Source organism: Rhododendron vialii, chromosome 10a, assembly GCF_030253575.1.
Source record: "Rhododendron vialii isolate Sample 1 chromosome 10a, ASM3025357v1".
Taxonomy (NCBI): Eukaryota; Viridiplantae; Streptophyta; class Magnoliopsida; order Ericales; family Ericaceae; genus Rhododendron; species Rhododendron vialii.
The window spans coordinates 37,924,805-37,996,893 of record NC_080566.1 but is presented as its reverse complement, the minus strand read 5'-3'; the positions used below and the strand labels follow the sequence as shown (position 1 = coordinate 37,996,893).

The 72,089-nt window shown below is 38.7% G+C and overlaps 2 protein-coding genes and 3 pseudogenes across 2 annotated transcripts; 1 reads left to right on the top strand and 4 right to left on the bottom strand.

The window, feature by feature from the left end:
* Positions 1-25,834: 25,834 nt before the first annotated feature.
* LOC131302510 (uncharacterized) lies at positions 25,835-26,935 on the bottom strand. The gene has a single exon (XM_058329180.1). The coding sequence runs from the start codon at positions 26,859-26,861 to the stop codon at positions 25,950-25,952; it is 912 nt and encodes a 303-aa protein (XP_058185163.1). The 5' UTR covers positions 26,862-26,935; the 3' UTR covers positions 25,835-25,949.
* A 4,342-nt stretch (positions 26,936-31,277) lies between these two features.
* On the bottom strand, positions 31,278-40,377 carry LOC131302508 (heat shock cognate 70 kDa protein 2-like; annotated as a pseudogene).
* A 217-nt stretch (positions 40,378-40,594) lies between these two features.
* Positions 40,595-44,349, top strand: LOC131303210 (uncharacterized; annotated as a pseudogene).
* A 706-nt stretch (positions 44,350-45,055) lies between these two features.
* Positions 45,056-61,633, bottom strand: LOC131302509 (heat shock cognate 70 kDa protein 2-like). The gene is made up of 4 exons (XM_058329179.1): positions 61,535-61,633; positions 59,730-60,018; positions 57,621-58,940; positions 45,056-45,610 (listed from the first exon to the last, which is right to left on the bottom strand). The coding sequence occupies exons 2-4, from the start codon at positions 59,941-59,943 to the stop codon at positions 45,261-45,263; spliced, it is 1,884 nt and encodes a 627-aa protein (XP_058185162.1). The 5' UTR covers positions 59,944-60,018; positions 61,535-61,633; the 3' UTR covers positions 45,056-45,260.
* An 8,157-nt stretch (positions 61,634-69,790) lies between these two features.
* LOC131303209 (uncharacterized) overlaps positions 69,791-72,089 on the bottom strand; it is a 14,615-nt pseudogene continuing 12,316 nt past the window's right edge.

Below are 72,089 nucleotides of genomic sequence, written 5' to 3'. Positions count from 1 at the left end.
AAAAATACGATTTGTTCCGGTAAAATACGTGTATATTTCTCATTTTAAATTGGATTAAGACCCATTATATATCAATAAATAGTGTTTTTAAAGTACTAAGAGATGGTGTAATCCAACCATAAAATTATTTGCGTTTCATTCATGAAAACAGTGTAGAAACATGACAACTACAAAAATCGTCGAAACCACCAAGGCTAAAACATGGTCCATTTGGCAATCAAATTCCTAATTCTAAGGTATTTCTTCTTTGCATAAGTATTTCATAGTTTTCATAGAGTATGCACAATCCATCAAGGCTTAGGAAAAACTGTTTCATCAACGACGTTCGCCCAAAGAAGAGATTAAATATTTTCAAATTCAAATTTGGGTGTCCAAAACTATCAACACAACAAAAATTGAGAATATTTCCAAACGAGAACTCCGAAAAGGTTTGATAGTATCCTCGATATTTTAATCTACTGCCACCATATTACAACTACGGACTTAATGCTGCCAAAACGGATTTCCTAACATTCTCGATTCCGGAAAATACTCTTAATCCAAATACATTGGTAAAGCCTCAAAATTTTTAGATTGCGAAGCATTCTCAATGTATTAGTGGATAGAGGAGATTATGTTTCCGAAGTGATGTCGGTAGATTTTACTATTGCGATCATTTTAAACTATTTTGTGTGTTTGGTTGTGGTGAAAATCCTGTCCAAACCTGATGTGTAGATTTTCCATGAGCCATGAAATTTTCCCATATCAGCTGTGCTACGGAGTCATGACAAAAGTCTGAGCAGAGACGTGTCCTGGAATGCCAGAATACTACCGAAACCGATTTTGGAAATATTTTTTTTGATCGGCAAAAAAAAATTTTATTAATCCGCGCAAGATTATAAAGATTAAAATGACAAGGGCGCGAGTGGAAAGATTTCGGAAATACCACCAGAACGGTTTTGGAAACCAAGCCGAATGAGACTCTGTTTTGTTTTCAACTTGCTTCAGTGCTCCAATATATGCATGCACTTGGAAATTTCATCCCTCAGCCATCTTCCTCAACGGAATTTAAGCGCGCTGAAGTAGCCTTGAACGCACGACTGTGGACCTTGCTTGTAAAGCCGATTGAAGGAATATTGCAGTCTCTGTCACAATCAATAATCTCTCCTTTGCGGGGTGCTAACTCTGTTTCGAAAGGTGATAGACTTGATCTAGTGGTTTTTTTCCCATTACACGTACAATTGTGATGGTGAAGAAGTGCAATATCCCAATGTTCAACTTGGGCTTAACTGCTAAGTATTTTTGGCTATGTTGTTAAAGACTTGCAGAAGATTATTGGGAAAGCAAATGGCGGGTCGTTAAAAGATCGAAGAGCATAATTTGTGGCTAGCAAGTGAATGAGCTCATCGACGAAACTGCACAATTTTGCAGGCTGAAGTGGACAAAGTTAAATCCTTTCTGCTCCTACGGTTCTACGTTCGAAATTCAATATAGTAACCACTTCCTTATCTTGTTTAACTCTTCTTCAATTAAAAGAGAAGTTGAGGTTAGCCCGGAGGGCAAACTAATTGATGTATCAAAGAGCATCATGATACGTGTCGAAACACACACATTTGGTGTCGATTTCTCTTTTTTTTGTGATGCATTAATTCGTTTCCATGATTGTACGTTGTTAAAATCGATTGAACAGAGTTTAACATTAAGAAGTCTCGAGGAATTGCGAACATGAAGTGCCAAGGACCTCTGCTGCGCCCGGGGCGCAAATTAAATGCGCCTCAATCAAGGGGAAAAAACCTGGTCGCGTCCGGGCGCATGCGAGTTGCGCCTGAGGCGCATTGGCGCGTCATATTACAATTCCAATATGAGATGTAAAGTTCTTTGATATATTTAGAGATCAGTCATGACATTAAGGAGAGTGACTCAGAATTGGATCAAACATTTATAAAAGCAATCTAATTCACCCAATTAAAAGCCCTCATTCAAGCAAACAGCCAATGACTCTGATGTCCTATACACCATTTCAACATCATTTATAACATCACTGTTCCTTTTTTCTATTTTATAACATCACTGTTCCTTTTTTCTATTAGTGGATGTCTGACATGCACCTCAACTAATTCCAAGATGATCCTAAAGTTCACAACCGGGCAAATGGGTAAAACCACGGAAAATTTTATGAGCTTCTCTTATTAAGCATAACAGAAGAGTGATGTCGCTTACTTCTTATTTTACTATATATAACGTCGTCGAATTAGACCGTACCTTATTTCCAACTTGCTTCAATGCTCTAACAGACTTGGCAAACTTCATTCAATGCCTTCTTTTTGACTGAAATGTTATCGTTAAGGTAGGCTCGAACACTCGATTTGGGACCTTTCATTCGTATGGAGGATTGAAGGAGTATCACATCCTCCCTCATCAGTAATATCTCGTTCGCTAATACTTCATCCGTCTAAAAACGTGATAGACTAGTCTAGTGTTTTTCTACCATTTTTCATGAATTTTGATCGTCAAGAAGTGTAATATCCAGATGTTTGCTCCATATTAATCGGTTCAAAGTTTCCATGATTGTACATAATTTGTGAAAGCCGATTGCTTGAAGTTTAACATTACATATTTAGGAAGCTTAGAAGTCTCAAGGAATGGCGAAAAAGAAGTCCCAAATGATGAGAACGCACAAGAAGAATGATTTAGGTAGAGTTTAACAAAGTGCACCCGGGGCGCAGCGTATATGCGCCTGAGGCGCAGCACTTCAAGAGAGAAAACATGTATGCGCCTGGGCCGCAACTTAAATGCGCCTGAGGCGCATGTGATGCAGTAAATAGTTTTAATTCTTTTTCTCTGGGATTGCAATCGAAAAGTGTGAGAGGCCACATATAAAGGAGACAGATCGTGCCTAGAATACATCAAAGACGATCCGTGCAAATCAAAACTGACAGACTCCCTCAAAAGTTTCTTCCACCTGTACTCCATGTCGGTGTTCATGGACAAGGGCTTGTTGGGTAATCGGAGAGTGGATGAGTTCTTCAACACAATGGTAGAACTCCGCGAGCCCTACCAACCAAGTTCTGACAGTCTCTCCAATCGTTGGAAATGCGCACGAAACTAATGAACTTTGCCGTGGATTCTTAATATTGGTGATGCTTTAATTTTATTGTGTTTCGGAAGTCCATTTTTTTTCTTCTTGTTTCTCAGTGTGCACGGGTTGCATCCCCTTGACGTTAGTTTTGACAAGTCGATTCTCTCGGTAGACAAATATGTTCGTACAAAAACCTCTATGCTAGTACTTATATACGTACACACACTAGGGGTACACCCACTTGTACATACTCTTGTAGATCACATCAGAACATTATCAAGCTGCCACAATCTGAATCGATTAATTAGTGCACCCTCTAGGAAACATAAATCCATGTACTTTGCAGTGTTCAAAAAATTGGAAGTAATCCGCAATTAATCTATGGCGGGGGCCTAAACGACTAGATCCGACTAATTCCTATGCGTAGATTAAACACCGATTACTAATTGCTATGCGCCGATTACTAGGCCTCGAAGCTCAAAGGTGGCTGACAGCCCGATTAGTGCCTAGCGACTTTTAGAACATTGGTATTTTGTATGAGAAGGGTTGTGCTTAATCAAGTATCTTTGCTTTGGTATACCAAGCTTTGCACTATAAAGAGCGGAAAAAAAGAGTTTTGTTTCTCAGAATGTGGATTGATGGGAATTTCTGTTTTCCTTTTGCGTCGAGGATCAAAATCAAACACTCATACACGAATTGAGAGGAACTTAACTATTATTGGATCATACGCAATAACATTACCGATAAACTCTCCAGAGAGCGCCCCTCTGAGCCCGACGTACTCCCTTTGATTTTTGATTTCTTAATGAAGTGTGGAGAGCCCTTTGAACCATGTGGACACTCTTACAGAATGAACAGGTACCCTGGAACTAGCGATGTGTGCATCGAATGGAACTTAGTATGTGTAAATTGACACCAAAACGTACTTTAGCCTTTATCGCTCCGATGATCTTAGAATCGGTTTCAACCATGCAACTTTTCATAAATAAAACTTCATTAGTTTAATTATTTGTTTCCATCATCTTTTAATGCAGTGAAAACCTTATTTATCATTATATGATTTGTCTTGATCCGATTTAAAATGAGAGCGATACGAGCATTTTAGTGAAATAATTTTTTTTTTCAAACAATTGAGGTTAAAATGGTAATGTATTTTGATGTACAAAATAATTTTCATCATAACCAATTCGATAGGAAAGTAAATTGGACAAGTTTTCTAACGGTTCAAACCACCTATAAATTGTAGTTTGGGAGTGTATGTGGCAAGTTTGCAAAGTTGTACTTGTTGTGCAGTGTTCAAGATGCGCCCGGGGCGCAATAAAATGTGCTTGAGGCGCGTTAATGTTGCAAAACAAGTCAAACTTTGTGGACTTGCCCTGGACACTTCCAAACTCCAATTTGCGCGTGGTTTGAACCGTTTGAAAACTTGTCCAATTTTCTATCTAGCCGAAGTGGTTTGGATAAAAAATAATAATATGTACATCAAAGGAAGTGATTATTTTACCCTCAATTGTCCAAAATAAGATTCATTCCGATAAAACGCGTGTATGTTTCTCATTTTAACTTGGATCAAGACCCATTATATATCAATAAATTGTGTTTTTAAAGTACTAAAAGATGGCGGAATCCAGCCATAAAATATTTGAGTTTCGTTCATGAAAACTGTGTAGAGACAAGACAACTACAAAAACTGGTTGAAGCTACTAAGGCGTTCTGCATTTCATTTGGTAATCAAATTCCCAATTATAATGTATTTCTTTAATTGCATAAGTGTTTCACAGTGTTCATGGAGTAACCACACTTCATCAAAGCTTAGGAAAATCTGTTTCATCATCGACATTTGCCCAAACCGGGGCTTAAATATTATCAAATTCAAATTTGGGTGTCTAAAATTATCAACACAACAAAAATTGAGAATATTTCCAAACGAGAACACTAAAAAGGATTGACAGTATTCTCTATATTTTAACCTACTGCCACCACATTACAACTACGATCTTTAGTGCCACCACAACGGATTTCCTAACATTCTCGATTCAGGAAAATGCTTTTAATCCAAATACATTGGTAAAGCCTAAAAGTTTTTAGATTGCGAAATATTCTCAATGCATTAGTTGATAGAGGAGATTATGTTTCCGAAGTGATGTCGCTATATTTTACTATTGCAATCATTTTAAATTATTTTGTGTGTTTGGTTGTGGTGAAAATCGTGTCCAAACCTGATGTGTAGATTTTCCATGAGCCATGAAATTTTCCCATATCAGCAGTACTACGAAGTCATGACAAAAATCTGAGCAGAGACGTGTCTTGGAATGCCAGAATACCACCAAAAATAATTTCGGAAATTTTTTTTTTATCGGCAAAAGAAAATTTTATTAATCTCCCCAAGATTACAAAAATTAAAATGATAATGCCAATTGAAAAGATTTCGGAAATGCCACTAGAACGGTTTTGGAAACCAAGAAAAATTTAGAGCTCCAGTCCTCACCAAAGGGCTAGCCAAGGAAAACATTGGAGCTCCAAAACAGAACCGATGATGCGGCTTAATTATCTTAGCACTACATCTAACATAGTTGAATGAGACTCTGTTTTGTTTTCATCCCTCAGCCGTCTTCTTCCACGAAATTGAAGCGCGCTAAAATAGCCTTGAACGCACGATTGTGGACCTTCCTTGTAAGGCTGATTGAAGGAATATTGCATTCTCTGTCACAATCAATAATGTCTCCTTTGCGTGGTGCTAACTCTTTTTCAAAAGGTGATAGACTCGATCTATTGGTTTTTTTCACATTACACATACGATTGTGATGGCGAAGAAGTGCAATATCCCAATGTTCAACTTGGGCTTAACTACTAAGTATTTTTGGCTATGTTCTTAAAGACTTGCAGAAGATTATTGGGAAAGCAAATGGCGGGTCGTTAAAAGATCAAAGAGCATAATTTGTGGCTAGCAAGTGAATGAGCTCATCGACGAAATTGCACTATTTTGCAAGCTGAAGTGGACAAATTTAAATCCTTTCTGCTCCAACGGTTCTAGTTCGAAATTCACAATAGTAACCACTTCCTTATATTGTTTAACTCGTCTTCAATTAGAAGAGAAGTTGAGGTTAGCCTGGAGGACAAGCCAATTGATGGACCAAAGCGCATCACGATACGAGTCTAAATGCACGCATTTGACTGTCCAACATGCATTTGTTATGTCGATTTCTCTCTTTTTTTGGTGATGTATTAAGTTGTTTCTATGATTCTACATTGGCAAAACCGATTATACAAAATTTGACATTAAGAAGTCTTGAGGAATTGCGAACCTGAAGTGCCAATGAACACAATGCGCCAGCTAGAAGAAAGACCTCTGTTGCGCCTGCGGCACAAATTAAATGCGCCTCAACCATGGGTAAAAAACCTGGTCTCGCCCGGGTGCACGTGACATGCACCTGAGGTGCATTCGCGCATCATATTACAATTCCTACACAAGATGTGAATTTTTTTGATATAATTAGCTATCAGTCATGACATTAAGGAGAGTGACTCAGAATTGGATCAAACATTTATAAAAGCAATCTAATTCAACCATTTAAAAGCCCTCGTTCAAGCAAACAACCACCGACTCTCATGTCCTATGCACCATTTCAACATCAATTGTAACATCATTGTTCCTTTTTTCTATAACTGGATGCCGGAGCGAGTTTGCATGCAACTCGACTAATTCTGGAACCCTGAAATTAACGACCAGGCAAATGATTAAAATAACGGAAAATTTTACGAGCTTCTCTTATTAAGCATAACAGAAGAGTAATGTCGCTTACTTCTCATGGTACTATGTCTAACGTAGTTGAATTAGACCGTACCTTGTTTCCAACTTGCTTCAAGGCTCTAATGGACTTGGAAAATTTCATTCAATGCCTTCTTTTTGACCGAAATGTTATCGTTAAGGTAGGTTCGAACACTCGATTTTGGACCTTTCGTTCGTATGGACGATTAAAGGAATATCACATTCTCCCTCATCATCGGTAATATCGCGTTCGCTAATACTTCATCCATCTAAAAATGTGATAGACTCGTCTAGTGTTTTTCTACCATTTCTCAAAAACTTTGATTGTCAAGAAGTGTAATTTCCCGACGTTTAATTTGCTCCATATATTGATGGGTTCAAAGTTACCATGATTGTAGGTGGTCAAAGCCGATTGCGCAAAGTTTTAACATTATTTCGGAAGCTTAGAAGTCTCAAGGAATGGCGAACAAGAAGTCCCAAACGACGAGAACACACAATAAGAATGATTTGGGTAAAATTTAACAAAGTGCGCCTGGGGCGCAGTACATCAAGACAGAAAGCCTGTATGCGCCTGGGCCGCAACTTAAATGTGCTTGAGGCGCATGCAATGTAGCAAATAGTTATAATTCCTTTTCTTTGGGATTGCAATCGAAAAGTGTGAGAGGCCATATATAAAGAAGACGGACCATGCCTAGAACACATCAAAGACGATCCGTGCGAATCAAAAATAGGCTACGTAATTTTTTGATTCCATCAATTGGTCATGTTTCTTCACCTCTTCCTCAACCTGATCATAGAGTCCATACACTGTGCACTTATGTTTAAATCTTACTCACTTTGTGAGTGTGTGTCCCATGGCACCCTAGCTAGTTAGTACCGTGAATTTGCACGAATCAATTAACCCGATGGACCCCTTAAGAGCTTCTTCCACTAGTACTCCATTTCGATGTTGAACGAGGGCTTTTTGGGTACATAATTGGAGAGCGAATGATTTCTTCGACACAATTGTACAACTCCACATGCCCTTCCAACCCAGTTCTGATAGTCTCTCTGTAGTGGCTCCGAAACTGGGGCTCGGACAGCCGACCGAGCTATGTTGCACTGAGCGAGCATGAGGATACCCGTCCGCTATGCGGTATGAGAATCTGGGGGATCGCAGCACCACCCTCCGAATGTTGCTCGGTAAGGGGGTCCGGTCAGGTCTCTATCACACTGTTAGGGCATAGAGTATGCCTGACCCCGACTCCCCAAGGCCGCCTGAAGGAATACGGTTATGCCAGGAGGGCCCCAAACGGTTACGCCAGGAGAATAATCATTGGGGTTTGACCTGGACATGTGCACCGTAACCGCCTTATCCCATTCGTCACATATGACGTCATCCGAGGCAGTTACCCGAGTGTACCCTCCACGCGCTAGCATAGAGGCCAAGCAAAGCAAGGTCTATAAATACAAAGGGACTCTAACCTAGATAGGTATGCCATTCTACCCTAACCTTAGACTATACATTTCTCCCTATATCTAACTTGATCGTCAGAGGATCACTGAGCTTCCACAGGCCGATTGACTTATTAGAGGTCAGACGGCGGGAGTGCTGAGCGGCGGAAGAAGGAGCAGGAACCAACCCATGGTCAAGATCCTGATAATTCGAACCCCTACAATTGGTGACTCTGCTAGAGACCTAGCCGCCTTCTCAACTTCCCATTTCTCCTTTTTCCCAAGCTTCGTTCAAAATTCCTGAACCAAAATGGTGGAAGTTGAAGATCCACATCCCAGCAATACGACCCTCGGACTCGGCCCCCTTGGAGACCTTCACCTGCGCTCTGGCGGAGCCAACGTCCTAGGCAAAAACCACATGTCCATCGGCGTCGGAGCCAGCACCTCGACGCCAGACGCTAGGACTACCTCCGAACTCCATACCTACATCCATCACCTAGAGCGGAAGATCGACGACCTCACGATGGTCGTGGAGTGGGACAGGCAGGTTAGGGACGAGCTGGCAGAGATCAAGCACCTCTTCCAGATCTCCCCATCACTCTCCACCGGAAGCCATGAAGGGCAAAGGAGCCAGCGTAGCCCTCCTCGCAGCCGTGGAGGGGCCCCCCGGGAGGAGCACCGACCCCGGCCCTCAGCAAAGGATCGCCTCGAACCACCGGAGGAGGTAGGTCGCACTGAAAAGGGTGCATGGCATAGGGAGCGATCCTGTTCCCCTAACCCCAACCCCAAAGAGCATCTTGGGAAGCGATCCGCCTTCGAGCGACTCGGAGCTAGAAGCGTCTCCGCTTCCTCCGCCCATTCTGTCAGAAACGACAAGGGGCACATCGAGCCTACCCCTAGTTTCACGAAAATTGTGAGGGAGGATAACGGCCTCTTGGAAATCCAAACCATGAGGTACCGCGAACGCCTAAAAAATGGACGCAAAAAAAGCTCGATCATTAAGCACCCCAAAAATGGTCATGACGGAAGCCTAGCCACCGAGTGCCTCGAGCACCACCCTCGAGATTGCTACAGAAAGGACCGACACAAACTCTCGCCCCAGAAGTCGGGGAGCGCTCTGCCAAAAAGAAAAAATTGCAAAAGATTGGACCATCTCATCCCAAAGAGGCGTTACGCAACTGAGCAACCAGACAGTCCCGACCGTTCGATGCGACCTCATCATGACACCAGGCTCGAGAGACTCACAACCTCTCCATTTACATGGGAGATCAATTTGGTCACCTCGATCCCCAAAAGGATCCACCCAACCCAAGTTTGCCAAGTACAATGGCAAGACCGAGGCATACACATCTAGTAAAGTACAAGCATATTATGTCTTTGTTCCTCCAAAATGAGCCCTCGAACGATGCTTTTCTGTGCAAAGTCTTTTCTGCTGTGCCCGGGGCACAAATTAAATGCGCATTGGTGCATCATATTACTATTCCTATACGAGATGTGAATTTTTTTTTATATATACTTAGAGATCAGTCATGACATTAAGTAGAGTGACTCCGAATTGGATCAAACATTTATAAAAGCAATCTAATTCAACCATTTAAAAGCCCTCGTTCAAGCAAACAGCCAGTGACTCTGATGTCCTATGGACCATTTCAACATCTATTATAACATTATTGTTCCTTTTTTCTATAACTGGATGCCCGAGCGAGTTTGTGCGCAACTCGACTAATTCTGGGAACCTGAAGTTAACAACTGGGCAAATGATTAAAACCATGGAAAATTTTACAAGCTTCTCTTATTAAGCATAACAGAAGAGTATGTTGCTTACTTCTCATTGTACTATATCTAATGTAGTTGAATTAGACCGTTCCTTGTGTCCAACTTGCTTCAATGCTCTAGCGGAATTTGAAAACTTCATTCAATGCCTTCTTTTTGACCGAAATGTTATTGTTAAGGTAGATTCAAACACTCGATTTTGGACCTTTCGTTCGTATGGACGATTGAAGGAATATCACATTCTCCCTCATCATCGGTAATATCACGTTCACTAATACTTCATCCGTCTAAAAATGTGATAGACTCGTCTAGTGTTTTTCTATATTTCTCATGAACTACAATTTAATTTGATACTACTTTGTTTAGTATCCATTCATGAGCAATATTGAGCATCCGTTGTCCTAATCTCGTACTATATAGTATATTGACTTTTTCTAAGGGTAGAAAAAAAAAATAGTATTGACTTTTTCTAAGGTACAAAAAAAATTGCATTGCTCTAGATATTCCGAGTCACAGTCATTGATGCATATGCATAACAATGATTATGAAATAACACCATGGGATTGCTTTGATGGTTAAGATCCGAGACTTTAGAGATTTGTTCTCTCCTAAGCCTTAGGTTCAAAATTTCTCAACTACTATTAACCCTTTGTGCCAGTTCACATGCATAACAATGACTATGGAATAACCCAAGGGATTGCTTTGGTAGTCAAGGCTTGAGACTTAAGGGTTTGTTCCTTCTTAAGGTTCAGGTTCGAAACCTTTCAGGTACTATCAACCCTTTGTGCTAGTCTATATAGAGTAAGATGGCCCGGACACATAGTTATAAAAAACAATCATTAGGCATATTTATGCATATGACAATACTTCGAAATATAATATAGGTGTCAACTAATGAACCCTTCAATTATATATGGTAATTGAAAGCTAGTAAACCCACACCAATTCTACCCTGTTGACAGATGGCACACAAGCCACAACTTACTCGATCTTCTAGTTCTACCGAATCTTACTCGATCTTTTGGCCAAGTATGAAGTCAGGGGTGTTTCCATTATCGAAAAACACAAAAAAAATTTAAAAAATTTACAGAAATAGATTTTAGCACTCCAAAAATTGATGGAGATGGTTCAAAATGACGTCGTTTTTTTGTATAAACACAGCTTAGTTTTGGAGCCTCTCCATTAATTTTTGGAGTGCCAAAATCACAATCCAAAACTTAACGCATTTTACCATATTGTTTTCACTAATAAAAAAGTTTTAGTATTTTACGATCTCGTTTCCACTAACAAAAAAATTATCAATAAAAACTTTTTTTGCTATATTAACTTCACTCACAAACTTATCAACAACTTATTTACTACCGGAAACAATTTAAGATTTCTCAACAACTTATTTACTGCCGGAAACACCTAATAAGTTCTCAACCACAAATAAATAAATAAATAACATTTTCAAGAATGTAGCTTAATCATTTTGAGCATAACGTTGTTCGGCATCCGGAATTCAAACAATTGGAAAGTATTTCTGGACTATGTCAATGGTTGATTAAAAGTAGAACGTCAGTAACCTGCTACTTACTCTTCATAGTTCGGCCCCCGTTTACGAAATTCTAATTTTGTCCCTGAAGTCGGGGGTGTCGAATCTGAATAGGATTACCCAAAATAACGAGGAGAGATGAGAGAACGTAAAGACTTTTTTAAAACAATGTGGGTTGGCAAAAAATCATGTCCGTAGACTTCGTGTCTATTGATTCAAAATTGACAGTCAAAAGCTTTTAGATAGTAAAAGATATGCTCTCTAATAAAAATGTCTTTTCATTTAAAACTAGAAGTCACACATTTTATATAAAAATCATGTCTCTCTAATAAAATATATCTTTTAATTTTAATATTGTCCGTGTACTTCGTGTCACATATAGTATACCAAATGTACAAACAATAATTCTAACACCACACCTATTTACACACTCACACTCACAACAAGGACGGCGCCCACACACACTGAGTGTGTAGTGTATGCGGGCTCCACCCTTGTTGTGAGCGTGGGTATGTGAATGGGTGTGTAAATGAGTGTGGTGGTAGAAGTACTCATGTACAAATGATTGGAGCCCTTCAATTTATTTCAAACATACTTTTAAGAGTCTTTTTTAAAAAATCAGCTCATTTGGATAGCGTTAAGTGCTTGATCGATATAATTTGTACCTAGATTTGTAGAGACGAAAATCGAATGAATAGATGAAATACTTACGGATAACTAAATGAGCTAATTTTTTTTAGCTTGCAGGGACCCTTAAAATAATGTTTTAAATGGCTCTAAATCATGGCTCCGTTCAGTTGCCAGGAATGTTGTACAGGAAAGTTATTCTCAGGAAAAGTCAAGTAAAGTGAAGTAAAAGAAAAAGAAAATTATTTTCCTGTGAGTGTTCATTTGACAAAAGAATTTTGTAAGAATAATTAAGGTTTAGTTGTTCATTTGTCAGGAAAAAGAAACTTTCGGGAAAATTTTGTGAGTGTTCACTCATTTTCCTTTTCCTGCGATGCAAAATCCTGTGTTTTTTGCAGGATCACTTTTGCAGGAAAGTAATTCCTGCAAGAAAACTTAAAAACATGTTTCCTACTACTTTCCTGCCAACTGAACACTACAAAAATCATGGAAAAGTTGATTTTCCCATCCTTTCCTGTACTTTCCTGGCAACTGAACGGAGCCTAGTGTGTTACCCAAAATAAGTACCACACAATCTCGTATAGATTTGGTGTACCCATAGTAGGTAGGATACATGCACGTTAGAAAGATAAAGAATTGTTCGTGTTTACAACACAATGATTTTTTCTATCTGCGCCAAAAGTCAATATTGTTAGAATAATTAAATTAACACATTAAAAAAAGACTTGAACTCTGATCTTATTTCTCCTAGCTAGCACTAATTGCACTCCTGAAAAGTCGCTGGGCCAAAGGCCTCTCGGCGTTGCAACACAATGGTTGGTGATAATTTGTAGAGAAATCTCCCAAGTGTTAAAGTAATGTTGCTTTGAGAGCAATATCTTTGAGGTTATATAAATTTGAGAGTTAAGTTCGTAAATCAATCAATTTTTAAACACAACATTTTTCTCCTAATTCCACAGTACTTTATTACCTTGAGTACCCTCTTTATTGATATAAAATAGGTATGGACCCGATTTAAAATGAGGAAGATGCGATGATTTTCCAAATTTGATTTCTTTTTAGACCCGTTAAGGGTAAAATCATCATGTCCTTCAATGCACAAATAATTTTGGATGCAAATCACTTGGGTTATAAAGTAGGCTTAACAAGATTTCTAACGGTTCAAACCACGCGCAAATTGGAATTCAAGAGTATTCGTGGCAAACATGCAATGTTTGATTTTTGAAGTTTTCATGCACCCAAGCGCAATTTCTTGCGCCCCGGGAGCATTTCAGTGCGCCCCGGGTGCATCCTTAAAATTTCACCATATGCCAATCTTTGTGGGATTGCCCCGGTCACTCTCGAATTCTGATTTGCGCGTGATTTGAACTGTTTAAAAGCTTGTTGAATCTAATTTATAACCCAGGTGTTTTTGTATCAAATCCTAATCGTACATCAAATATGTGACTATTTTACCCTTAGTAGGTCAAAACTATAAATCATTTTTGTAAAACACTCTCATCTTGCTAATTTTAAATCAGATCAATATCTATTATATATTGTTAAAAAGGGTTTTCAAGTAGTAAAATATGGTGGAATCAAACTACACAAATAATTTAATTTCATTTATGAAATGTGAGTAGAAAGTCATCCACTACAAAGATCATCGGAGCACTACCAGCCTTCCACTACCACCTACACATGCACCAACACTATAACACCACCCCTGAGGCACCATCACTTCACCACGTAGACCACTATCACTTAAGCACCCTCAACCACGCTTCCACTCGACCACCACCATTGTGACCAGACTTCAACCCCAGAAGCACCGCCATAATTTAACCAATACCTCCAATTCAACACCACGACTACCACACCTCCACATGCACTTTCACCACGACTACTCCACCTCCACCTCCACCACTGCCATTATTTTACAGCGTACATATCTAGCACTCCTCCTTCCCACCGCCAATATTGTCGCCATCAACACAATCACTATTACTTCACCACCATTACCAACATTTTTTTACAACCACTACCTATGCAACAAGAAATTGAGAATATTTCCATACGAGATTATCCAAAAAGATTGAGAATATTCTTGATGTTTCATTCTACCGCCACCACGAATCCTTGCATGTCCCAAGCCTTCTGATGGCATCCTGCAGAAATAGAAGAGTATAAATTAACTAGTAGCCGAGCAAAAAAAAAAGAAAAGAAAGAGAATAAACAATTAGCATACGGATCCATACAAGCTTATCAGGAATATGTAAACGAGGAACAAGACGGACAAAAGTGTTAGCCATTAGGTACTGAATCTCTTGGCCTGTGAGGAAATGGTTCAATTTGATATCTATTTGCCAGCCTTTGATGATCAGATGGGTGGAAGCTAGGGAATGCCTAATCAGTGTTGTTATGGCAGGATGATTGGCATGATTTGGGACCTTAATTAGTATTATAAGTTTCGAAGCAGGGTTGTATTCAATATGGGTAGATCTTTGTCTGCTAAAATTTCCTCTAAAATCCATGGTGATTCTCAATTAGACGTGGCCTAGGCCTAAGGGTGATATATTATTAACCTCATCTCTGTTAATCCAATCGGATTGCACGTCCTATGATACTACATGTCTTTTCATTATTAGTTTCGTCAAACAAACGGTCCTAAGAAAATAACACGGGGAACTGAAAACAAGGTTGCAGCAGATTAATCTCGGAGTAAATTACGCTGAACATGTTGTGTGAGTCAATTGCAATTTTTGATGAGTTTTATGCTTATTTTGATCCCATTTAAAATAAGAGTGATGCGATGATTTTCTCAAAATGAATTATTTTTGACCTGTTAAGGGCAAATTGTCATGTCTTTTAATAGATAAATAATTTTGGATTCAAACCACTTGAGTTATAAAGTATACACAACAAGCTTTTCAACGGATTAAACCACACGTTCATCGGAGTTCCGGAGTGTTCCTGGTAAGCCCGCAAAGTTTGACTTGTTGTGTAGTTCGATTGCGCCTGAGGAGCAATCTTATGCGCCCCGGGCGCAGCTCAATGCTCCTCGATCGGGCGCATCTTTGTCATCATCTTTGACATTTCACCGCAAACTAAACTTTGCGAGCTTGCTCCGGTCACTTCTGAACTCCAATTTGTATGTGGTTTGAACAGTTAAAAAGGTTGTTGAATGAATTTTATAACCAAAGTTTGTTTGGATTGAACATTATTTTTACATAAAAGATTATGCCATTTTCCCCTCACTGGGTAAAAAATAAATAAATAAATAAATAAATAAATAATTCGGTAAGATGCTAACATATCTTGTTCATTTTAAATTTGATCAAGGTTTATTATATGTTGTCAAAAAGGTTTTTCCATATACTACAAGATGATGAAATTTAACCATACAAATAATAAAACTTCAGTTACAAAAAATGGGTAGAGAACCGTTGTCAACCACAAAGATCTTCGGAGCACTACCCCCTTCCAACACCAATATTACTACCACCGTAAAACAACCATTACTTCACCCGTAGACATCTTTCGCTTACCCACAACTACCACCATATTTCAACTTTATCACCACGGTAGAGATTTGATTACAAATTGAAACTTATAATGAGTAAAAGGGTGAGAAAATGTACTTTAGCATTAAAGGTTCTGACGATCTTTGAATTGGTTTGGTTTTAATCAACTTTTTCAATTATTTATTTATTTATTTTACGGTTTGACTCCACAATATTTTGTTTTGTTTAATACCCTCTTTATTTTGATTCAATTTAAAATGAGAGTTTTTGCTTTGAAATGAGAGTGATGCGATGATTTTCCCAAGTTTCGACCAATTAATGGCAAATTTGTAATGTCTTTAACTGATAAATAAATTTGGATTTAAACCACTTGAGTTATAAAGTATACTCAACAAGATTTTCAACGGTTCAAACTATGCACAAATCGAAGTTCGGGAGCGTTCGTGGAAAGCCCGCGAAATTAGAATGCGACTTAGGCGCAATGCCATGCGCCCCGGGCGCAGCGCAATGCTCCTGACTTGTTGTGTACGAAGTTCGAATGCGCTTTAGGCGCAATGCCATGCGCCCCGGGCTCAGATCAATGCTCCTCAGGCGCATATTTGAAATTCCACCACCAATCAAATTTTGCGAGCTTGCTCCGATCACTGCCAAACTCCAATTTGTTAGTGGATTGAACTGTTAAAAATCATGTAGAATGTATTTTATAACCTAAGATGTATAAATTGAAAATTATTTTTACATGAAATAATATGCCACTTTTACCCTCAGTGGGTAAAAAAAAAATTATTTCTCTAAGATGCTAACATCTCACTCCTTTTAAATTGGATCAAGGTATACTATATGTTTTCAAAAAGGTTTTTCCTAGTAGTACAAGATGATGGAATCTAACTATACAAACAATATAATTTCACTTATGAAAAATGGGTAGAGGACCGTCGTCAACTACAAAGATCTTCGGAGCACTACCACCATTCCACCACCAAACACTATCACCGTAACACCTCCCCTTCACCATCATTACTTCACCCCATAGACATCTTTCGCTTACCCACAACTATTAGTTTTTGTGGTTCCGACGATCTTTGAATTGGTTTGGTTTCAATCAACTTTTCAAAACTAAATTATATTTATTTTACAGTTTGACTCCACAACATTTTGTTACGTTTAATCACTACAAGAAAAATTACATTGGGTGACGAATGAAAATCGTCACAAATTGCTTGTTTTTCGTCAAAAAAAATTTGTCGACTAAAGGTTGTCGAGGATTCCTACCTGGTGACGAAATCTATTTTTCGTCACCTATAGTGTCTTTTGATGACAAAATACTTCGTCATCAAAAAGTGAATAATTGGTGACGAAATTTTTTTCCTCGCTTATTGTGCTTTTTGATGACGAAATTTTTTGTCATAAATTATTCCTTTTGGCGACGAAAAAATTCGTCACTGATGAGTCTCATCGGTGACGAAAATTTTCGTTGCAAAAGACGTTTTCATATGGGAAAAAAATCCTTCTTTCTTGCTCCTACTAGGTTTCGAACCCGAGTCTTTTGAGTTTTTCGCGCAAGCTCTAACCAACTGCACCACACACACTTTTCAGTAAATATTTGAAATATCTAATATATAACATATATGTTTAACATTAAAATATATTTTGAATGCAATTTTGAACCTTTAAACATTAAAATTAGTAATTTTGATAAACATGAAAGTTGTAGACAATTGAGTTATTGTTCAAACACAATTTGAATTATCTCAATCGGAGTTTTTAGTAAAGAGTTATGTCCGAAATACATTTAGTGACAAAGCGCAATTCACAAATTTCATCACGAAAGGTACCCATTTGATGACGAAATATATTTTTCGTCCCTGAAAGCGTTAAAATGGTGACGAAATTATTTTTCGTCACCAAAGTTAAGCATTTGGTGACGAAAAAAATATTTCGTTACTAAATTTGTCTCATTTAGCGACGAAATATATTTTTTGTCACCAAATGATTATCTTTGGCGACAAAAAATAATTTCGTCACCTTTTTTAAGCTTTTGGTGACGAAAAATGTATTTCGTCGCCAAATGGGTACTTTTGGTGACGAAAATATTTTTTTCGTCGCTAAACAGGTATAATTGGTGACAAAATTATTTCGTCACGGAAGATGTCAAAACGGTGACGAATTTATTTTTTCGTCGCCAAATATACTCATTTAGTGACAAAATTAAATTTCGTCGCTACTTTTTCGTCACTAATTTTGATTTTTCTTGTAGTGAATACACTCTTTAATTTGATTCAATTTAAAATGAGAGTTTTTTATTTAAAATGAGAGTGATGCGATGATTTTCCAAATTTTCGACCTGTTAAAGGCAAATTTGTCATGTCTTTTAACTGATAAATAAATTTGGATTTAAACCACTTGAGTTATAATGTATACTCAACAAGCTTTTAAACGGTTCGATCAAATCACGCACAAATCGAAGTTCGGAAATATTCGTGGCAAACCCTCCAAATTTGACTTGTTGTGTAGTTCGAATGCGCCTTAGGCGCAATGCCTTGCGCTCCGTGCGAAGATCAATACTCCTCAGGCACATCTTTGAAATTCTACCACAAATCAAATTTTGCGAGCTTGCTCCGATTGATCACTCCCGAACCCCAATTTGCTTGTGGATTGAACTGTTAAAAAGCATGTTGAATGTATATAACCTAAGTTTTGTGGATTGAAAATTATTTTTACATGAAATAATATGCCACTTTTACCCTCAGTGGGTAAAAAAAAAATTATTGCGCTAAGATGCTAACATCTCGCTCCTTTTAAATTGGATCCAGGTCTATTATTTGTTTTCGAAAAGGTTTTCCTAGTAGTACGAGATGATGGAATCTAACTGTACGAACAATATAGTTTCACTTATGAAAAATGGGTAAAGAGCCGTCGTCAACTACAAAGATCTTCGGAGCACTACCACCCTTCAACCACCAAACACTACCACCATAACACCTCCCCTCCACCACCATTACTTCACCCCATAGACATGTTTCGCTTACCCACAACTACCACCATATTTCAACTTTGCCACCACCGTAGGGATTTGAGTACATAATGAAATTTAAATGAGTAAAAGGGCGCGAAAATATATTTTAGCCTTAGTGGTTCTGACGATCTTTGAATTGGTTTGGTTTCAATAAACTTTTCAAAATTAAATTTTATTTATTTTATGGTTTGACTCCACAACATTTTGTTATGTTTAATACCCTCTTTAATTTGATTCAATTTAAAATGAGAGTGATGCAATGATTTCCCAAATTTTCGACCTGTTAAAAGCAAATTTGTCATGTCTTTTAACTGATAAATAAATTTGGATTTAAACCACTTGAGTTATAATGTATACTCAACAAGCTTTTAATCGGTTCAAACGACGCACAAATCGAAGTTGGGGAATGTTCGTTGCAAACCCTCGAAATTTGGCTTGTTGAGTTGTTGTGTAGTTCGAATGCGCCTTAGACGCAATGCCAAGCGCCCCAGGCGTAGATCTATACTCCTCAAGCGCATCTTTTAAATTCCACCACAAATCAAATTTTGTGACCTTGCTCCGATCACTCCTGAACTCCAATTTGTTTGTGGATTGAACTGTTAAAAAGCATGTTGAATGTATTTTATAACCTAAGTTGTTTGAATTGAAAATTATTTTTACATGAAATAATAAGCCACTTTTACCCTCAGTGGGTAAAAAAAATTTATTTTGCTAAGATACTTACATCTCGCTCCTTTTAAATTTGGATCCAGGTCTATTATATGTTGGAAAAACAACTCTCATGTGGGCTTGATTTTGAAAATTGACTTCGAAAGAGCCTATGATTGTGTCAATTGGGGATTTGTGCTAGACTTGATGGCAAAAATGGGCTTTGGGGAGAAATGGACTGATTGGATCAAGGAGTGTTTGTCTTCGGTGTCTATGTCAGTGCTAATAAATGGGTCCACATCAAAGAAATTTCAAACTCAGAAGGGGTTGAGACAAGGTGACCCTTTATCCCCTTTTCTTTTCAATGTAGTGGTTGAAGGGCTCAACATCTTGCTCGAGAGAGCGAAGGAACAGAACATCATCATGGGAGCAAGAATTGGGCCGAATGGAGCAAATGGGATTGTGGTGTCACACCTTCAATTCGCAGATGATACAATTATTTTCTGCAACAATGACAAGGAAGAGTTGGCTAACATCAAAAGAATTCTTCGCTGTTTCCAACTTATGTCGGGCGTGAAGATAAATTTTTCTAGAAGCTTTTTGTGTGGGGTTAAAATTAGCCATCAGGTTGTAACATCCTTGGCTCGGGTTTTGGGATGTAAAGTCGACCACCTGCCAATCAAATACTTGGGCCTACCACTGGGAGCCAATCCGACTAGAATTAAATCATGGGAACCAGTGATCGAAAGAATAGAGAAAAGGCTTAGTATATGGCGTACGAGATTCAATACTTCAGGGGGTAGGCTCACCCTAATGAACTCCTCTCTTAGCAGTCTACCTGTCTATTTCCTGTCTCTATTTAAAATGCCGGTATCAATTGCCAAGAGGATAGCAAAGATTCAGAGACTTTAGGGTGATTCAATGGACAAGAAAAAGCTTTACTTGGTTAAATGGGATGTGATTACTAAAAAGAAAGTGTATGGAGGGTTAGGGGTAAAAAATTTGTCGATCCAAAACCTTGCTCTTCTAGCTAAGTGGTGGTGGAGATTCTATAAGGACCGTGACTCGTTATCGGTGAAGGTAATCAAAAGCAAGTACAATCTGGAGCAAGGTTGGTGGCTACCCCGACTACCGTCTTCTGGTAAAGTTTCAGTTTTGTGGAGAGATATATGTTCGATCGGAGAAACCTCCTCTTGTATTGGTTCCATTATTCAAGAGGGTTTTATATTGGTGGTTCAATCTGGTCAAGAGATTTCTTTCTGGAATCAAGTTTGGCTGGGGGACACAACTCTTAAAGAGGAGTTTCCATGCCTATACTTAATATCTACTCAAAAAAAAAATGGTGATCAGTGACGTCAAGGATGCAAGAGGTGATGGTGGCCGGATGGAATATACTCTTTCAGAGAAGGCTTCGGGATTGGGAAGTACTGCAATTTGATGAATTACTCCTGAGATTACAATCGGTAATTTTGGACCAATCCAAACGGGATGTGTTAAGGTGGAGATGGTCTTCAGATAACGGTTTTTCAATGAGATCAGTCTATAACAAATGGGAGGAATTGGGATCCACGAACAATAAAGAGATGGGATCGATCTGGAAAGGTATTAGCCGTTCAAAGGTGGAAATTTTTTTGTGGATGGCTCTCCAAGACAGAGTGGCGTCGAGAACGGTATTGCTCCATAGAAACTTGATCTCCGAGGGCCAATCGGTGCTGTGTCCTCGTTGTTCATTGCACGAAGAATCGCCTGAGCATCTTTTCTTACTTTGCCAATTTTCTTGGAAAGTCTAGTCCCTAATTTTGGACTGGTGGCATATCTCTTGGGTGTGCCCTGCCTCCCTTTTGGATCTGTTCAACTGGTGGCTTGGTATGGGTTTCAAAAATCTGGAGAAATATCTATGGGAAACAACCTTCCATGCCACTGTTTGGTCTTTATGGTTGGTAAGGAACGACCTTGTTTTCAACAATGTTTCAGGGCGCGTGGAGGGTCTTGGGGAGTTAATTAAAACCAAAGTAGCAATGTGGGTTAAAGTGAAGTTGGATATGAAGGTGTACTCGGTCGAGGATTTTAAGGGTTATCTTGATGGTGTGAGAAAGGTAAAAGTGTAATGTTTTGTTTAGGTGTCGTGCGGTCCAATTTTCCGTTGGACTCTGTTTTTTTCATGTCTCCTGTGCTCATAAGCGTCTGTGCTTAACGAGCTTGCCTCTCGATGTACCCATTTCGAGATAATAAATTTTTCGTTTTGCCGAGCAAAAAAAAAAAAGGTCTATTGTATGTTTTCGAAAAGGTTTTTCCTAGTACTAAAAGATGATGGAATCTAATTATACAAACAATATAATTTCACTTATGAAAAATGGGTAGAGAGCCGTCGTCAACTACGTAGATCTTCGGAGCACTACCACCCTTCCACCACCAAACACTACCAATGTAACACCTCCCCTCCACCAGCATTACTTCACCCCATAGACATCTTTCACTTACCCACAACTACCACCATATTTCAACTTTATCACCACCGTAGGGATTTGAGTACATAATGAAATTTAAATGAGTAAAAGGGCGCAAAAATATATTTTAGCCTAAGTGGTTCCGATGATCTTTGAATTGGTTTGGTTTCAATCAACTTTTCAAAATGAAATTTTATTTATTTTACGGTTTGACTCCACAACATTTTGTTACGTTTAATACCCTTTTTAATTTGATTCAATTTTAAATGAGAGTGATGCGATGATTTCCCAAAATTTTGACCTGTTCAAGGAAAATTTGTCATGTCTTTTAACTGATAAATAAATTTGGATCTAAACCACTTGAGTTATAGAGTATACTCAACAAACTTTTAAACGGTTCAATCCACGCACAAATTGAAGTTCGGGAATGTTTGTGGCAAACCCTCGAAATTTGACTTGTTGTGTAGTTCGAATGCGCCTTAGGCGCAATGCCATGCTCCCCGGGCGCAGATCAATGTTCTTGACTTTTTGTGTACAAAGTTCGAATGCGCCTTAGGCGCAATGTCATGCGCCCCGGGCGCAGCTCAATGCTCCTTAGGCAAGATTTTCAACGTTTCAAACCACGTACAAATCGAAGTTCGGGAGTGTTTGTGGCAAGCCTGCGAAATTTGACTTGTTGTGTAGTTCGAATGCACCTTAGGCTCAATGTCATGTGCCCCGGCCACAGCTCAATGCTCCTCAGGCGCATCTTTGAAATTCCACCAATAATCAAACTTTGCGAGCTTGCTCCGATCTCTCCCCGAACTCCATTTTGTTTGTGGATTGAACCGTTAAAAAGCTTGTTGAATGTATTTTATAACCTAAGTATTTTGGATTGAAAATTATTTTTACATGAAATAATATGCCACTTTTACCCTCAGAGGGTAAAAAAAAAAATTTATTTCGCTAAGATGCTTACATCTCGCTCCTTTTAAATTGGATGAAGGTCTATTATATGTTTTCAAAAAGGTTTTTCCTAGTAGTACAAGATGATGGAATCTAACTATACAAACAATAAAATTTCACTTGTGAAAAATGGGTAGAGAGTCGCCGTCAACTACAAAGATCTTCGGAGCACAATGCTCCTCGGGCACATCTTAACCAAACTTTGCGAGCTTGCTCCGCTTACTCTTGAACTCCAATTTTTTGTGTGAACTTGCTACTCGCATTAGGGATCCATAGAAGCTTATCAGGAATATGTCTACGAGGAAGAAGATGTACAAAAGTGTTTGCCATTATATTTTGGGTTACTGAATCCCTTGGCCTGTGAGGAAATGGTTCAATTTGATATCTATTTGCCAGCCTTTGATGATCAGATGGGTGGTAGCTAGGGAATGCCTAATCAGTGTTGTTATGGCAGGATGATTGGCATGATTTGGAACCTTAGTATTATAAATTTCGAAGCAGGGTTGTATTCAATATGGGTAGATCTTTGTCTGCTAAAGTTTCCTCTAAAATTCATGGTGATTCTTAATTGGATGTGGCCTGGGCCTAAGGGTGATATATTATAAACTTCATCTCGATCTGTTAATCCAATCGGATTGGACGTCCTATGATACTACATGTCTTTTCATTATTAGTTTCGTCAAACAGACGGTCCTAAGAAAATATCCAATTTTATCCTCAGTACGTGGGTCAAAAAAAATATTTTGTAAGATGCGCGCCAACATCTTGCTCGCTCATTTTAAACTGGATCAAGGTCTATTTTATGCTGTCAAAAAGGTTTTTCCAAGTACTACAAGATGATGGACTCTAAGTATACAAATAATAAAATTTCACTAATGAAAAGTGGATAGAGAACTGTCATTGACTAAAAAAATCTTCGGAGCACTACCATATATCCTTTCACCACCAACGCTACCACCGTAATACCTCAACTCCACCACCATTACTTCACCCCGTAGACATCTTTCCTTTGCCCCACAACTAGCACCATATTTCAACTTTATCACCGACGTACGTAGGGATTTAAGTAAATAATGAAACATACAATGAGTAAAAGGGCACGAAAATGTATTTTAGTCTTAGTGGTTTCGAAGATCTTTGAATTGGTTTGGTTTCAATCAACTTTTCAAAACGAAATTTTATTTATTTTATGGATTGACTCCACAACATTTTGTTACGTTTAATACCCTCTTTATTTTTATCCGATTTAAAATTAGAGTGATGCGATGATTTTCCCAAAATGATTTGTTTTTCGACTTGTTAAGGGCAAAAATGTCATGTTTTTTAATTGATAAATAATTTATTCAAACCACTTGAGTTATAAACTAGACTCAACAAGTTTTTCAATGGTTCAAACCACGTGCAAATCGAAGTTCACGAGTGTTCTTTGTAAGCTTGTGAAGTTTGAGTACTTGTTGTGTAGTTCGAATGCGCCTCAGGCGCAATGTTATGCGCCCCGGGCGCATCTTAACCAAATATTGCGAGCTTGCTTTGATTACTCTCAAACTCCAATTTTGTGTAACTAGTAGCATTAATTAGGGATCCATACAAGCTTATGAGGAATATGTCTACGAGGACGAAGATGGACAAAGGTGTTGGCCATTATATTTTGGGTTACTGATCGAATCCCTTGGCTTGTGAGGAAATGGTTCAATTTGAGATCTATTTTCCAGCCTTAGATGACAGATGGGTGGTAGGGCATAGCCAATCTTTGTTGTTAGGCTTGATGATTGGCATGATTTGGGACCTTAATAATATAAGTTTCGAAGCAGGGTTGGACTCAATATAGGGTAGCTAGATCTTAATTTGTCGCTAAAGTTTCCTCTAAAATCCATGGTGATTCTTGGACATGGCCAAGGCTAAGGGTGAAATATTATTTTTATTTTTTGATCGGCAAAAAAGATTTCATTAATCTTTGAGAAGGGATACAAAGATTAAACGGATGTCAGGCACACGGGCAAAAAGCCACGCGAGAACCAAACCAAGAAGGATGGTAGGAAACCAACCAAGACACCATGACCAAAGCGAAATCCTTACACCCGCTAAAAGACCCCACAAAATAACACCCAAACAAACTAAAACCAAAAGGAAACCTGTGGTGGGCATGGTTCGGCAAAGCGACCCGGGCGATGGCCGCGTCACGCTGATGACTAGTCATACTCGTGGACTTAAGGGTTGGACGGACCAGCGGTGCACAGTGTTCAATATGCCTCTGTCGGACCTGTCTTGTTGGGCTGAGTTCGTTCACCAGTGGAGGAACCATGAAATTGGGTACGGGTTAGTCAATTATGTCTTTCTGTTCGGCGGCATCCTGCCGGACCAATTGGTAACTCTACTGAGCCACCCCTGCTCCCTGACTTGGAGAGGAAGTTAGGTAGAATCGGGTTGAAGTGACAAATGGCATGACACTGTTTCCCCTATTGAATGAGCGGAGCTAAATCAGGCCTTAGATCGCGGACCTGATTTAGTGGATTAAGTGGGTACCAATGACCGAGCGCATGGTGTATATGTGTGGGTTGGGCTCCAAGTTACCTCTGCCTATTAAAGGAGTATTCCACCATCAGAATAAGGTAATTGAATTCTGACTCTCTCTCTGAAACCCTAGATATGGCCTAAAAAGCTTCTCTTCCCTCCTTCTAACTTGACCGTTGGAGTGCCAACCCCGGACCCCCCATGACCGGGTTTGGGCACTAACGCATGTGCTAAGTGTGCAGGTCTCAACCACGCTCAAGATGTGAATCTAGCCATCATTCAAGAGGGTTCTACCAAAGAAGACACAGCACCACAAAACCAAAAATGCCAAGAGAAACCAACCAAAAGCACCGCCAAACCCTAGAATTAAAATTCCAGAGAAAGGGAGGCTCCTTCCTCGAGCTCATCATCTTCCTCCAGATCGTCAAGAGCATTGATCTTTTCTGCTAATGTGGCCTCCTCCATTTTGACATATTTCTTCAAGTTAAAGTTCCTCCCTCTCTAAATTTAACGCCCAAAGTTTAACCAGGATTGACATTTGTTATTCAATTAGAGAGAGAGAGAGAGAGAGTTTCACAATTTGTATGTTCTTTTTCTCATATACACCTATACAATGGATTCATGTACAAGGCTGTTGAACTCAGAGTTCAAATCCATAACTCTAAACAAGTCCTACAAGGTTCATAGGGAGACTATGTTTAGAAGAGACGCTCTTGCTTTAATCAATCCCTTAAACAAGCACTCCAAACCATTCTCGATAGACTCAATTCTGGCCTCCAATTCCTGAAGCCCATTTTGTGCCATTTTCATATTTTCACCCACTTGATCACTTGAACCCCCACTTTGCCATATGTTGCTCAATGCAACATCCACGCTTTGCAACTCATTCCCATTCCCCTTCTGTTCTTCACACGCCACTCTGCCTTTGTCCAACAATTTGGACCAACTCTTGGACTTGGGCTTCGAAATCCGCGGGGAAAAGAACAATAGGAGGGAATTATAAATGGACACGCTGATCGAACTAACTTCTTTTAGAACTCTAATCCCCGCGGTCACATGGTGATCATCTTCAAGCTGTTGATCCAACAGCGGCAGCGATGAGATTTTGTTGTCAATTTGCTTCACATCTTTTATCAACTTCTTCGCGCCCTTGTTCATTTCCTTCCTAAAGGAAAAGTATTTTGCGGTACAGACTTGAATCCTTGAATCCCCCTTCTTTCTCCTGATAGCAAATTCGAGATCTATAACACGCTCTTTTATCTGCGATGTGAAATCCCTTGCAGTGCTACAAACGTCGAGAAGCCTGACCGATGCGTCCAAGGACTCATCGATCCATCTCTCATGCTGGTCGAGAGAAAGGGCTTTCTGGGTGAATGGCAACTTGAGAGCCTCGTCCAGGCATTTGTTCACTTCATTCAGGCCTAATAGCCGACTGCAGATTTTCTCTGCATTCGTCGTTGTTGATGATGCCTCTGATATCTTGAGCTTGTTTAGCTCCTCTTCGATTCTAAGCGTTGTTGGGTGCGATCGACTGGGCAAACTAATCGATCGGATTTCATAACGACTACTCCTTGGTTTGGAAAAACTAGCCATGGTTTGGGAGTATTTTCTTTCACTTGTGTAGTTATAGAAAGCTCAAAACTTAGGATGGTGAAAAGAAGGTCCTATGGTTTTGCTATTTATACTAATTGAAGAGGGGATAAGGTTGAACCACATAGTCTTCATAATATTGAAGGTGGGCCCTTTTATGTCAACAATGATCGAATAATTAGGACTGTGAGAGTTGCAAAATTCTAGAATGCATCCAGCTTTTTTTTAATCGATAGGAGAGATTATTACATTATGTATAAAGTACAAAGTATAAATCACGGGACACTACATTAATTGTGTAAAAGTCTTCGAGATAACCAAGTCCGACAACTGAACCAACAAGATAAATAAATCCATCAAAGAGATCACAATCACTATAACCCCAGTTCAATTACAAACTCCATTAAGGAGGTAAATAACCCCAACAAATACAAAGAAAAGAAAACCCACACATAAATAGGAAGACTTAAACTCCTGACCTCCTAGTGACATGTAAAAGTTTTGCCAACTAAGCTAGTCCCAGTTAGTTGAACGTATATAACTTGGCCTAGTGATAAAAATACAAAACTTAGGAATTTGCTTCATTCTAAAGTTTTACGTTCGAAATCTTACGGGTGCTATCAATTTCTTTGGACAAGTCCATACAAAACTTTGCTCTACCATTAATTGGGACCCCCATAAAAGGACGGTGGTATATGTCCTCTCGGAATAATCGAGGTGCACATAACCTGATTCAGACACCTAAAGTATAAAAATAATAATATGTCAGGTGGGCCCTTTTAAGTCAACAATGATGTAATAGTTTTTAGGTACCTATTCTTTTAGTATCCATTCATGTGCAATGGGTAGTGAGTTGTGCAAATAAATATGCACGGCCACCTCCCTTTAGCGGTGTTGCCACCCCCACGTTGCGCCATTACTGCCACATTATCCAATGTTTGGTACTATAAACTTGATACATATACGTGGCATGTTATATATGGTTGTTCCATTCGTTCGATAATGTATGATACAAGCAGTGGCTGAGTTAGGATTTGAACTTGGAAATGCCGTAAAAAATACCCTCTTTGTCCCCAATTGCCTACCCCACTACAACAAAAGACACCAATGGTGACACCCTTTGACACCTTTTGGTGACAAAAAATTGGTGTTGACATGGAATATATTTAACGGTGACAAATAATTTTACTGCTTGTCACCGAAAACCTTTGGTACTCGAAATTGGCCCCCACGAAAAGTTGTCCAATTTTCGATTCAAAAAATGAAGTTCTTACAAGCATTATTCAAGTTTCTTCACACCAAATTAAAATACTTTAAAAGCTCTTTAATATGGCGCAAAGAAGTTTATAAAATGATGCGCAGAAGTATTTTATTTTTTAATTTCAAAATTACACGTTTTTTTTTAAGGGTTGTTAAACTGAGAGCCTTAAAAAACCAATATAGTACCACATTGTCCAATGTTTGGTACTCGAAATTCGAAGTGCATATTAATGCCTACATATACGTGGCATGATATAGTTGTTCCATTTGTTAGGCATCAATTATATCAACCAACAGATACTGTATGATACAAGTAAAGATACTGGGAGACAGTGAGATCCAAGTTCTAAAGAAGTCAAAACTTGAGTTGGAGAATGGTGTGTGGCATAGCAAGATTAGGACTAAAGAAGAGTTACGAATATCTTATCTGTCACGAATCATAGTGAAGGGTTATATGACTTTATTCGCATCTTCGGGGACCCGGGGACCTTGCAGTACTTGACCCTTTAGAACAGGAGTGCATTACATGGTTCTCGGACTTCCATGTTCGATTGGAGGATAAAGAAGATCAGTAAGATTAAGGGACTGAGAGAACCTAGGAGCCCACATATATATAACACCTTTCGTCATAGTCTCATTACTCTCATATTATATATATATATATATATATATATATATATATGAGTAGAGTTTTTGACCATTGGATGAGGGGGCGTCCAATGGTCAAAAACTCTACTCATTCCTTTCCTTATCTTAGTATCCTATTCTTACCAAACATAATATACCTAATCCCAAGGTACTCATAATATCGTCTATTATCACGTGGACTGCACACATACCTCAATCTGCATTTTTTATCCCATTTTTTCTATCTTTTCTACGATTAATCCGACAATCAAGCATGTCCTATTGTATATGTACTCCCATTGGAGTACTAGAAGTGATGTGATTACTAATAGCATGTCCCCATAGTATTATGTTGTACTTTGTGGGATTATGTATTCAATGCATGTTTAATTAGAATTATAAATTTGTTGACCAAATACCATATGTATAAGTCCTTCGATACATAATTTAATTCGACGCTCTTATTGATCCGGTCAGACAGATGCGCCAATGCAATAAAATCTATGGAAGAATAGCTGCTTGTCTACATTTCCTCTTCCCTTTTGCCTCCCCTCCATTGCGGCATTACTGCCACATTAACTTGTGTGTGTGCTGATATAATATAGAGCCTTTCAAGGTGGTCTCTTTTGGATAAACCTCAAGTCATCAATAACAAAAACAAAACCACATTATGTATGTGTGGAAGGAATATGTCTGTGTGAAAGGAATATACTGGATCATAGTCCATGCTGCATAAACAAAAGGGAAATTTATAGTTTAATCTTTTGAACCGCGAATCTCTTTTTTCTGATCGGCGAGAAATTTATAGTTTATAGTGTTAAGTTACTAATTATTTCAAAAGTTCAAAGTGTCCGGAAATGGATCCAATAATGTATATCAAGTTGTTCAAACATTTTCCCTTATGTGCAATCTTGTCTTGCATGCGTGTGTAGATGTAAATATTAATATACGTAGATAGAGCAGAAAAAAAAAATACGACCGGGAGAATAGAGGAAAAGGAAATGACCGGGAAAAGCACATTTCATACAGGGAATTGTAAAATCCAAACCTCTCCCAACCTGAGTTCTCATACTGTGTTAAGTTATGAAGTATCCCGAACTTATGTTTAAGAAGCATCATGCTGTCTGCGCGTCTCTGCTCTATTCACCAATACATATTCTGATTTGGATACTGAGTTATTAAGTAGTTTCTGGCTGAATCTTTTGAGGCTAACTATCATTTTGCTGCTCAAGAGAAATTTGTTTCAGTATGCAGAATGTTGGGCAATTCTGTTTTCCTCCAACTTGTCCAAAACTCCTATGCAGATTTCCATGGAAAATCGTTCCTTAAGGTCCTTCCACATTGCTTGGGCTGATTCGGAGTAAATGACGCTTGCAGCTAGATCCTTAGAGAGGCTGTTGAATAGCCAAGAAGTAACCATGTTATTACAACGAATCCACTAGTTGAAAAGTGGATCTGTCATGGCTGGTTTGAGAATGGATCCGTCGATGAGACCCACCTTATTTTTGGCACTTAATGCCATGACTATAGCACGACTCCATGTGGTATAGTTGTCGCCTGTCAGTGGTTGGGATACCAACATGACCCCAGGTTGATCAGAAGGATGGAGATACAAAGGATGAGAGGGGCTCTCATACTCTTTGGGAACCGGAGGACGAGAGCCGGTGACTAGAGTTGTATCTCCCATCTTAATGCTATCGGAATGAAAAGAAACCTATCAGAATGGACAGCTTTTGATTTGAGCAGAAAATGGTCTGCAGGAGCGTTATTGCTCTGATACCATGACAAATATTGAATTGGTTTTGAATATCATCAGTTATGTATTGCCTTCACTGACTTATATACACAATAGTACATCAAGATCTCCTTCAATCAAGGAAGTTACAATCAAATCTCCTAATCCTAGAATACAGTCAAAGTTACAATCAAATCTCCTAATTATAGGATACAATCAAGGAGAGATATGCAAGATTTATAGAGAGATATATGGTTCTTATTATTTTTGGTCCCCAAAGTATTAGCGAGCTGCCAATTTCGTCATCAATGTGCACATTTAACCAACAGAAATGATATAGGTACCGACGGTCGGGGAGGAATTTCGTACCGACCGGCCATGCCAGGCCCTCTCCGGCCACCGGACGGCCGATCCGAGCCGTCCAAAAATTCTATACAAAAAAATCGAAGGGCCCTACTTGGGAATCAACGGCATCCGAGATATGTAGGGTGCTTGATCCGAGCACCCTTTTTTCGTCTATATATGTATATACGTGTATATACACAAAAAAATGGTGCTCGGATCAAGCACCCTACACACCTCGGATGCCGTTGATTTCCGCATAGGGCCCTTCGGTTTTTTTTTATTATAATTTTTGGACGGCTCGGATCGGCTGTCCGGTGGCCGGAGACTGCCCGGCGCGGCCGGTCAATACAAAATCCCTCCCGGCCGGTCGGTACTTATAGCACAACTCTTTAACCAATTTGGTCCCCAACGTTTAAAATGTGTGTCTAAATGATCCCTAACCCTAACGTTGTTTAGTTCAGCTCCTCGAACCTGGCCCGAGTAATAGTCGCGCAATAGTCAATCCCCTCGTATAACGCATCGATCTTGATCGTAGTTTCAGTTGTCGACGAAAGATTCCTCTCAGCTCTTTCACAACTAGTCCTCAACCTTCTTAAAGTTCTTGGGTTTCCACTTTGTTTACCAATTTTTCCCTCGATCGAAATCGACGGAGATTTCGGGAAACAAAGCCAACAACAAAAATAAAGGCGAATGCGGCTTGTCTCCACAAACGGATTTGAGGTTCCTTGCCGTATTTCAGGACTTCACCGGAAAAGAAATGGCGAATGAATCAAATGCTATTTTTTGGTGGTGATGAATTGACTCGTAAAAGAAGACCGTCACCCGCCAATCTTCAAGAACGGAATCGACCCATCGATTGGGCGGAGTGGATTGATGGTTTAGTGAAGTGGGGTGGAGCGGAAGAAAAATAACAAATGGACTTTGTTATTTTTCCAACGTAGATTTACAATCAAAAAGGACGGATCCCCATTGAAAGTAAGGGAGTTAATTTAATCCTACTCCTAGGAAGACAAAAATAAGAACAAAGTGAAGACTTTGATTTGTTTGAAGGAGTTTACAATGAAGCCAAAAGAGGCTATTTATAGAAAATACAATGTGTAGGAAATAACTTCCTAACTTCTCACTACTCTTCATCATCTTCCAAGTGTCCAAATAACTTCCCACAAACTCCAAAGTGTGTAGGAGCATGCCACTTGTCCAAATAACTTCTCTTCAACTTCAAAGTGTGTAGGACGATGACAAGTGTCCTGCACTTTATTAAAATGCAAACAAATAAAACTAGTTATATTATTAATACGAAATAATAAAATAGGAAGCATTCCCATAAACGCCACCTTTCGGTCGATCGACAGGCGGTGAAATATGGTACAAACAATGCCCCCCTTATTCATTTGGGTGAAGTGCTAACGTAACCCAAGTGAATAATTCAACTAATTTTAAATCACCCCTATATCGATATCGACGGGTAATTACTCTTTACGGTGTAAACATTTGCCCCCCAACTCTCGAAGCGTTTTTAGATAAATGTTACACCAATGCTTTTACTTTTTGGCTGAACAAAGCCTTCAAGGCTGAATTCTGCCGTCGAAAACCAAGTTTGGCTTTTAAGAGGCAATATTCCCTCTGTCGATAATGATGGGATAATATCGCTTCCGTCGATTAGTTTGCTTCACCTATAGTTCCTACTGATTACTGAAGGAAAACAGGAAATATGGTCTAAGCATATCATAGACATACTATTAGGCATCAACTTCCTTAGCCTTGTCCATTATCGACGTAAGAGTGTTCCCATCGACGGTAACAAAAACCATGGGCAACTGGGTCTAATTACAGAATTTAATAGCACGTGGATTGAATACATTTACTCAACGAAGCCTATATGCAAGCCAATTGACGAGAATCTGCTTTTATAATATCCATGCATGAACCCATAGTGGATCATTTTGTACATCGACCATTTATGGTCTAAATTAAAAACTCTAGTCGAATTATCCTCATAACTTGACTTGCTTTGAGTTTCACCCTTTCGAGCCACATTGGCTCTTTGAAAGATGAGTTTGCCTCCCATGCAAACTCGATATCAAAAGAGGGTTATTTCTCATTTCAATCGTACTTACTAAAATCTGGATGAAGATGTAGATGCCAACAAGACCTTTCAAAATTTTCCAATCTCTAATGATAAACCATGGCCTCTTTTAAAACAGTTGAAAACCATTCAACAATCATAAACTAGAAGGCCTTTTAAGATCATGAGTGGCGCCCAAAATCATAATCCCTACTTTTGTTTTCTGGCATTCTTTGGAGTATTCTGCCTTTCCAAACAAAGCCATGAGGGCCTTTAAAAGATAACCATCTACATCTTGCCGTGTACGTAATTGATTAAGAACCTTTTTTTGTGTCCAGATTTAAGGCCAAACATCCACATACCACACATGGCCTATTTTTTGGACAAATAATTTAAACTTCAATGCAATGCTTAAAATTCGACTCATTCCCATTGGACCTCTGTCGATTCCAAAATTTTCAAACCCAGAATGGTCCAATAAATGGCCAATGCATGGCCGACGTAACCCTTTTGTCTTTTATTCATATTAACAACAGATAGAAGGCAATCGATAGAACGGCTGAGGTTGGGGAGGATTCTCTATCGATTCGTTTTTAATCGGAGAAGATATCCGTATGGGATAGGCCGTAATGGTCTTATCCTTCTTCCGAGCATTGAACAGGCCAACAAATGGCTTTCTTTGCCCATAAATTGTTCAAGCCTTGCAAGGCTTTCCTGTCAACTTATATTCAACTCCTGTCGAGTTTCAACACCAAAGCCATTTACATTGCATAATTTGGCTTGAGTTTGCCCCCCATGCAAATTCCATATCAAAAGAGGGCTATTTCTCATTTCATAATTGGCCACACATGTTCTGATTTTCTTGTAAAATCTGGAACGAAAAATTTAATGAGCAGCCATTGGCCTTTGTTTGGCCAAAATATAATTAAGTGCCGCTTTCTCTATTGGCAACTTATAAGCCGTACCCTTCCAAAGTTTGTACTGGGCACATATGGGGAAGCAATTCGTGGGTAAAAGGCCAACTTATGGCCAAGGATCTTTTCGCCCCTTTATATCTAAACACAAGTTTTCGATCATAATGTCTTCTCTCGTTTTTTTTTTTTAAAAACAAAATTGATCAAAATTGTAAACCCCCAGATTGTTCCAAAAATTGGCCAATTAAATGGCGGCCTCCTTTGAACAATTTAATTGATCAAGCCTTCAATGCAAGGCTTAAATGCCATTTTAGATACTAGAGGCCTGTGGAAAGGAAACGAGGCCACAAACTATTGGCACTGATCGATCGATGCATGGCAATAAAATTCTCAGAAGATTTCGGTATAAAAATTCTTATAAGATTGGGCCTTCCATAAATTGGCCTAAGTGTTGGCCATTTTTGCTTCTTCATAAACTGGTGGCCATCACTCATAGGATGCCGACATCCATGCACACGGAATACAGTTTGTTAGATTTTGTCTAAGAAAAACAAAGCCATTACAAATGGCCATGTTTTGCCGGAAATTAGTTTCCTCTGTTATCATAAATGAAGCCTTGAAAGGCACCAAGATATATGGATCTCTCTATCCAGGAATTGGCCAAAAAAATGGCCGGTTTTCTTTTTTGCAAAATTGTTCAAGCCTTCAATGAAAGGCTCTCGTTTACACACTTGATCTTTGCCATTACTTCCGATTTAGTAATGTTGCCCTCCTTCTAGCGCCAAAATTGTTTACCAATTTTTCCCTCGATCGAAATCGACGGAGATTTCGGGAAACAAAGCCAACAACAAAAATAAAGGCGAATGCGGCTTGTCTCCACAAACGGATTTGAGGTTCCTTGCCGTATTTCAGGACTTCACCGGAAAAGAAATGGCGAATGAATCAAATGCTATTTTTTGGTGGTGATGAATTGACTCGTAAAAGAAGACCGTCACCCGCCAATCTTCAAGAACGGAATCGACCCATCGATTGGGCGGAGTGGATTGATGGTTTAGTGAAGTGGGGTGGAGCGGAAGAAAAATAACAAATGGACTTTGTTATTTTTCCAACGTAGATTTACAATCAAAAAGGACGGATCCCCATTGAAAGTAAGGGAGTTAATTTAATCCTACTCCTAGGAAGACAAAAATAAGAACAAAGTGAAGACTTTGATTTGTTTGAAGGAGTTTACAATGAAGCCAAAAGAGGCTATTTATAGAAAATACAATGTGTAGGAAATAACTTCCTAACTTCTCACTACTCTTCATCATCTTCCAAGTGTCCAAATAACTTCCCACAAACTCCAAAGTGTGTAGGAGCATGCCACTTGTCCAAATAACTTCTCTTCAACTTCAAAGTGTGTAGGACGATGACAAGTGTCCTGCACTTTATTAAAATGCAAACAAATAAAACTAGTTATATTATTAATACGAAATAATAAAATAGGAAGCATTCCCATAAACGCCACCTTTCGGTCGATCGACAGGCGGTGAAATATGGTACAAACAATGCCCCCCTTATTCATTTGGGTGAAGTGCTAACGTAACCCAAGTGAATAATTCAACTAATTTTAAATCACCCCTATATCGATATCGACGGGTAATTACTCTTTACGGTGTAAACATTTGCCCCCCAACTCTCGAAGCGTTTTTAGATAAATGTTACACCAATGCTTTTACTTTTTGGCTGAACAAAGCCTTCAAGGCTGAATTCTGCCGTCGAAAACCAAGTTTGGCTTTTAAGAGGCAATATTCCCTCTGTCGATAATGATGGGATAATATCGCTTCCGTCGATTAGTTTGCTTCACCTATAGTTCCTACTGATTACTGAAGGAAAACAGGAAATATGGTCTAAGCATATCATAGACATACTATTAGGCATCAACTTCCTTAGCCTTGTCCATTATCGACGTAAGAGTGTTCCCATCGACGGTAACAAAAACCATGGGCAACTGGGTCTAATTACAGAATTTAATAGCACGTGGATTGAATACATTTACTCAACGAAGCCTATATGCAAGCCAATTGACGAGAATCTGCTTTTATAATATCCATGCATGAACCCATAGTGGATCATTTTGTACATCGACCATTTATGGTCTAAATTAAAAACTCTAGTCGAATTATCCTCATAACTTGACTTGCTTTGAGTTTCACCCTTTCGAGCCACATTGGCTCTTTGAAAGATGAGTTTGCCTCCCATGCAAACTCGATATCAAAAGAGGGTTATTTCTCATTTCAATCGTACTTACTAAAATCTGGATGAAGATGTAGATGCCAACAAGACCTTTCAAAATTTTCCAATCTCTAATGATAAACCATGGCCTCTTTTAAAACAGTTGAAAACCATTCAACAATCATAAACTAGAAGGCCTTTTAAGATCATGAGTGGCGCCCAAAATCATAATCCCTACTTTTGTTTTCTGGCATTCTTTGGAGTATTCTGCCTTTCCAAACAAAGCCATGAGGGCCTTTAAAAGATAACCATCTACATCTTGCCGTGTACGTAATTGATTAAGAACCTTTTTTTGTGTCCAGATTTAAGGCCAAACATCCACATACCACACATGGCCTATTTTTTGGACAAATAATTTAAACTTCAATGCAATGCTTAAAATTCGACTCATTCCCATTGGACCTCTGTCGATTCCAAAATTTTCAAACCCAGAATGGTCCAATAAATGGCCAATGCATGGCCGACGTAACCCTTTTGTCTTTTATTCATATTAACAACAGATAGAAGGCAATCGATAGAACGGCTGAGGTTGGGGAGGATTCTCTATCGATTCGTTTTTAATCGGAGAAGATATCCGTATGGGATAGGCCGTAATGGTCTTATCCTTCTTCCGAGCATTGAACAGGCCAACAAATGGCTTTCTTTGCCCATAAATTGTTCAAGCCTTGCAAGGCTTTCCTGTCAACTTATATTCAACTCCTGTCGAGTTTCAACACCAAAGCCATTTACATTGCATAATTTGGCTTGAGTTTGCCCCCCATGCAAATTCCATATCAAAAGAGGGCTATTTCTCATTTCATAATTGGCCACACATGTTCTGATTTTCTTGTAAAATCTGGAACGAAAAATTTAATGAGCAGCCATTGGCCTTTGTTTGGCCAAAATATAATTAAGTGCCGCTTTCTCTATTGGCAACTTATAAGCCGTACCCTTCCAAAGTTTGTACTGGGCACATATGGGGAAGCAATTCGTGGGTAAAAGGCCAACTTATGGCCAAGGATCTTTTCGCCCCTTTATATCTAAACACAAGTTTTCGATCATAATGTCTTCTCTCGTTTTTTTTTTTTAAAAACAAAATTGATCAAAATTGTAAACCCCCAGATTGTTCCAAAAATTGGCCAATTAAATGGCGGCCTCCTTTGAACAATTTAATTGATCAAGCCTTCAATGCAAGGCTTAAATGCCATTTTAGATACTAGAGGCCTGTGGAAAGGAAACGAGGCCACAAACTATTGGCACTGATCGATCGATGCATGGCAATAAAATTCTCAGAAGATTTCGGTATAAAAATTCTTATAAGATTGGGCCTTCCATAAATTGGCCTAAGTGTTGGCCATTTTTGCTTCTTCATAAACTGGTGGCCATCACTCATAGGATGCCGACATCCATGCACACGGAATACAGTTTGTTAGATTTTGTCTAAGAAAAACAAAGCCATTACAAATGGCCATGTTTTGCCGGAAATTAGTTTCCTCTGTTATCATAAATGAAGCCTTGAAAGGCACCAAGATATATGGATCTCTCTATCCAGGAATTGGCCAAAAAAATGGCCGGTTTTCTTTTTTGCAAAATTGTTCAAGCCTTCAATGAAAGGCTCTCGTTTACACACTTGATCTTTGCCATTACTTCCGATTTAGTAATGTTGCCCTCCTTCTAGCGCCAAAATTGTTTACCAATTTTTCCCTCGATCGAAATCGACGGAGATTTCGGGAAACAAAGCCAACAACAAAAATAAAGGCGAATGCGGCTTGTCTCCACAAACGGATTTGAGGTTCCTTGCCGTATTTCAGGACTTCACCGGAAAAGAAATGGCGAATGAATCAAATGCTATTTTTTGGTGGTGATGAATTGACTCGTAAAAGAAGACCGTCACCCGCCAATCTTCAAGAACGGAATCGACCCATCGATTGGGCGGAGTGGATTGATGGTTTAGTGAAGTGGGGTGGAGCGGAAGAAAAATAACAAATGGACTTTGTTATTTTTCCAACGTAGATTTACAATCAAAAAGGACGGATCCCCATTGAAAGTAAGGGAGTTAATTTAATCCTACTCCTAGGAAGACAAAAATAAGAACAAAGTGAAGACTTTGATTTGTTTGAAGGAGTTTACAATGAAGCCAAAAGAGGCTATTTATAGAAAATACAATGTGTAGGAAATAACTTCCTAACTTCTCACTACTCTTCATCATCTTCCAAGTGTCCAAATAACTTCCCACAAACTCCAAAGTGTGTAGGAGCATGCCACTTGTCCAAATAACTTCTCTTCAACTTCAAAGTGTGTAGGACGATGACAAGTGTCCTGCACTTTATTAAAATGCAAACAAATAAAACTAGTTATATTATTAATACGAAATAATAAAATAGGAAGCATTCCCATAAACGCCACCTTTCGGTCGATCGACAGGCGGTGAAATATGGTACAAACACACTTATATCCTTTTTATTCTTCCTCGATCTTGAATTCCTGAACGAAATGGTACACCATCCTGTTATCAAAATCTTCACCCCCCAAATGCGTATCCCCACTGGTGGCTTTAACCTCGATTTTACCATCTTCAATGGTTAGTTGAGAGACGTCGAATGTTCCACCCCTGAGATCGAATATGAGCACGTTTTTCCAACTGGTGCTATCGGCTTTGTTGTCAAGACCATAAGCAATGGCGGCAGCCGTTGGCTCGTTGATTATCTGCACGACGTTGAGACCGGCAATGACTCTGGCGTCTTCGGTGGCTTGTCTCTATGAATTGTTGGAGTAGGCGGGGACAGTGATGACAGCATTTTTGATTGTGGTGCCGAGGTAATCCTCTGCTATTTCTCTCATTTTTACGAGAACCATGGAGGAGATTTCTTCGGCAGAGAATTGTTTCTCTTTGTTCTTGTATACTACTCCTATCATGGGTTTGTCGTCTGAGCAGGGTGTGACCTTGAACGGTCATAGCATCATGTCGCTTTGAACAAGAGCGTCACTATATCTTCTTCTGATTAGACGCTTAGCATCTGTTAAAGATCTAAAAAGGGTATAACAATGTAATATGCTTATATAGGACATGTATGAATCTATGCCGCTAGATTGGACATTGTTTCAAAAGGAATCACATTACCCTCTTCCTAAAAAACAAGCAGTAGTGTGATCTACGAAGGGTCTTCTGAGGCAACTCAGGCAAGGCAAGCAAGTTTGAGCTTTGAACGTCCAAATTTTACTTAAAATTAGGGGCTCCCAATTATCTACTATTAGCATGAATAAAAAATAAAGTGGGAGTAAAATTGCTCCATCTATTTCCATATCCATATGATCAAAAAACTTTGATATTTCTTGAGTAAGGGATAAAATTGCAAAAGGGTATCAACCAGTTTTTTTTGGAGGGCCACTCAATACTTCTGCCTGGTAAAACGACATGCATAATTAATATGTGGTGGGTATTAAAGCGTGCGAGGCTCTGTTCGGCACACTGTAAAATAGAAGGCACTACAAGAAATTAAAGTTTAAGAGAGTTATTTGGGACTCCTAAAGTGTCTTTAGGAACAAAAATATCATGCTCTCTTTTCCAACCAAATTGTGATTTTAGTTTCTAAAGTTTTGTCCCAAGCAGCTCCTGTTTCTTATTTGATTATGCAGGCCCTTTAGAGAATACAACTAGAGAAACGTGTTATGTACATTTTAAGATTTAAAACGTGTTTATTTCAATTGGCAATTTTTCCTTTAGTTTTGAAGTATCAAGAGTCTGGAAAAGTACTTCTCTCCAACCTAAGCAAAACTCTTTCCCTGAGACCTCAAAAGCACTAGGCAATCATCTCTAGACGACCACTTCTGAAGACGAATCCAAAATTTTGTTGCTAAAAGCCTCTTTTTAACTTTTACGGAAAGGACTTTCTACACGACCTCATTAACGGTGGAATGTGGTCTCCAAATGTTTTCAGCCGCATAATTTTTACTTTTATGGACGAATAAATTTAGTCTCCAAAGGTGTTAATAATTAACCATTGCAGTGAGGCATGAAGCGTGCAGTAGAAGCATTGAAAGAGTATGCTTGTGATTGGATAAAAATAGCTTGAATTTTTAGAGCTCTGAACATACCAAAAACAATGTTGGTAGGGTTTACGGCAACTTGATTCTTCGCAGCACCACCGATCAAACGCTGCGTATCGGTGAATGCAACATACGATGGCGTCGTCCTGTTTCCTTGATCATTCGGTATAATCTCAAAGCGATTGTGCTGCCAAACCCCCACGCATGAGTAAGTCGTTCCCAAATCGATCCCGATCGCCGGCCCTTCTCCTTTTCCGGCCATTTTTTCCTCGTTAAACTAGCAGAAAAATCACAGAAATACAGTAGCTGATTAACAAATACCAGAATGCGATGGAGAGGAACTAGTTGCTTTTCAGCTTTATCTAAAGGGTATAGTACTGTAAAACGAGGGGTGGAATAGGACGACTTTTTAAAGGAAGCCATTATTTCAAGAATGTTAGAAACGTGTTTAATTTGTAGCTGTTTTTGAAAATACTTTTGATAGTGAGAGATGGTTTCTGAGATTAATGTATTTTAAGTTTTAACTCCCTCAAGTCGATGTCATTAATCAGTGAAGTTTGTAGGTGTTGGGCGGGTACCACACACGTGGTACCCCGTCGGTGATCCCATCCGTCGGGTGAGGGGAGAGAGATTGAGGAATTAAACTTGGGCCAGATGGTTGGAATCATTAACGAGTACCACCACGTTGTACCTGCTCGCACTACAAGAAAAACAGTTTCACCAACATACACAATGTTGTTGCTGAAAACAAAAATTCGTCGGCGGCATTGCTGATGTCGAGAAATGTTTTTACCAACGCTAAATGAATGGCGTTGGCAAATGCATGAGGGTTTAGCGACTACCAAAAGTGTTGGCAAAAGAATTCTAGCCAACTTTTTTTACATACTTTTGCCTACCGGTAATTGCATTGGCAAAAAGAATTTTGGTTCTGCAAATTTATTACTGTATTATTATTAGAGAATAAATTCTTTACACCGCCGATGTAAACATTTGTTTCCTCCAAATCAGTTGCATTGCGCCACGTTGCCATGTTTTATTAATTGAGACCACTATTTTGACACATGTCGCAATGCAATTGATTTGGAGGAAACAAATGTTTACACTGGCGGTGTAAAGAATTTATTCTCTTATAATTACAAGGTCAGAGATAGTGGATTTCCAAAAAAAAAAGAAAAGGGACAGAGTTGGTGCAAGAAAAAAACAGACCAGAAACCTAAGCAACGTAGGAAACACAGAGCATACTCCACACCAAACAAAACACCTGCAGCTAACGAGAAAAAAATACAAGGAGCCTATGTTTCCATTGGAACCAGGGACGGATTCAGAAATGTTGTTTAGTGGGGGCACCTTGTTAATTATAGTGGCGAAAATTTACTTTTCTAGTTAACCACAATAAGATCGTTACATAATTAAGGCATACAATGCAAACTACAAAAATATATAACACATACTTTCACTTAAATTATGTAAAAATAAGCACAAAATCTCAGACAAAATTTGTGAGTATGTTTTACATGCACATCGACAAGTTTTAGAATGATCGATATAGTTTTATTAATGATATTATTTTAAAATATTACTCTTAGACGGTTAAAAATAAGTACAATTAAGAAAGAATCAATCTAAGTATACAAATAGTTCGAAAATCAACAAGTATAAATGCACCGTATGACGAAATTGAAACATAAAACTAATATGCACTTGTTTATGTATAATAGCACACTTAATTTCATAATTATGCAAAATATACGAAAACATAACAAAATTATTTTAGTTTCGAGCGGGGGGCACGTGCCCCCCTTTCCCTCCGTCCCTGATTAGAACACAGAATCTGGTTTCTACAACTCCTTTTACTTAAATACCCAAAACAAAAAAGTAAAACAAAAAAACAGAGCACCTTTTATTAATTTGACTGAGTTTTGTAGGGAGTAGCACGAAATTATTCTTATGGATATGTAAAATCATTTGTCATTAACCATCCTAGTTTTTTTTTCTAACAAGAGAGAGAGAGCAAACCGGTGGAGTTATCCGGGGATGAGCGGCGCGTTGAGCAAAGGAGAGCGCCGAACAAACCCAATCGATTGGGTTTGGGTTTATATGTGTTGTGTTGTGTTACCCAATATGAGTCTCTCTAGAGTGGAAATTCACCCCTTGAATCTAGGGACCTCTTCTTTCCTTTTGAAGTAATGACCAGCCATATTTCATATACTCCATACATAAATGTTTCCTAATCAAAATCAAATTCTAGTTAGTCTTAATCTCCGAGTTCTACCCTATCAAATTGCCGACCCAAATAACTTGGGCTCCCTACATTGTCTGACTGCCTTTATTACACTTCTTTCCAAAAACCCAACACCTCTAGGATCGATCTCCCCAACTAGCTACTTAGCTCTATCTTACTTTGCACTTCTTAAATCAGATGGGCGCCAAAACATATCTGATTATGGTCCTGTCTTGCAAAGTCAATAATATTACGAAAAAAAATTATAGTAGAACCTAATAATAAGAACCAATTAAGCACAACTAAGAACTAACAACATAAGATATTGAAATTTCTATGTATCAATATTTTGTGCTTATCACCTTTTCTACAGCATAAGTCTTCGTATTTATGTCCGGTTATTTTTCTTCTACAGATAGAAGATTCAAGTTATCCAACTGGAGCCGACCAAGAAGCAATTGACCCGTTTCATTTGGTTCTAAAGTATAATTATCGAAGTCATGAATTGCGTAATCAATTACATAAATGTAGTAGAATCATTGGGTAATACGTTTTCTTGTGATAGAATGGGCATTGTACTATTAGAGCATTCACAATGTACTAACTAAAATTGGATAATCAAAAGTTTTCACATCACCTTTTGGTTAAAAATATGCACGTTATTTGATAAAATAGCAGTGTTCATGGGATTGAGCTTGTTCCATCACCCAATCTCATGGGTCTTGATGAGGAAGAGCAGAGCAAGTGGGTGGAACTTACGGGCAGGGATTTGAATTTCTCTCTCCCACCGGAAGCAAGGGACTATAGTTCTTGGAGGAACCTTTCCAACACTGATTTTGAGCTTGAGAAAGAGAGACTACTTCCTACATTGAAGAGGAATCCACACCCCCGGCCCAAGAAATTACTAAACAGGTCCGGATTAAACTTGTCAACTCAGCCATCGAACCATGTGAATGGTAATGGAATAGACATATTACCAGTTTATAACAAGAGTAGGATCGAAGGAGATGTTTCCACATGGTAATGACGATGATTACCGTTTGACCATAAATCTGCATTCCGATTGACATTAGTGGAGTAATGAGGAATATTGTGTACGGGCCTGTTATGGCTGCTAAAACTATCTATGAAGAAGGATATTTGATCGTCATCACCTTGCCCTTTGCGGACCCCGAAAGCGTGAAAGTTCACTGGTGGAACAATCTCACTCATGGTATTGTGAAAATATCTTCTGCGAGTACAGCTTGCATGCCTTTCGTCCACAGGAATGATAGAACATTCAAACTCACTGATCCATCTCCTGAACAATGTCCTCCGCGGGAATCCAAAAGGGAAATTCCTCTTGCTACTTGAATTCCAGATGATGCCAAGCTAGAAGCGTACTTTGACAAAAGTGGAACAGTGCCAAAACACCGGGTGGGACCTGAGGAACACGAGATTCCCGTTTGGTGGGAGAATTGTAAGGATATATATTGTTGTCAAATTCTTTTTACTTACTATATCCCAAAAAACAAAACTCGGAAAAAAGTTTTATCCTCGCTAATTTAGGTAGTCCTTTTCAGTTTCTGGATAATAACTTATTGTTATGGTTTTGTATTTTGGCAATTGGATAGAGTAGTCTGGGATTGTACCCGAGCTTAGAAGTTTTAGTGCGAAGGTCAATGGTAAGGATTGCGTTACTTTGTTGCTAATCTTATACTAGTATTTGCCAGTTTCTGGAAACAGCTTGATACCAAATTATCTTCTGGTGCTCCAGGTTTCTGGAAACATACAGTGCATGAATGTTGCCATGGCCTTCATATTTTGTGATGCATGAGGGAATTACGTAATAGATACTGGTGGGTTTGTATATCAATTTGCAGAGTTTGATTCCGTTAATTTATTTTCTCCCATGACAACAGTTGTGGATTTGGGAATGTTAATTTATACTGTACTTAATTTTTTGACATAATTGGCAGCGTAAAGAGAATGGATGTCTGGTGTACAACACTGCTGGTATGAGTTATTTGCTCATGAATATATGATATCTAAGCATATTTTGTGCTCATGCTTCTACTATTGTGTTTGAGTACCGTACTCGTCAATCAACCGTCACCTACCACAAATAATTCATCTTGTACAGTAATCTTACTTCTGGGTTCACTCTTTTTTTCTTCTGATTTGAGATGGCTTACAAGCATGAGTGATGGATCTTGACTAAAAATTTGGATGCAACCCGTAAGAATCCAATGATGCAACAATTTGTTGAAGGATTATATATTCGAACAGTCGAGTTTCTACAGAGTACTACTTCATATAATATCTTGACTAAAATTCTTATGGTTAGCCAAGAAAGAAACAACTAAACTACTCTATTTAAGAGTGCTACCTAGGCTCATATACTAGATTTGGAGGTTATATTTAACCAATGTGGCACAAACTCCAACACTCTACCGCACGTGCGACCCATGACTCGCACGTAGAGAAGTAAACAAAGAATCCATAATACTTGGATCACAACAAACAATGGTGCACTGATGACAAAAACAAGTGGAAACAAATTCTCTGAAATCCTAGCTCTGATATTATGTTAAAACATCCAACTCCAAACCAATTGACAAGAAGTAGAGAGGCCGCCCATGCTCACATACTATGTTTAAAGGTTATCTTTAACCAACGTGGGACAAGTACTTCGATTACTTATTGCTACTTTGCTCATAGCAATCCCACCAGAGAACCATCACAGGCTCGTTTGAAAAATAAAGAGTAATCCGAACATTTTTACTGGCAAAAACAACCCTTTCACCATCTATTTGTAGGAAATGACATAGCTAGTAAAGATGCGAGAATAGTGTTTCTGAAGCAAAACCAAAAACCCAAAACAAAAAATACCTAAATAAAGAAAGGAAATACCCAAAAGGTACTACATTTAATTTGCAGAGGACAACTGAAATCCTCAAAGTGAAGATTCGAACATCGTAATCAACTTATTCATAGCAATTATAGGGTTGCAAATTCCCTCCAATTCCTGCAACTTATACTCAAACTCCTCCGTCTCCGCAAGCTCGTTCCCATCCAACCACTGAATTGCTTGCTCAAACGCAGCTTCAATCTTCTTCTTGTCAGCTGGAGGAATCTTCGCTCCATTCTCCTCATCCCTAATAACGTTCCTCATTGTATAAGCGTAATCCTCCAGCGCGTTCTTTGCCACCACTTTCTTCTTGTACTCCTTGTCTTCCGACTTGTACTTCTCAGCCTCATGCACCATTTTCTCAATCTCCTCTTTTGACAACCTGCCCTTATTGTATTAAGCAAGGGCATTAAAGTCAGAAGTTGGTTAGAATTGTAAACAATTGATTAGAAGGTGGTCTGTGATTAGTTAATTAGTGGGTGCTGAGATGATTAGTCAGTTACGGTGCTTAGTCAGCTAACAACTGAACTTTGTATTTCATATATAGCTTGTAATTGTATCGGCAAAAAGGGAATCAAGCAACAGAAAATAAAAACTCAAGATCCCCTTTTCTCTCTTCTCTCTCTCTCTTTCTATCTCTTCTTCTTGATTGATTCTGCAACATTTGGGTTTTTCTTTATGGTATCAAAGCCATACGACTAGCGTCTGTCAATCCCGTCGATTCTATATTCCATTCATCATGGCAACGTTATCAGCAACATCGGTTACGGCAACTGTAACCCTACCTCCATCGTTAGCATTCCTCGTCTCCAATTTCCACTCCCTTGTCAACATCAAGTTGGATGCTTCCAATTATCTGCTGTACGGCGAGTTCAAATCGAAAGTGTAATGGAAGCCAATGGTTTTTATGGTTATCTCGATGGCTCTATCGAACCACCGCCTACTCAAATCCGAGATACTCAAGGTGACTTGGTTTTAAATCCAGCTTATTCTCTCTGGAGATTGATTGATTCACAGCTTAAATCATGTTTAACTGCTTCTCTGTCTCAAGTCACATTACCATACGTTCTAGGGCTCCATTCTACTCATCAGATCTGGATTTCATTATCCAATCGCTATAATTTGTTGACTGAATCACACGTTCAAGAACTCAAAGATCAATTGTACAGTTTGTCCAAAATCCCATCGATTGACTCGTATATCGACAAAATAAAAGAATTGGCTCAAAAATTGGCTGCCGCTGGTAGTCCTCTTGCAGATGATGAACTTGTGTTTCGGACTTTACGTGGCCTACCTAAAGCTTTTAATGGTCTTAAAACTGCCGTTCGTGTTGTACGTACTAGAGGCCATAGTATTGGTTTTGATGAACTTGTTTCTATGTTGAAGAGTGAAGATGTTCAGCTAACTCAAGAATCTACATCTGATGTTGAGGTTCAAAATTCTTCTGTGTTAGTTGCTACTCATGGACATCAGAATTCCTTTCTACCAATCATAAGCCTGGTTCTTCACAGTTTACTCATCAATCTACAATGCCTTTTGGTACATCTTCTCCACATGTTCTTCAATCTCCACTGCCTTATGATCAATCTTCTTTGATTGGTACTTCATCTCAGTTTGTTCTCCCTTTACAACACAATGGTCAATCAAATTCTTTTGGTTATCCCTCTCAGTTGTTATCTCCACAGTTTGGTGTCTCTAATTCATATGGTTCTTCATTCCTGTCCCCACAGTTTGGCATATCCAATCCCTATGGTTCACAGCCTATATTACCACAGTTTATGTCTCATCAGTTTGGGCCACAACAGTTTGGTTCACAGCAATTTAGGGGATTTTCTAGAGGCAGAGGCAGAGGTCCTAGACTGCCTTGTGACATTTGTGGCCGCCAAAATCACTCAACCAACTACTGTTACTATAGACCTTCTCACATGCCTTTCATTCCTCAAATGCCATCTAATTTTCAATGGAGAGGGACAGGACCTTCTGTTCCTTGGGGTCAAAATGCAGGGATTCCAATGTTTCACCCATCTCAGAGTATGTCACAGGCCTCATCTTCTTCAACTCCTGTGCCCTTGTCTCAGACACCTGGCACTGCACAAGCTAACTTTGCTGCTATCCCAGAGGCTTTCTCTGCTCTGAATATGAATCCTTCTTCAAGTGTTTCACATGGTACTTCTCCGTACAACAGTACTTTCCCATCAGCATTTCCCATGGGTGCTTCTTCATCAATGCCTATGCCTACCAATTTTCAGGCATCTCTTACTACTCCACAGACCCAACCATGGTATTTTGACAGCGGTGCTACCAGTCATATTACCAACAATCTTCAGAATGTTATCAATCCCTAACCTGCTGCTGTCACTGATGGAGTTAGAGTTGGCAATGGATCAAATTTACAGGTCTCTCATACTGGCAGAGGTCTCTTACCAACTCCTTCAGGTCATTTATTTTTATCTCATGTTCTTCATACTCCACAGATTACACATAACTTGATTTCTGTCTATCAGTTTGCCAAAGATAATAATTGTCTCCTCATCTTTGATTCCTTTGGTCTGGTAATCCAAGATAAGACCTCTCACAAGATCTTGTACAAGGGTCCATGTCATCAGGGGTTGTACCCCATTCTGAACTCTACTGAGCATAAGTCTGCAGTTTCTTCTTCTGCTGCACTTGTAAGCACTTCTTCTTCCTCTGCTATGCTTTGGCATCAAAAGCTTGGCCATCCGAGTCAGCCTTTATTCCTGTCCTTAATAAAGCAGCATGGCTTACCTGTTCATAAGCCACAGTTAGTCAATTGTAAACACTGTAACATGGCTAAGAGCTATAAACTTCCTTTTCCCAATTCAGAAAATGTTACTACTGCTCCTTTCCAATTAATGCATATGGATGTTTGGGGGCCTTCCCCTATAACTTCTTATAGAGGTTTTAGATACTATTTGCTTGTTGTGGATGATTTCACAAGATATACATGGTTGTTTCCTCTTCATTATAAATCTGAGGTCAAACATGTTATTGATCAGTTTAAAGCTAACGTTCAAACACAATTCCACATTTCTATCCAAACTGTTCGGAGTGATAATGGGGGTGAATTTATTAATCACTTCCTTCTTCATCTGTTTTTGACTAATGAGGTGATTCATCAGACCTCATGTCCTCATACTCCTGAGCAAAATGGTCGTGCAGAAAGGAAGCATAGACATTTGATTGAAACTACTATTACTCTTCTTCTACAAGCTCAGTTACCAACCTCTTTTTGGCTTGAAGCTTTAACCACTGCTGTTTTTCTTATAAATAGAATGCCTCATACTAGTCTCAAATTTCAAATTCCTTATGTTCTTTTGTTTCATTCTAAACCTAATTACATGTTTCTCAAACCCTTTGGTTGTTGTTGCTATCCCTGGTTAAAACCATATGCCACACACAAATTGTCCCCCAAATCTACTCCTTGTGTTTTCTTAGGTTACTATCCTAATACAAAAGGATATAGATGTTATGATCCTTGTACAAATAAAGTGTACACTTCTAGACATGTCAAATTTGTTGAAACAGAATTTCCTTACTCTGAGTTGATTCATTTCCCAGGTTCATCTTCTGATTCTTCTTCTCAGTTTCATGTACCTTTAACCAATTTTGATGACATTTCTATTCCAGTTTCAGTTCCTGTGTCTACTATAATTCCTACTTCATCTACTTTACATCTACATCTTGATGCTACAAGTATTACTGAGGTACCATCTTCTGTGTCCACTCCTTAAGCAGTCATCTCTTCATCATTCTCCTGCTTGACCGATTCCTAGACCTAAAATAATGGGTTGCCCCAAGCGTAGGGTTGAGACCGATGTAGCATAATACTCGGTAAGACCGGAGTCGAATCCACTAAGGACGGTGAAGTGTGTGCTGTGGAACCTCGGGTTGTAGAATTAAAATTAGCTCTTAGGTAGCCACCCCTTGTTGTTTTGTTTGAGATTAACTAAAACTTAAGAAAATAACTTTTCTTTTCAAATAATTAAAAAGAGGTACAGTCGTAGGGTTCATAGCACTCGTAACCAGTCCAAATCAACCTGCTCCATTTGGTATTCTTAAAAACGTTCAATTTTGGATTGAAAAGATACCCCGCAAGATGCGAAACCTTAGGGTCGCCGTATACCCATGCGCAGTGAAGAATGGGTTTTGGACCCCTATTCTCCCGTTCACATGGGCTCCGACAATGCCCGGGTTCGTCCATGGGAAGTATTTTACCAATCTAAAATTATTCTCCTTACATTTTTTTATTTCAAAAGAGGAGCAGAACGCATCCGAACCAGCCACGGTGTGCTAATCACCCTGCGACCCTACCCAAACGACTACTCACTAATCATTATGCAATAAACAAAAGAAACCCTAAATTGAAACATGGTTCTATTACGCAAAAGAGAAAATAAACATAAGATTAATACCAAAATAACTCAAACAAATAACTATAATTAATAACAAAACGTAGTACGAATTACTGGAAGGTAAGTAATTGAACAAAACTTTAAGAACTTTAACGGAAAATAACTTTGAATGAAAGAACGTACGTCTAAAGCTGTAAAATAAAATCCGAACAAATAATCAAGCAATTATGAAACTCCATTGAAATAATAGTAAAAGAATAAACCCCGAAGCCTTCATCTTCTTCTGTTTCAGTTGTGAGCCGCCGAGATAGTGCCGAGCTCGTTCCCCGTTTCTGCGTTCCAGAAGTCTTTTTCTTCTTTTGACGGAAGCCCCATTCTTTTTTTTCGTGTAAAGTAAAAGTGATACCTAATCAAAACCGTTCCTCTCCTTTATAATCCTCGTGGGTGTAAATAATGACCCTCGTGGGCCGAGAGTTGACTTAGCCTTGTACTGCAATTGTTGAAATCTTGGGCCCCAACCTTAAGTCCATATTACAAATAATTATGAGGCCCGCCTTCTAAAGAAGCCTGTCCAATTAAGTCATAACCCGATTTCCAGTGCATTTCCTTCATTTATCTAGTAACTTGATCAATTTCCTCGGCCCAATTTTGCTTTGACACCAAGTAGATTTCAAATTTGCACTTTAGCTCTAAATATTATCCATCGGCATCGAGAGTCCTGAAACGCAATTAACAAATATCAAACCCCAAATAGCGTGCTAAACGGACATAACAAGCCTAAGTTATGAGGCATAAATAGGCAAATTTACACACCTATCATCTCCCTCTACTGTGTCAAATACATCTTCTGCACATCCTGATGAGGTATTTGTTCCTGTGCTACCTCACTCTTCTCCTTCTTCTACTATTCCTTTCATTTCAGCTCCTTCTTTTTCTCAACCTCCTGTTGTTCCTCATCATTCTATGACAACTAGATCTCAGAATGGAATTGTTAAACCTAAAAAGTTTTATGGCATGACTATAGTTGGTACTGAGCCCTCTTTACCAGAAATAGAGCCTACTCATTTTTCTGAAGCCACTAAACATCAGGTGTGGCAGCAAGCTATGAATACTGAGTATCAAGCTTTACTAAAGCAAGATACCTGGAGTCTTGTTCCTCCTCCCTCTGGTGCAAATGTCATAGGGTGTCAATGGATTTACAAAATAAAGCTGTGGGCAGCGTGCCCTTCGGAATTTTCGGATTCCGAGACGCGAGATGCCCGGGTCGAGGGAGCGCGAGCGGGGAAGCAAGCGCTCGCAAAAATACAGAGTCGCCACTCGGGTTTGAAGGTCCGACACCCAAGGAACCGTATTTCGAAGCACTTGCGCGCTGATTGATTTGAAAAAGTTAAGGAACCAGTCCGTCATAACCATATCTGGGTTCGGGAGCCAGGTTACGAGAGGGGAAGGGTTTTATGGCACCCCTCTCGCCCAATCCAGAGATCGGTCTCTACTTAGGCATTTGCGAAAAATGTTTGTTTGCGATTCTATTTGATTAATCAATTCTTTAGCCATTTAGGGCGGAGGAACAGTTTAAGGGGATTAAAACTGTAACATGTTTGCAGGATGTGATAGATAGCATGGATGAGCAGTTAGTATAGGATGAGAACAGACTGCTGTGGGAGCTTAAACAAACTGGGAGGCCCCTGTTTTGGAGTGACGTGCGTAGGAAGAAACCAGCATGCACTGAACGAGTCACTGCATGCTATTTACTCATGCGCGCACAACTCCAAGACACACGCGCGCCGGTGAGCTCAAACCCACAGCTCGTATTCTCAAACCATCTGGGCTCTGGAAGGACCAGTGCACACCCAGGACAAACCACGCAGTTTATAGGCAGCATAATATACAATTTAAAGGTTGTAAAGCCCTATAAATTAATAAAACACCCCATAAACAGTGTGGGGACAAAATAATGACCTAAAACTAAGCTACCCGTGCAAGGCCACTCACTGGTCAGAGGCATACTATCGCGCGATGGAGTCACTCTGGCGCGCGAGGATGCGCCTTGGCGCACTGTCGCGCGATGGAGCCAGTCTGGCGCGCGATGGTGCGCCCTGGCGAACTGTCGCGCGATGGAGCCAGTCCGGCGCGCGATGGTGCGCCCTGGCGCAGACCAGTGTTTGGTTTACACATTTCTGGGTTCTAGGACAGGTCCAGAATGATCCCAGGGGTACTCCAAAACAACAGATAAGCATATTGAACCACCGCTAACAATTTCTAACAAAGGAAAGCAGTAAACTGGTTTTTAACATGCTTAACAGTGATCTATATACAAAATAAAGCATGAAACAGTAGGACACCAATCCCCACGCGGTCCATCGCATGCAGCACCGAAGTGTCGCGCGCGAGAGTGGGACCATCGCGCGTTGGTTCCTACCTCGACGGTTTTTGAAACCTTGCTAGCTTTAGGACCAGGACTGGCATTGATTACCAACCTTGGCCCTGCCAGCCCCCCTCAGGGATCAGAACAGAAAATAGAACAAAGGTAAGCTATACCTTTGGTTTTTGAGTTTGAAAGGTGTTGAGCTTTGATGTTTGAAGGCTTGATTGAGGAGTTTGAGTGGTAGAAGCAAAGAACAAGCTTTGTTCTTGGATGGTTGAAGTGTGAAAATGGAGGGTTGTGAGTTTGGAAGAGAAGCACTAGAGCTTGTGCTTAGCCTTTCAATTTTTGGAACCCAAGGTGTATGGATCTTCTAGCCCTTCATGTATCAATTTTTTTGAACCCTTTTAATGGAAGAAGAATGGGGGTATTTATAGAGAATGATGGAGGTGAATCTGGTTGGTGTAATGAGAGGAGCTCAACCAGTCCACGAGGCTGGTTGAGGTTTGCTTGGTGGCTAAGCATCCCAGCTGATAAAGGTGATGGGGACAGCTTTGACCATCGCGCGATGGAGTCAGTCTGTCGCGCGATGGTGCGCCCTGGCGCACTGTCGTGCGATGGAGTGAGTCAGGCGCGCGATGGTGCGCCCTGGCGCGGGATGGTTGCGCCCTGGCTCGCATCAGTAGGGTTTTTGGTTTTTTGAAGTGGCTTGGGCTAGGTTAGGTTCAAGGGTTTTGCAAACACTTAAAAGCTCAAACACTCAACATTCCCGGGGTGTTCTTGAACCGCTTCATCATCGGGGAATCAAATACCGTAAGTAAACTAATCTGGAAGCCCAGATTGGGATGTCTACAAAAGCATAAACTCTGATGGTAGTGTGGCAAGATACAAGGCACGACTAGTTGCTAAAGGAAACCAACAAGCTGTAGGCATAGATTTTACAGAAACATTTAGTCCAGTTATCAAACAACCCACAATCAGAATTGTTCTTAGTCTCGCAGTTCATTATGCATGGCCTATTCAACAATTAGATGTTACAAATGCTTTTCTGCATGGAGTAATTGATGAGGCGGTTTATATGAGGCAACCTCTGGGCTATAAGGATCCAAATCATCCAGATTTTGTATGCAAATTGAATAAAGCTTTGTATGGTTTGAGACAAGCACCTCGAGCATGGTTTTCTATGTTTTCTGGTTTTCTGATTCAGCAAGGGTTTCTTCATAGTAAAGCTGATGCTTCTCTGTTTACTAAGAAAACAGATAAAGGTGTTACATTGGTTCTTGTGTATGTCGCTGATATTTTGGTCACAGGAAGTGACAAAGAGTATGTAACGGCCCTGAATTTTGGTCAATAAAAATTTCGTTAAATATTTGAATTTTTCTTTTTATTACTTAGATTGCTTTTAATATTTCCTTTTAAATTTCCATAACTTGTCGTAATTACACTTTAGCCCTTCAAAGATCGTTTCTTGACTCTGAAGCCGTACTTAGCAAGTCTAGTTAGCTTCTAACCGGCTTGTTGGAGAAACCAAACTAGGAAATCACCTAGTTACTTATCTCTAACCATAGATGGACCGTTTTACCCTTCTTAAAACCTTTTGAACCTTTTCAAACCCTAGACTAGAAATTGTTTAATTATTTTCTTTTATTGTTTTGGTTTTATTCTTTATCCTTTGGACGATAAATGTTAGGGGAACTATTATCCATTGGATAATAGAAACCCAATTCTTTATATTAAAAGGATTTTTGAAAGATTTGAACAAAGTACTATGATCTTTTAGAAATAGACTTTTATAATTACTTCAAAAGTACTTTTTGAATATTTTACTATAAAAGGTACCCTAGTAACTATTGTCCATTGGACAATGATTGTTAGGGTAATCTTTACCCATTGGACCAAAGCCTTTCCATTATTATATTTGGTTAAGTACATATATATATATATATGTATATATATATATATGTATATATATATGTATTTTCAAAGGACATGTAGTCTTTTTAAGACTTAAATTATGATTTAAAGTACTCGTACCTTATTATCCCTTGGTTATTAATCGCTAGGAGATTTATTATCCATTGGGTAATAGGTCCATCTTCCAACTAAGTACTTGACTTATTAAACTAATATTTTGTTAAGATTCCCGGAAGTACAAAAGTACATTATTATATTAATTAAAGTACTAGTACCTTTTTAATTGTTTATTGGGTTAATCTTGACCTTAAGTCATTTTGGATTTCAAAGTACCAAAGTACCCTTTAATTTATTTTGTGTTCTTACATTGTAGTACATACATATATACATGTATATAGCTAGTACTTGAGAGACAGAGAGAGAGGAGAGAGAAGCCGAGAGAGAGGAGAGGAGAGAGAGGCCGAGAGAGAGAGGAGAGAGGCCGGGAGAGAGAGGGAGAAAGAGAGAGAGAGAGAGAGAAAGGAAGGAAGGAGGAAGAAGAAGAAGGATTGGACTTGCACCTTGATATCTTTCATCCTTTCAAACTTTGAAGATGAATATCTTCCAAAATCTATCACCTTTGTACATCTTTCAATTGTTTAAACAAGAATCTTGTACCATTGTCTCCAAATCTTCCAACAAATCTCCAAAATCCAATCCTTGGTACAAATCTTAGCCATGCAAGCCTACTATTTAGCCATTGATCTTCCAACCAAGCCTTAACTTCACCCATCAACCTTTCAATCACCATGACATGTGAAAGAAAGGTGAGACTTAGAGAGAGAGAGAGAGAGAGAGAGAGAGGGGCCAGCCAAGGAGAGAGGGAGGGAGAGTTTGCCTATAAATAGAAGCTCACTCCAAGCTTTGAACTCACACCTTCAACCATTGCTCCAACTTCTCTCTAGAAATTTCAAGAGTTCTTGCTTCCAAAAGTTCTTGTTTTCTTATGTTCTTGAGTGTTCTTGAAAGAAACTACCAAACCACTTCCAAAACCACTTCTAGATCTTTAAAGTAGCATAGTTAAAGTTAGCTAGTTGTTTCTAGGAAGAGAAAAGATCATCTCTCTTCCTTTCGAAGCAATCCGGCGCTGTTACGCCGCCGAATCACAAAACCGACGACCGATTCTCCGTAGCCGACTACCGCCAAGAAGTAAGGTAGGAATCCTAGTCTACCGATTTTATGTATTGTATAAAATCGTATGTTGGAGAATAGAACGTCATTTAGAAGTAACTTTGATCATCCTTTCTTGAGTATATAAGGTTATCTGTTGACTGTCAGTATATAAGGTTATCTGTTGACTGTTAGTAACATAAGGTTATCTGTTGTCTGTCAGTATATAAGGTCATCTGTTGACTGTTAAGATTATCTGTCATGAGTATATAAGGTTATCTGTCACCTATAATGTTAGAATTGCATGAAGTACTTGAAAGGTGTTTTCTTGAAATAATGAAAAGGATGGGGAGTATGTTGAACTCGTCAACTTATGATTTGAGCATGCTAGATAATATAAATTTGGATGATCTTGTTAGTTTCAAGATTACAATGGATGTTGTATGATTGTTTATGTGGAAAGTCCTACAGCGGAGTCTTGCATGAAAACGAGACACTAAAATCGAGAAAGGTAGAAACATGACACCTAGGGTGTGGTTTATGAAAAGACGTATTTTGAAAAGGGTGAATTGTTTTGGAAACCGCAATGTGGCCGGACGTGGTAGCCCATTGTGTGGTGTGTGTTTTGTGTGTGTTCCAATGGGAATCCGGGAAAAACGAAACCATTGTGAGGTTGTGTGTGTTCCAATGGAAATCCGGGAAAAGCGGAACCATTGTGAGGTTGTGTGTGTTCCAATGGGATTCCGGATCAACGGAACCATTGTGAGGTTGTGTGCGTTCCCATAGGAACCCGGACCGGCGGAACCATGGTGAGGTATGGTTTGGTTATCCGCGGAGAGGAGCCAATGCAATTGTGTGCCAGTGGAAACACAGCGCGGCGGAACCATTGTGAGGATACTCGGGAACCCGGCGGGGCGGAACCGAGGTTGGGTGTGTGGCTTGGTTATCCGCGGTACGGAGCCAATGCAATTGTGTGTGTTAAACAAATGATTTTGAAAATATCGATTTGTATATGAAAATGTTGACACGGTCTACAATGAGTCGCGTAGGAGAAACACAAAAATTTTGGACACCAACGATAGTTGATTAACGAATGTGGATGTGTGATTGTTAGTGTTATTATAAATGATTTACTGTTGTAAGGTTGGTGGGTAAGGATTTCCTATTGAGCGTTGTAGCTCACGGTGTTGCCTTTTGGTGACCCTGACATATTATATTGGTGGTGACACCGGTATAATGTGTCAGACCTCATAGATGAACAGGGTGAGATGTACACCTTGGAGGCCTTCGGAGCCGAGGAGCTAGCCAGGATGGAGGAGGAAGCGGAGCAGTAGATAAAAACCCTAGTTCCCTCCGTTATTTGAATAAAAGTACTTTTGTAAGGTTTATGGTAATAATGAGCCAGACTCACTTCGTTTTTATAATAAAATGTCTTATTTAACGTACCCAAAATTCGGGGCGTTACAGAGTATATCTCAGAATTGATCCAAGCTTTGAGTTTGAAGTTTGTCATGAAAGATCTTGGTTCTTTAAGCTATTTTCTTGGTATTGAAGTTCTTAATCATAGCTCTAGCATTATTTTGTCCCAAACAAAATATGCAACAGACCTTCTTAGTAAAGCTGGGATGAAGGACTGCAAATCTAGTTCATCTCCATCCTCATCTAAACCTGCAGTTTTTGATCCAGAACCTGAGTTTCTTGACCCTCACTGGTTTAGAATGGTTGTGGGATCACTTCAATACTTAACTCTCACCAAACCAGAGATCTCATTTGCAGTAAATCTTGCTTGCCAGCACATGCACAAGCCTCACTATAGTCATTTTGTGGCAGTGAAACGTATTCTACGGTATATTAAAGGCAGTCTTCATGAAGGTCTTCATTTTGTTCCTAGTCCATTGCAATTAACAGCTTTTTCAGATGCTGATTGGGCAGGGGATCATTTGGACAGAAGATCTACCTCAGGTTATTGTTTGTATCTTGGTTCTAATCTTGTGTCTTGGTGTGCTAAGAAACAAAACATACGGTTGTTAGGTCATCTACTGAAGCAGAGTACAGAGCTCTTGCAAAGTCTGCTGCAGATATTTCTTGGGTTCAACAACTTCTAGTTGAGTTGTATGTTCCCTTGTCTTTGCCTCATGTTGTTTGGTGTGACAATATCTCTGCAATTTCTTTGGCATCAAATCCCATCTTTCATGCTCGCACGAAGCATGTTGAGGTCGACTATCACTTCATCAGAGAAAAAGTTCTTTCCAAACAGATTCTGGTTCAACATGTTGGGACTCTTGACCAAGTTGCAGATATATTCACCAAATCCTTGTCTGTGGCTCGGTTTCTTTTTCTTAAGGCCAAACTCAAGGTGTTTCCCACACCCATGAGTTTGCAAGGGGCTATTAAGCAAGGGCATTAAAGTCAGAAGTTGGTTAGAATTGTAAACAATTGATTAGAAGGTGGTCTGTGATTAGTTAATGGGTGCTGAGAAGATTAGTCAATTACGGTGCTTAGTCAGCTAACAACTGAACTTTGTATTTCATATCTAGCTTGTAATTGTATCGGCAAAAAGGGAATCAAGCAACAGAAAATAAAAACTCAAGATCCCCTTTTCTCTCTTCGTGATCGTGATCTTCTTCTTACGTCCGGTAGTTTCGTCCTCTGCAGACACATTAAGAATACCGTCCACATCGATATCAAAACAAACCTTGAGCTTACTGACACCCCTAGGAGCAGGAGGAATTCCAGTGAACTCGAATTTGCCCAATAAGTTGTTGTCTCTGGTTTGAGTTCTTTCCCCCTCATAGACTTTAATCAAAGCAGAGGTTTGGTTATCAGTGCAAGTAGTGACAACCCTCTCTTCCTTCGTCGGAATGCTGGTGTTTCTCGGAATCGATACCGTCATAACCTCACCTTGAGTTTCATAACCAAGGGAAAGCGGAGTGACATCCAACAACAAAACTAAATCCTGAACTTTCTCATTCCGCTCACCACTCAAAATAGCGGCTTGAATCGCAGCACCATAAGCTACAGCCTCATCAGCGTTAATGTTTTTGAATAGCTCCTTCCCATCGAAGAAATCCTGCAACAATTGCCCGACCTTGGGAATCCTAGTGGACCCACCAACAAGAACAACGTTGTCGACATTGCTCTTGCCCATTTTTGCATCCCTCAAACAACCTTCCACTGGCTCCATACACTTCCTGAACAAATCAATGTTGAGCTCCTCGAACCTGGCCCGAGTAATCGTCGAGGAAAAATCAATCCCCTCATATAATGCATCGATCTCGATTGTAGTTTCAGGTGTCGAGGAAAGAGCCCTCTTAGCTCTTTCACAAGAAGTCCTCAACCTCCTTAAAGCTCTTGGGTTCCCACTAATATCCTTCTTCAGCTTTCTCCTGAATTCCTGAACGAAATGGTTCACCATTCTGTTATTGAAGTCCTCACCCCCCAAATGGGTATCTCCGCCAGTAGCTTTAACCTCGAATTTACCTTCTTCGATGATTAATAGAGAGACATCAAATGTTCCGCCCCCAAGGTCAAAGATAAGCACATTTTTCTTACCGTTGCTACTAGCTTTGTTGTCGAGACCATAAGCGATGGCAGCTGCAGTGGGCTCGTTGATTATCCGCATGACGTTGAGACCGGCGATGACTCCGGCGTCTTTGGTGGCTTGTCGCTGAGAATCATTGAAGTAGGCGGGAACGGTGATGACGGCATTATTGACTGTGGTGCCGAGGTAATCCTCGGCGATTTCTTTCATTTTTCCGAGGACCATTGAGGAGATTTCTTCGGCGGAGAATTGTTTCTCTTCATACTTGTATGTTACTCCTATAATGGGTTTGTCGTCTTGATCGGGTGTGACCTTGAATGGCCATAGTTTTATGTCGCTCTCAACAGTGACGTCACTGTATCTTCTTCCGATTAGACGCTTAGCATCTGGAAAAAACAAAATTTCAACAACTAATGAGATACTAGAGATATATGTTAAAGATCTAACAGGGTATAACAACGTAGAAAATGGATACAAAACATGAAATTATGCCGCTAGTTTAGATACTGTTTCAGAAAGGGAATCACATTCCCTACCGGCTACAGAGCTACGCAATGCAAAAAAGGTGCGATTTTTGAACCTCTAAAATTTACTTCAGATTAGAGGCTCCTAATTATAATAGGTCAAAATTAGATCTGCGCTTAGGTTGAATAGGAGGATATTCTTGTATTTACCGACAAAATCTTTAATCGTTGTACAGAGAAATTGGGGCTGTGGAGATATTGATGGGTTCAAATAGAACACTTGTCAAAAATAGCACCGAAGTTGAAAAAAAAAATCATACTACAAGAGAAGACGATGAAATAATATTTCTTTCAAACTTTTTCGCGTTTAGTGAATTTTTTTTTGCTTTTGATTTTAATTTTTTACATTTTAACTCTCTTCAATGATTAATTTAAAAATTTAATGTGAATTTAACCAAAATTTAAAAAAGACGTACAGAAATTTTGGCCAAATAATTTATTCGTATAGTGGGAGTTAAAGAATATCATCATTTATTTGGAGGGGGCCTCAATACTTCTACATGTATGGTTAAGATGTAGAAAGCACGTGAAAAAATTAAAAAAATAATAGCACCGTAAGATAGAAGGCATAAAGCGTGCAAGAGAGAATAACAAAAGAATATGCATGTAATTGGATAAAAGTAGCTTGAATTTTTAGAGCTTAGAACATACCGAAAACAGTGTTGATAGGGTTGGCGGCGACTTGGTTCTTCGCAGCATCGCCAATCAAACGCTGCTTATCGGTGAACGCAACATAAGATGGCGTCGTTCGGTTTCCTTGATCATTTGCTATAATCTCAACACGATCGTGTTGCCAAACCCCCACGCAAGAGTAAGTCGTTCCAAGATCGATCCCGATTGCCGGCCCTTCTCCTTTTCCAGCCATTTTTTCCTCAATAACCACACAAAATTACAGAAAATAGAATGCTAGGGAGTGAAAATAGTTACACTTGAGCTTTATCTGTAGAATGGGACACAAGAGTACGAGTGTCGATCAGCATTTTTCATCAACGGAATTAGAGTTGTACTTTATTCCAAAACCATAGGGAGACGAATTGGTCATTAGCAAAACTCAGGGAGGTCATATGCCAAATGGCCAAATCATAGGGAGGACCGGGGAGTAATCCATACTTTGCCCTTTTAAGAATGCATCAATCATTCATCTTTTGGTTGGGCCAATATACTTATTTTCATGTATGAGCCTTCATGACTTCTATTCGATAAAAACTGCAAGGAGTTAAAATAATAGCATCGATAAAGTTCTGAAAATACAACTAATCCCTATTATATGCTTCATTGAGGATAAGAAAATTAATACAAAGCAGACAAAATAATTGAAAGAAAGCCTACACACACAATCCCTATATGCAAGTTTTTATAATCCAGTAATTTTCTTTAAAACAAAGGGCTAATTCATGTGCTTTCTTATAGTTATACTCAAATTCGCTATAAAATGAACAAAGCAACGGTCGGTGACACACAAATCGGCCCTCCATGATACATGAACAGTTACTCCATGAAAAATTTGTAAGTTGCTTCTAAAGCCTCTCATTCGCAGTTTTCACACAATGTTCGATGATAAATTGTAATTTTCTAAGATTGCAAATACCCAGATGAAGTTTTAGTAACTCAGTGGATTATGCACACCCCTGACCCATTAATTCACTACCATGTGGCCGCCGAGCCACCTCGACCGGAATCTAATTCGACATTTTATTGACCAATGTGAAGGTATTTTTATTTTAGGGTAAAACTCAAAATGAAAAGAATCCAATCAAAATAGAACCTTAATTCCACAAAAAAGCAGGGTACATCATATGGAAAACAGGGTTGTACTGGTAAATTAAGGACTGAAAGAGTTGAGTCCACCCACTTCCATGATAAATACCACTAAACTGGACTGTTAACTATTCAAAATAGGACGACAAGAAATTCTCCAACTACTGTATTTAACAGATGGTTCAAATGTTGCTATAATTTGATATCGTCTTCCACATGGTGCACTAAGTAAAAAAAAACTGTATCCTTTACTTTAAAGGCCACCCAAACAAAAACACTTCTCCAAAGTTTGGGTTCCTCTCTACAGGGGCGGCAGAGAGAGAGAGAGAGAGAGAGAGAGAGAGAGAGAGTGTGTGTTTTGATAGTCACTCTCAATTATTTGGGAACAGAAAGTTTGTGCTCCTCTAATGCATTGCAGTACAGAAACATAAACCACATTTTAACATAACCCCTAAGTTTGAAATGAACCCAGCCATAAAAACCCCTAAACTCAGATTTTGCTGATAACGGCAGCGATCGGCGGTGGATGGCGATAGGAAGCAACGGTGGTTGCCGATCAAAATAAAAAAGCAACGGTGGTTAAGAGAGAGAGAGAGAGAGAGAGAGAGAGAGAGAGAGAGAGAGAGGTAACACGATTAGAATGTTGCAAGTAAACTTGTAAAGAGCATTAGAGGGAGATATGGAAGTATGGGACTTACCTTGGAGAAGAAGAAGCGGTGGTGATCGGAGAGACACAGAGAGAGAGAGTGAGTATAGAGTGGAAAGTTTTACCTAAACAGACTACAGAGGATACATTTATGTGGGAGGGGCTCGTGGGCTGAGAGATGTACTACTACAATGGGTGGTTTTGCTTAAGGAGTAAGCAAAAAGGACTTTTTTTTATTATTCAATTTTTTTATATTTATTAAATTTTGCGTTTTGTGATTTATTAATTTGTCTCATTGAAAGAAATCGAAAAAATAGAAAAAATTGATCCAAACATAATATTTTTTAAAAGACAAAAATGAAGTCTTTTTATCTATATTTGAAAATTTATGAATTTTAATCATAATTTTTTACTTTTTCGAATCTTCGCATTAAAACGAATCAATAAGTCACCGGAGTTAAAACAAATAAATATCAAAAAATTTAAAAAAAGATTAAAAAAAAGTTACTTAGGACTAAAATTGTGAAGTTATATGACACAAAAGTATAAAAATGGGTCTCAATCAATTACAAATTGTGTGTGGTAATTTAAGTTTGGGTCCCTCTACTTTTCTCTCTCCTATTCACTTCTGGCACCACACACCCTTTCTCTCATAGCATTAGCAATGTAATAATCAAAATCAAAAAATTATTAAAGTTAGCAATGTGTGCTTAAAAAAGTGCTCATATTGTAATAATCAAAGTTAACAATCTCCTAACCAATAATCAAATTTGGGCATTTGAATAATTAAAAGTAACAATGTGGAACTTCACATTGTTAACTTTAGCAACCCTCTAAATGAATAATCAAAAACTGACGTGACAAATTTTAATTATTCACTTTTAATTATTACATTGCGGATGCTCTCACCTCTCTCCTTTACTTTTCTCACAACATTTATCTTTACTTTTTCTCTCTCTTTTGTCAATTGGTCTCCCTCAATCTTTCTCCTTTCTCTCTCTTCTCTCCCTCTCTCTGGTTGCAATTTGATTTTTTTACTTTATATTCTCTCCTGATGACAATTGTTGATTTTTAGAGAGTGTCAAATTTTATTTTTTTTGGGTCAAACAGAAATAGAGAGTGTCAATTTAAAGAGTAGTATCTGGATGTCAATATAAACCCAATTGCTGGTGAATAGAAGACATATCTGCCTATTATAAATATAAGATATATCCGCCTATTATGTGCTCATGCTTCTAATATTTTGGGGAGTGGGTGGGTGGGTAGTTTTTTCAGGATGGGGTCGAAGTTGAGTTTTAATGATATTACTATTTCACCTTAAGGTTAATCAGGTTATAGTAAAATTGAATATAAAATTTGAATTTTGGTTATGGACAAAATGGAAATCATTTTTGTGACATGGTTTAAAAAAAAGGTGACACCAAAAACTCCTCTCTTTGTATATTAGAAGAATAGATTATTGCTGACCACCACCTAGCCGAACAATTCAGTTTGTACAGCAGTAGTATATATTACATCTGGGTTCTCTCTTTTGAGAAGTTTTTCAGTGCCTGGTGGGCACGGCCATGTGGAGCCGAGCACCACCTCGGCCGTTCAACGTATTTTGGATGACCCAGATTTGTTTGGGTAATTTTTAATATAAAATTATCAAAGCACCCCCTCAAGCCCAAACAGATCTAAACCGTTCAAAATACATTTGAACGGCCGAAATGCGTGCTCAGCACCATGTGACCCGTGCCCACCCGGCACTGAAAAATTTCTCCTCTCTTTTTCCTTCTTTTGTGGACTTGGAAAGCATGAATGAAGTGCAACTAAGATCGCATCATCGTTGTTTAGCAAGAAAGAAAAGCTTTTTTATTTCTGGGGAATAATGATTAAATCACCAGTTAGGACATGATAGTTTCTAGATAGCCATCGATGCCTACAGGTTACAACACCTGTTTGTTTTACCATACCAAATAAAAAATTGAATTACCAATCCCGCAAGAATCGAATCGCAAGATGCGTCAATTGACAGAAGAATTATGTATCCGTTTCTCTAACGGATCCGTTCTAATATAGAGAGTTCAGTCCGCCCACTTCCATGATAATGGACTGGGGGAAGATGCTGTGCAGCTTCGTGCTGCACAGCGTATTGCGCATCCTTCGGGGAGCCTTGCCGGCATCGGTCTGGCGATCGAAGACATTCACCGCGTAGAGCTCGTCGAGTTCAGTTCATGCGCCGAAAATCAGCTCGATCAAATATCGATAAGTGTCTCATCTGAACACATATAACTTGAAAAAAATGGATTCAGTGGTTTTGATCCAGTGTTTTGTATCCATTAGGATTTATTTTTTTCAAGTTATATATATTCCGATGAGGCACTTAACAATATTTGATCAAGCTGATTTTTGGCGTACACGTAGAACTCGATGAGCTCTACGCGGTGAACGTCTTCGATCGCCGAACCAATGCCGGCAAGGCTCGCCAACGGGTGCGCAGCACGCTGTGCAGCACGAAGCTGCACAACAGCTTCCCCCAGTCCCATGATAATACAACACTAAACTGGACTGTTAACTATTCAAAATAGGACGACAAGAAATTCTCCAACTACTGTATTTAACAGATGGTTCAAATGTTGCTATAGTTTGATATCGTCTTCCACATGGGGCACTAAGTAAAAAAAAAAAACTGTGTCCTTTACTTTAAAGGCCACCCAAACAAAAACACTTCTTCCTTTCTATTGGGGCGGCAGAGAGAGAGAGAGAGTTTTGATAGTCACTCTCAATTATTTGAGAACAAATAAGTTTGTGCTCTAATGCATTGCAGTACAGAAACATAAACCACATACTAATATAACCCCTAAGTTTGAAATGAACCCAGCCATAAAAACCCCTAAACTGAGATTTCAAGCTCCATTTAATAACAGTGATAGATTGATGAGATTCGTAAGTAAATGAGATTAGGATTGAAATTAGTAATGAGAAAGAATTGATAATGAGATAGATTGGTAATGAATATGTTTGTTTGAAATAAGATTAGATGATGAAATTATTAATATTGTGTTTGTTTTGCATGGGATAAGATTAAATTGATAGTACGAATTTCCATTTTTGCCCTTGTGCCATCCCCCCCCCCCCAATCCTAGTCCTCCATCCGGTCCAATCACACGCCTAAATCTTACCACCAAATTTACATCTCCTCTTCGGTCCATAGCAGACTCACTCACACACACACTCTCTCTCTCTCTCTCTCTCTCTCTCTCTCTCTCTCTCAACCCTTAAATCTCCATCTCCTCCAACCTCCATAGCCGACTATCTCTCTCTCTCTCAACCCATAAATCCCCATCTCCTCTTCAGTCCTAATTGGAAAAACAAAACCCAGTTCACAAACCCTTTTTTTTATTGGCAAAATCCAAAACCCAGTTCACAAATCCAGAGATGGAGATGATTTCAGTCCAAAACCCAACAAGTGCAGTGGTGTGATTTCAGACAAGACACAGTTTTGCCAAGTCCAGTGGTGCAATTTCAAAGAAATTTACTCCAACTCCGGCGACGGGAATGGCTCTGGCGAGGGGGAGCTCAGATTAGCAGCGGTGAAATGCAGGTATTTTGGTCATTAGTTGGTTTAAGCAAGGATAGGATGGTAATTTCGTATGGCTTGAGACTGGACTATGAATACCAAGCGTGAGTGGGTATTGGGAATTCTCCTAATATCCACCTTGCAGTTCTAAAGACTAATAATCACAACCTATTTTGGATTACCAAACACAGTATTAAATAATCCCTTGAGATTGGTAATATAATCCCAACCCCTGGAGGTTTATCAAATGGGCCCTCAGTGATAACGACAGCGATCGGCGGTGGATGGCGAATTGGCGACAGGAAGCAACGGTGGTTGCCGATAAAAAAAGAAGAAAAAGAAGCAACTGTGGTTAAGAGAGAGAGAGAGAGAGAAAAGGTAACACGATTAGAAAGTCGCAAGTAATCTTGTAAAGAGCATTAGAGGGAGATATGGAAGTATGGGACTTAAGGCTCCGCACCTGAAAGAAAAATCAGTACTTATTTTTTAAGAAGATAATTTCAAGTTCAAAAATTATGTATTTACGTAAATAATTTTTCTATCAATATGAATTTTATTTGATAAATCTCATTAAGATCTTTAATACGGTGCAAAAAAAATTGAAAAGTTATTTTTCATTTATATTATTTTTGAGTTTAAAAATGTGAAATAAGTACTAACTCCCTCCGTCCTCTTTTTAAAGTCCAATATTTCATTTTGGATTATCCCTTAATAAGTGTCCAATTTATAAAATTAGTGGGAAAAATTGATACATTTTTTATTTTGTCCCTAAAAGTATATTCTATTTTGAAAAGTAAGTGAGTAAAAGTGTAATGATGATGTCTCTATAAAGGGTAAGTAGGAAAAATAGAGGAAAAAATTGATATGAAAGATATAATGATGATATTTTTTAATAAATTAGAGTTACAAAGTGAAACACTTAAAAAGTGACAGAATATTTTTTAAGAAGGTATTCTGAAATACGCCTAACTTGAGAAGAAGAAGCTGTTGTGATTGGAGAAAGATCAAGAGAGAGAGAGACAGAGAGAGTAAAGAGTGGGAAAGTTTTTAGTACAGAGGATACATTTACGAGGGAGGGACCCGGGGCCCGAGAGAAGTAGTACTACAATGGGTGGTTTTGCTTAATGACTAAGTAAAAACCCAGCTCAGCAGCGACAGCGGTGGCATCAGTCATTGGCTCCGATTTTTTAGCCTCTGGCAGAAACGAGTTCAAGTTAGTGTGGCGGATCTATCTCGAGAGTTGTTCTACTCATATCTATCCTCTGCACTTGGCCACTCTACCCACCCTTACGAGTGTGATTGATGGGTTCAGCTCCAGTGTTTCGGTTCCAGACGGCTTTTTGTTTTTTGTTAACAATTTTGGTTTTTTTTTTTTTGCATTTTTATATTTTTGGACGGGTAGCATCCTTTTATACTTTGCTTTCTTATATTGTATATGATATGTTTATGTTCCTAAAAAAAAGGACTTATTTTTTTATTCAATTTTTTTTTAAATTTGTAACTTTTGCATCATACTTTTGCGGCTTATTAATTCGTTTCCTTGAGAGAAATTGAAAAAGTAAAAAAAATTAATTGAAACATAATTTTTTTAAAAAGACAGATAAGTTTTTTTTGTCTATATTTTAAAAATTATGAGTTTCGATCATAATTTTTTACTTTTCTGATTCCTTTTGTTAAGATGAATTAATAAGTCACAAAAGTTTGATGCAAAACAAACAAATGCAAAAAAAAAATTGAATAAAGACAAGAAAATAAGTTACTTAACTTCTTGCCAAAACCATCCTATATTATTGCCTGCAAAGTATGCTTGGAAATCACAATTTTTTAAACTAGCGTCGTGTCCGTTTGATGAACAAAAAAAAAATTAAATTGGTATTTTTTTCGACCTCATGTATTGAATAGATACAACGCAAGTTGATGAAAGAGATAGTTGAATTTTTCTCCGAACTCTGTATTCAATGCATACTAGCATTGTTCCCATTTTATATAAACGGAAAGACATGTATCTACTGTTATGAGTTCAAATTTTGAAGTGTGAAAAAAATAAATTCCAATTAATTTGCAATTATGAGAAATGCAAGAAAAACAAAGCTAATTTAGATAATTATAGCCACAAATAGCATTCTATTTAGAGAGAGTGGGGCGACCAGTAAGATGGTTGAGAAAAGAGAGAAAGTAATCAGAAAAGACAGACGTTAGGTTTAGAAATTTTCCGTCATGATCGATGGTCCGAGCGGCTGGATTTAGGTGTGTGGATCTGTTGTTCCTTGTAGGTTTTGGATTCGTTATTGTTTGCTGTTTTTTGTTGGTATATATTTGTGTGGGTCTTTCTCCCTTTCATGGAACTTTTTTTACCACTTGTGAGCGTTGTTGTGGCGGGTTTTCTATGGCGTCTTGTTGGCTTTTCGAGATTGTAGACGAATTTTATCTATGTGAAATTTTGATTGTTCTTATATGAGTTTAGGCCTCTTTTGTGATTGTTTTTCTCCCTCCTTGAGGGTGGCTACACATTCCCGGTGTATAATTTTTATATTAATTAAAGTACCCTCTAAAGATTAAAAAAAAAGAAAAGAAAAAAGGCAACGTTATAAAAGTCAAATGACAAAAAGTGGCAAAAGCCGCAAAAAAACAAAACAAAACAAATGAAATAGTACAATCACGAATTGCTCCATAAAAAGATTCGATCGATCACCAAGGAAATGCTTCCCAAACAAACTAAGGTCCCTTCCACTTTCTCCAAAAACCTTTTTTTTTTTTTAAAAATAATTTTAAATTCAAATATAATGGAAATAAAAAATAATTTTTCTATTTTTTTTTTGCACCGATTAAAAAATTTCAATGAGCTCTATCAAATAAGATCCATATTGGTATTATTTGCGTAAATACATAATTTTTAGACTTGAGATTACCTTCTTTTTAATAAATAAGATTAAGTAAGAAAGTGGAACGGGGCCTAAAGCTATATGTATCACCAGCAATTCGATACACCAAAAGCTCCTCTCCCTTTATATATTAGTCGAAAGAATAGATTATAGCTGACCACCATGGAGGTGGCTCTATGTAGATGGTTGCATGGTCAACTGAACACCCAAAGAATTTTTTTTTGTTAGAATACATGTAAAAATTTTGTGTTAGTTTTTGTTGACCACCCAATTCAAGTATCATTAAACACCCAATTCTAATAGTCTTGAACATCTAACCCAAAAAAAATTGAATACCCAACCAAAAACTAGTTGAACACTCAATCACATCCAAATTACATGCAATACATTAATCCAAATAATGAACACCAAACACATTATCTCAAATAAAACTCCTAATCATAATTAAAACATTGAAAAAAGTAAGAGAAAATAAAGAATCTATTGGTGTAAATATTACACTCTGCCGTCTCTCTCCATTTTTATTGTCGATAGTCTAAATGTGTTAATTTCGTGTAACATCCATTAATTTTAGTATTTATAGCCCTTTTTTTTGAAAGGAACAAAATGGAAAAAAAGAAAAGAGATGGTCCCACATTACCATGTCTTGGACGTGTGGCTGGAGAGAAGGTGACTAAAGTAAATTGCCTGGACTTCATTTTGACACCTAATATCCACTATTGACATCTCATGCTTTAGGAAGCCAATATAACTCAAGAGGCAAGAGGCAAGAGTCTTCTTGTTCTATTTTGCTGTGTTGTACCGATAAAATCAAGAGAGATGTTAGTAAATATATTCATCTAATTGGTGTGAGAGGTGGAAGAAAACAGTAGACTCTTAAGAGTTGGAAAATTAAAAAGTTCAGATCATTTGGGCTCCATAAGGATCTGATGGTAAGATGGAGTTCGGTGACAATGGAATTTCGGTATATAGTTCACAGTGCTAAGATTGTGTATTCAATGGCCATAATTATGATTTGAGATACCGAATAATGTGCATTACATTCTAAGCTAAATCTCTTTGTAAAGAATGTTATTTGATTCTCTCATATTTGTATTCATTTGACGTCCAAGTTTCTTGATTCGATTATTGTCACTTTTTGTACCGTGACATAAAGAAAATATTTTGCTGAAAGCCATGAAATAGATTGGTACATGTACAAGTCCACCGAGTCAAAGAGTTATGAAAGATATACGATAAACTATCCTACGGGGAGTTTAGAATGTTTATGGGGCCCAAGTGCCCAATACAGATGTTGACCTGAGTGGTGCATGGCATGTTACCGAGATGAGTCAGGTAAGAGGCTACAAATGAAAACGTTTCGAATGATCCTACTTGATTTGTTATCTTGTTTATTGAGCATATTCTTATTGCTAGTCATGTTAATTGTCCTTGTATTGCATATACTACCCGGGGGTTTTATATTTTTCAGCTGCAGAGAAAGTTAGTGGGAACCCAAGTTGGAGTATTGGAAGGATTTAGTTTTAGAGATTATTTAGAAATCTGTATCATTTTGGAGGTTTTAGGCCCACCATGAATACTTCTGCTGGAGACTTGTAATTGTTGGAGATGTATTTATTTGAGGCAATGTAAAAAATTCGGGTCATCACATTTCGCACGATAACTATATTTTTTTTGTTTAGTTAGCTTATAAAATTATAGACAAAGCTTTAAAAAAAAACTCAACTACGTTGCAAATCCCGTTAACTTGAATAATATTCTTCGAATTTAAGACCGCAATAGAACAACATATTTTCGAGAAGGTCGGCCCCAATATACTCGCTACAATTTCTTTCAAAAGGTTTTTAATAAATTAATACGTCAGTTAAACGTTGGCACAAAATATAAAAACTCGTCTAGGACAACTGTAAAATTTTACCATCTCCATTCTCAAAACACTGTCTACAACGCAACAACTTTCAAAAAAAATATTTGTTAAAAAAATAGTATATATATTTAAGTTCTCATTTCGCTTGGACGTTAATTTTTTTAGAATAGAGGTTATATTTTTTTACTGCATTATTTATACAACTATATGAGATTTTGTACATATATCATTGGTTAATAGATCAACTAGTAGAGCTAAGGTAAATCATGAACACCATACTTCAAATTCCTAGAGCCGCCACTACCTAGCTGAACAATCCAGTTTGTACAACAATATTATGGGTGGGTTTGGATTAAAAAATTGAGTGACTTATTTTTTTTTGTCATTATTCAAATTTTTTTTGCATTTGTTTGTTTTGCATCAAATTTTTGTGACTTATTGATTCGTCTCGACGAAAGGAATCGAAAAAGTAAAAAATTTTGATCGAAACTCATAATTTTTTTAATAAAAACAAAAATAAGTCAATAAGTTGAAACATATTTTGACTTTCTGCACACCCCTAGGAGCCGGAGAAATTCCAGTCAATGTGAATTCGCCCAACAAGTTGTTGTCTGTGGTTCGGGTTCTTTCTCCCTCAAAGACTTCAAATAAAACATAGGTTTGGTAATCTTGGGTCGTACTCCAATTACTTTGCTCTTAATTTCTTCACCGGAATTTTGGTGTTTCTCGAAATGAAAACCACCACAACTCCACCAAGCTTTCACAAACCAAAGGAAAGTGGAGTGACATCCAACACCAGTACTAAATTCAGAACCTTCTCATTCCGCTCACCACTCAAAATAGCGGCCTGAACTGTGGCACCATAAGCCACAGTCTCATCAGGGTTAATGCTTTTGCAAAGCTCCTTCCCATTGAAGAAATCCTGCAACAGTTGCTGGACATTGGGAATCCTAGTAGATCCACCACCAAGAACGAGTTCGTCAACATTGCTCTTGTCCATTTTTGCATCCCTCGAACACTCCTCTACTGGCTCCATACACTTCCTAAACAGCTCGATGTTCAGCTCCTCGAACCTGGCCCAAATAATCTTTGCGCAAGAATCAATCCCCTCCTATAACACAGAGATCTCGATCGTAGTTTCAGGTGTCGAGGACAAAGTCCTCTTTGCTCTTTCACAAGAAGTCCTCAACCTCCTTACAGCTCTAGGGTTCCCACTAATATCCTTCTTAAACTTCCTCTTGAATTCCTGAATGAAATGGTTCACCAGTCTACTATCAAAGTCCTTACCCCCCAAATGTGTATCCCCACGCGTAGCAATAACCTCAATTTTACCCCCTTCGATGGTTAATAGAGACACGTCGAATGTTCCACCCCCGAGATCGAATATGAGCACCTTTTTCTAACCGGTGCTACTGGCTTTGTTGTCGAGACCATAAGCAATGGCGGCCACAGTTGGCTAATTGATTATCCGCATGACGTTGAGACCTCGATGACTCCAGCGTCTATGGTGGCTTGTCTCTGAGAATCGTCGAAGTAGGCAGGAATAGTTACAACAGCATTTTTTTATGGTGGTGCTAAGGTAATCTGCATCAATTGCTTTCATTTTTACAAGGACCATTGAAGAGATTTCTTCGGCGGAGAATTGTTTCTCTTCGTACTTGTATGTTACTCTTATCATGGGTTTGTCGCCTAGACCAGGTGTGACTGACCATAGGCCATAACTTCATGTCTCTCTAAACAGTGGCGTCGCTGTATCTTCTTCCGATTAGATGCTTAGCATCTGAAAAAAACAAAATATCAACCACCATGCAACGAGAACTAGGAAGTGCCATGTGAGGCAACTAGGCAAGGCAAGTAAGGTTTGAGCTCTGAACCTCCAAATTTTATTTAAAATTGGGGGCTGCTCCTAATTTAATATGGTGATATAATAGGTAAAAAAAGAAGAAGTAAGTCTATTTAACCCAAAATGAAGAGCGCTCATTTTTTTCAAATTAACAGAGAATCAAAATCTATGTCAACTATGAAAGAATTTATTGCCTTCCCTAAATTGAATAAAAAATAATATTAAGGAGCTTTTCGAATTGATCGGATTTTTGTAGAGCAGTACTACTAGTTTTATTAGGTGATTCGGACCAAAGGTAAAGCTCTGGTTCGACCAGCAGGACCCAAGAAACGTTTTTTTTAAGGGTTTTTTGGTGTGCTAACTTGCTTGGACTATAAAAGCAAAGTTAGGGTTGCCTCCCATTGTAACGTTGTTCATCTTTGGGTGCTGTTAAATACAACTACGAATTTGTTA

Bases quoted from the DNA above. Each gene is read 5' to 3' on its own strand.
- LOC131302509 (XM_058329179.1), bottom strand. From the start codon at position 59,943: ATGGCTGGAAAAGGAGAAGGGCCGGCAATCGGGATCGATCTTGGAACG. The intron at 58,941-59,729 runs GTATGTTCTAAG...TGTTTTTTCCAG, and splicing joins CCCTATCAACACTGTTTTCG to ATGCTAAGCGTCTAATCGGA. The intron at 45,611-57,620 runs AGAGAGAAAAGG...CCCTTGCTTAAT, and splicing joins GAAGAAGATCACGATCACGA to ACAATAAGGGCAGGTTGTCA.
- LOC131302510 (XM_058329180.1), bottom strand. From the start codon at position 26,861: ATGGCTAGTTTTTCCAAACCAAGGAGTAGTCGTTATGAAATCCGATCG.